This window comes from Apium graveolens, chromosome 3 (assembly GCF_009905375.1).
Source record: "Apium graveolens cultivar Ventura chromosome 3, ASM990537v1, whole genome shotgun sequence".
Classification (NCBI taxonomy): Eukaryota; Viridiplantae; Streptophyta; class Magnoliopsida; order Apiales; family Apiaceae; genus Apium; species Apium graveolens.
Window position 1 is genome coordinate 70,267,382 of NC_133649.1, and position 72,089 is coordinate 70,339,470.

The window sequence follows — 72,089 nt, forward strand, 5'->3', positions numbered from 1 at the left end:
AATTTCCTATTTAAATTTGAAGTTACTAAAAACTTGGAACTTTCTTATCTAGATCCTATATTTTAGAATATTAAATTAAAGTTCATGTAGAAGTAAAAATAAAATCCAAATTTATATAGAGTATAAAATTTTCTTATTTAGGTATCATATTTAGACCCTCGATGTACAAATCTTTAAAATTGTTTATCTTAACCCTCTTTTTTATTTAATTTTGCAGGACGTTGACACTTGAGAGTATATAAATATATCTAATACAATATTCTTTATTTGCAGAGGTTTGCATTTGTTTATTATTTTAATATTTATATATTTTTTGTTTAAATTATAATAATTTTTTATTAGTATTGTATTTGACGGGAGATTTGCATTTGTTTATTTTTTTAATATTTATATATTTTTTGTCTAAATTATAATAATTTTTTATTAGTATTGTATTTGACGGAAGAACGGCTCAAACTAAATTTTATCTAAATTATAATATTTTTATTAGTATTGTATTTTACGGGATGGCGGATCAAACTAAATCTTATCTAAATTTTAATAATTTTTTTATTAGAATTATGTTTGACCGGAAGGCGACAAACTAAATTTTATCTAAATTTTAATAATTTTTTCATTAGAATTGTGTTTGAATGTAGGGCGGCTCAAACTAATTTTTATCCAAATCATAATAAATTTTTAATAGTATTGTGTTTGACGGGAGAGCGACTCAAACTTTTTTTTAATCTAAATTACAATATTAGTTTATACTAGAATTTATCTAATTAATCTTTTTTTATTACAATAGGGTCAGCCTAACAAAACCTCATAATTAGTACGATCATTGATATAAACTGGTATCATGAAGAAAAATGTAGGCCCTTTTATTAGGTCATGTATATTATAACATCTTTGGTCTCCTCTCATAAATTAGGTAATGATTATGAATAATTATCAATTTTATTATAGTTCATATTTTTCTTAAATATTTAGAATTCAATCATATTTAGAATTTATTTAATTGAATTAATATTGAAAATAATAAATATTTAGAAGTCAACCCTATTTAGAATACATTTAATTTCTCGAATTTCTCTAGAATTTCTCGAATCATATTTTTTTCTAGAGCTCTTCTCCAATTTAAATAATATTACTCAAAACTTCCCTTTTAGATTTTATATTTTAGGTAGAATATAAGTAATTAGATATTAAAAAAGAATAGAAATTTAAAATTCGTAAAAAGAATATAATTATAAATCTAATCGGTTTCTATATTTGATAATTTTACTAGTTTTAAATAATCTTATATAAACCCATTATCACGGCTTCCCTCATTCAAGTTTTATATTTTCGTTTCTTAATCGTCCAAACTCTTGATTTTTTTATAGGTCCAGTTAGCCATATATGTAAGAGTAACTAATTTTTGTGTGTTTTCAATGCAGGCCGGATAACAAATCCGAATAGTAAGATGCATGTTGATCGGTTTTGCACAATAAAATTCGTCTAATACGCGGTTCTTGTTATATTCGACATGCAGCTAATATCTTATAAATTCTCAATTATTTTAAATTTATACTCCCTCCGTCACTAAAAACGTTTCATATTTATCTTGGACACATTTACCAATGCACACTTTTCATTGTTAATATCTTTAAATTCGTATTAGTATTAAATATAAAAATTTCACTGTATTTTAGATAAATACGAATCCAACGAGATCACTCATTACTATATTTGATATTATAGATTAGACGTAAATTAGTAGTCAATCGCTTACCGTAAACAGTACCGAAAGTCAAAAGAGAAAACGTTTAAGGGGACGGAGGGAGTACTATATATGTGCATGTGGTGTATCAGTGTTGTTCAATAAATTTTTTTAAAATTTATACTGTATGTGTGCATGTATTAGTGTTGTTCAATAAATTTGTATTGTAGAATTTACTTAATTATATTTATCTCTTTTTTTGAATTCCTCTAACTTAAATTTTATAAATTAATTTTTTCTCTTTATATTGGATTTAGAAATATGATAGGTGTTCGAATTTATAAAGAAAAAAAGTTCTAATTTATACGAATTTGAAGTATTATTGCAATTATATATACTATTTGTATTATAATTAAATTTATAATCAATTCTTTCAAAAGAAACATTTTCGTTGTAGAATTCTGTGCAATACAAAAATTTAGAGATTGGTTTAACTATATATTCAATTCAAAGTTTTATCTGCCATGCCCTCTCTATTTTTCACTATATATGAAATTTAGTTATAGATTAGTTTTGCTATCTTTGTATAATTGATGAATGATGATGATATTAATATTTAAAAAATCCTAATTCGATCTTCGTTGATTTTACAGGTTATTATTAAGCGGTTTAAAAAGCGGGTCATTAATCGGATTATAAATAAATAAATATATGTATATATATTAAAAATACTGAATATTTTTTTGAATAAAGAAATAACATCCACATATTATAATAAACCAATAAAATGATCATTCACAAAGTCATAATTAACTAAAAAAATACAAGTAATATTTAAAAATATCAAATTACACCTCTTTAAAAAATAATATTTTTCTTTTCGTAATTATTTTTTAATCCCCGTTTAATTTGGTCAAAAACCGCTTAAACGGTCAAAATCCGCTTAATTCCGCTTAAACCCGCTTAAACTTTACTAAACGCTTAACTACCCGATTTTACACTAATCCAGACGCTTTTACCTCCGATTCCGCTTAAGCCCCCGCTTAAGTATCCGCTTAATGCGATTTTCACAACATTGGTTAAAAGAGGCCGATATAGTCTCAATGTACAAATCTTTAAAATTATTTATCATAACTATCTTTTTTTTATTTAATTTTGCACGTTGGCTCTTGAGTGTATATAAAGATATCCAATACAATATTCATTATTCGTAGAGGTTTGCATCTGTTTATTTTTTCAATATTTAAATATTTTTTGTCTAAATTATATTTTTTATTAGTATAGTATTTGACGGGAGGACGGCTCAAACTAAATTTTATCTAAATTATTATATATTTTTTATTAGTAATGTATTTGACGGGAGGGCGGATTAAACTAAATTTTAATAATTTTTTCATTTGTATTGTGTTTAACAGGAAGGCGGCACAAACTAAATTTTATGTGAATTTTAATAATTTTTTCAATAGAATTGTTTTCGACGGGAGTGCGGCTCAAACTAATTTTTATCCAAATCAAAATAAATTTTTAATAGTATTTTGACGGAAGAGTGGATCAAACTAATTTTTATCTAAATTATAATATCAGTTTATATTAGAATTTATCTAATTAATCCTTTTTATGTTACAACAGATGTCGATCTAACAAAAACTCATAATTATTACGATTATTATCGACTTATTAAGACGTGATATAAACTAGCATGAAGAAAAATGTCCGCCATTTTGTTATTATGTATGTATAGTATAACATGTGTTGGCCTAACAAATCGTGACACAAAAAGGACGATAATTATGAATAATTATTTTTTATTATTATAGATCATGATTTTCTTAAATAATCTTTCTATTACATTTTTTAATAATTTTTTTAGGGTCGTTGCGCAGCGCGGCTTTGTCGACTAGTATAATAATATCTTAATATATATAAAAGAAAAACCCCCGGGAGCTCCAGAATCGTCTAAAAATTATTTATCTATTTTTCTAGAGCACCTTTATTATAAATATTAAAATAAAAATTTCCTTCTTTAACTCCTGTTTTTTAGAGAACAAAATCGAATTTCTTTTCAAATTGGATAATAGATTAATTTTTTTATTTACATTAATCTTAGGAACTATAAATTATAAACCTCATTGGTTTTGATCTTATATTTCTGTATATAAAGTCTTTATCATTGATGCATCTATATATTCATATTTCCATTCCTTAAATCTAACATAATCGCATGCATCAAGGATTTTCGTATAACATCACGGGTGTAAATTTTATAATTTTGTATTCTATCTTTGAATAATCCGTTATTTTTTTTATAATTTTGTATAGATCTTTCAACCATGCGTGATTACTGTTTTTATTAATTCTTTTGCTCTTGATGCAGGAAGCATTATCAGAACCAGATTGATGTATTTTAATGATTTGCACCCGTCAATCTCTCCCGCGGGTAATTTAACAATACTAAACCTAAAATAACTGTTACAATAATAATTACAGTAGTCAATTCAAGTTTTTTTTTACTGTTTGAAGAAGAGTTGTAGTGTTCATTAAAATTTTCGTTCTTTTCTTATGCTACCAGCTCACTATTTTACATCCATTTTTTTTAGCAAAACAGACATTAGATCAGCTTACAAATTATAAAGAATATATTGATATAGTATATTGATATAGTCCATTATAAAAACAGGAAACATACTTTTGATAAAATAAACAAAAAAATATGTTAAAAGGATGTTCTATGTGGGAAAAATGTAATTTTACGAGTTCTAACAAAGATGGTGGCTAGCGATGATGTCGATAAGGTATTTTGAATTTCGTATAATCAAAAAAATATAGTTCCAGCAAAGATTATCGCCGATAAATGGATTCAAAACAAGTAGTTGCAAAATTTACTTAAAAATTTTCTAAAAATATTTTTTGGGAGATCTAAAATCGCACGAATAGTACATATATATTTTTCTAGAGATACTCTATTTTAAATAGGAAAATCAGACCTTCCTTCTTTAGTTCCTTATTTTTAGGATTTAAAAAACGAATTCTTTTTTAAGTTAAATAAATATCTTTTTTCCTACAAAAATAATCTTCTCTTTAGTTTTATAAATATTGAATCATCGGTTTATCAATTTATATGTTTATCATTAAATTATACGTGGATATATATACACCGAAAAGATTACAGCAGTTATTTTGAGCAATTCTTTGTACTTTCAAATCTGCAAGTAAGTGCATATCTTTTTTTAAATTATAAATTCGTTGTTATGTTTTTTACTGAATCGCTACTGTATTTTTTTAAAAACGTATTAATAACCAATTATCTGAATTTTTCTTAGTTTAAAAATTTAATGTTGCAGGCTGTTTGATGCATACAAAGAAAAAAAAAGTTTGTACAACAAGGGTGTACAAAGAATAAAAGATTAAGTTTAAAGAGATTAACTATAATATTTTATTCCCATTCTCTTTTCCTTCTTTTGCTAAATTTTTAAGTCTCAATCTTTATATTGACGATAACATAGTTCAATATGTATAAGAATGATAGCATAGTTTGATAGTTGTTGCAATTTGTACTGCGCTCTAAAGTTTAAATCACTGAAATCTATACTATTACTACTAAATCAATATCCCTACATTAGCGAATTGACAAGTGTCATTTTATAAACTTTTTTCTTATATTATAATGAATGTCGGCAGATAAAAGTATTAGATAATATTAATTTATCTACGAGTATCGGTCCAAAAAGCGTGACACATATAATTATATAATTTATTTTATTATTTACATATATTCATTTTATATAAATTTATAGATATTATTTTAGAAACTTATTTTTATAGCAGCTGCAAAATATGGCTTAATTAACTATCTTTTAAATCATGTTTAACTTTTTTTCTAGAGCCCTTTTAATTTAAATATTTAAAATCAAATTTCCATTTCTCACATCTTAAAGAAATAATCGATCAAAAATTTTGAAAATTGAAAAAATATTCAAATTTAAAATAAAAAAATAAATTTTACAATGGGCGTCGCCCAAGAAAATATGATACAAATTCGCCGCCTCAAGACAATATGATACAAATCAGTATTAATATTCAAAACTTCGGATTTGTGAATTCCAATCGGATTGGAATTTACAATGAGTGTCGGCTCAAAAAAACGTGATACAAATTAGTATTAGCGAAAATTTAAATACATAATTTATCATCTATGTATATTTAATTTGTACGCTCATTGTGATCGTTAATTTATATAATGTTACATATACAATGTTGATTTATCAACGAGGGTCGGCCCTAGAAAGCGTGACACATATAAGTATTTAATTATTTTATTATTTACATATATTCGATTTAAATAATTTAGCTCATTCTGAAAAATCATTCTTTTTTAGCCGCCTATCAATTCTTTTCTTAAACAATCTATATTTTTGGATTTTTATTAATATTGTGTTTGACGGTAGAGCGGCTCAAACTAATTTTTATCTAAAATTATAATATTAGTTCATATTAGAATTTATCTAATTAGTCTTTTTTTATTATAACAGGTGTCGGGCTAATAAAGCATCATAATTGCTACAATTATTATCGACTTAAGAAACGTGATATAAACTGGTATCATGAAAAAATATGTACGCAATTTTTTTATTATGTATATTATAACGGGTGTCGGCCTAACAAAACATGATACAAAATAACTAATAATTATGAATAATTAATTTTTTATTTGATATAGTTCATATTTTTCTTAAATGAGCTTGATATGAAATTTTTTTAAAATATTTGTTTAGGGCCGCTGCGCAGCGCGGCTTTGTCGACTCGTACTTATATAAAGCAGAAGACGGCAGCGTTTAGGTGGCACGTCTCAAATCGTCTCATTCTATTTTTCTAATCTTATCAGTTTTTTGAGTTAATAAATATAAAAAACTACAATTATCATATATTTTTCTAAATATTTTATCAACATTCGTAATATTTTTCTAAAGTTTCTACAAATTTTTCGAATAAAAATTTTGAAATCAACTTAGCATCATAATATTCTCCTAAAACTTCCCCTTCTATTTAAAACAACTTACTGTCTTGATATTCTCCTAAATTTCTTTTTAAATATCATTTCTCCTCTTTTTCCTAAAATCAACTTAATATATTATAATTTCCTAAATTTTTTTTTTTAATTTTTTACTCTATTAAATAGTATAAGGACAAGTATCTATATATATATTTTTCAGTTTTTTAAAATTGTTATATCATCATATTATTATATACTTATGCAAATAAGAAGACAAGGACGGTGAGGACGATTTAAATTTTTTTTTAAATCGTTATAATATATATTATTATATAATATTGTTATATACTCTCCTATCGTTTCAATCTATTAATCTATTTGTGTAATTTTTTCAAAATTTTATATTATTAAAGAGAAAAAATATTACATCAATTAATGACTAATGCATAATATAATTTTATGATAATTTTTTTGAATAATGAGAGAGCACTTTATTGGAATAAAAATGATTAACGAGATAATTACTTTTTAAACTTCATAATTTTTAAATGATCAAGATCAGATAAAAAATACAAAAAGACGAAATATTATCTTAGAAGACCGTTTGCTGACGACTTAATAAACTAGTTCAAATCAAATTGAATGAATCGTAAGCACAAAAAGGTACAGCTAGAGCTGGTTACATATTTAGATTTTATAAAACCTTAAAAGTTATTTTTAAATTCGACTTAACGATCCAACCAACTCAAATCGCACTTTGGGCCTGGGGGCGCTACATTAGTCACAAATAAGTTGGCTCGTATTGGTACTTTCCTGACTATGGTCCATTAGAATACTCACTATTTGTCCATGAAATCTTTATAGAAAAACCAACATAAATAAAATACTAAAATGTAGATTTAGCAAGTCCAAAACTAAAATTAGAGTTCAGCCTCAACCAAACGCCCTCTTTAAGGAAAAGAAAATCCATGATAACCAGCACCTACAGAGTTTCTTCCTACATGCAATACCTGCAGACCAGCAAAGAGGTAATTATGTGATAGTTTATTACAACTTTCAGGACATGCAGGAGCAGCTTCGTAAGTAAAAGCCTAAGCCCTACTGCTTGGTGGTTTTCCCTCTGCACTTTGCTTGGCTTTCACTTGTTCATCAGACAACGGTAGGTAATAGATGCGAGGAGTTGCCTTGGTTTTCCTAAAGAGATCATCCAGAGTGACAATTGGTGGCTCAACTCTTTCGGGGATTGGGGGTGGTGGTGGAAGAGCTCGTTCCCTTGCTGCTGGAGGAGGATTGGATACTGGTGTAGGTGGTGGCGGAGGGAGAGAAACCGGAGCTTGAGGTGGCAAAGTTTGAGGCGCCAGTCTCTGCGCCTGTACACGAGGAGAGGGCTGCGACTGCATGGGAACAGGAACAGCTGGTTGGACAGTACCTGTATTAACAGGGGCAGCTGGAGGAGCCTCTATTCGCATTTGCACTTCCTCGGGTTCAACAAACTCAGCAACCAGAAGACGACCTCCATTTGCTGGCCATTGCAGATTGTATACAGCATTTCGTGTCTCTACAGCTTCCTCAACGGATGAATACTACATTTACAGAAAACCAATAAACCATTAGCCACCCTTTTTAACATAAAGAGTTATAGTTTCACACCTTACAAAAACATTTTCGCATGTAAAAGTATGTTTCACACCACAAAGTATCAGGTTAATTATGTAACAAGTTCTTTTGGTCGACTCTTTTCACATACATGAAAGGAATGGTAACAGGCAGAGAGACGAGAGGACTTACACTGACATAGCAGTGAGTTTTAATGTGATCCATCCAGAAGTTGATAACTTTGCCTGTTTTTCCAAGGAGTTCTTGCACAGCTTTCAAAGTAAAAGGACGCACAAATCGATCAATCCTAAGAGCACTTGTTGGAGGCTTTAAAGATGGTGGAACTGCAGAGAAGTTATAAGACACATATATTAAGCAATTTAGGATGAGAATATTTTGCATCATGGGTAACTTATTTGCATTAAACATCTAAAGATGAATTTAAGGTTTTAACACACACTTGTACAATTCAACTTAGGTATATTGTGTTAGTTCTGGTGCTTCCTGTGGTGACAAACTTCAGGTGCAGAAATCAGTCATATATAGTCAAGAAATATTTATTACTCACCAGTACGTTCTTTGGGTGTTTCAACACCGGACATTGAATCAGACTTGGAAAAATTACGTTTCGCATTTGACTGAAATGTACCCCTAGGTGTAATAGATGGTGATACATTGTCACTATTTGGCTCAAGAGCTTTAAGGCCTTCAGAGTTCCACCGGCGCTGTCTTTTTGTAGTATCGACGTTCCCAATTGTTTCTTGGTCTGCTTAAAATATTAATAGGAAAAAAGTTAGCAGTAAAAAACAAAATTTAAAAAATAACAAGTGAATATACATCTAACTGATCTAAGGTCTTACTAAATGCCATGGCCATATGTACTTTAAAAAAAATAATCATAATTAACAAATACAGAGTAACAGAGAAAATGATCTCGAATATATTAATTTAATAATTTATAGTAAAACCATCCAAACATATTTTGACAAAACACATCAACCAGAGAATAATTGATCTACTTTAGGCCCAGTAAAGGAAGCATCAAGTGGTAGCAAGCATCATCCATTTAGAAATTATAAGGCCTTGTCATGTCTATAAATTGTTCATATAAAATGTTTCATCCTTATTTTGTTCACTTACAAGTTAGCACAGCACTGAAATGTGGGTGATTTATTCATCAAGTTCCTTGTATTTTCCATAAGAAAAAAAAAGTATAGGAAAGGCCAAGTAATTCACACTAATAATATTTAAATCAAGAACAGTTTAGAGTAAAAGCAGATCAAAGATTAAATCCAGAGAAACATTACTCATTCAAAAATCTTACCATGAGGTTTTCGCTTCATGGAAGTAACAGCAGTAACATTTTTACTTTCAACTTTTCCATCAGAAATTGTATCAACCACCATCGCATCAACAGGTAAATCTTCTCTCACTACAGTCACCTCCATTTTCTCCCTCTTATCACCTGCTTCATCAGATGTCGATTTTGACTCTATCTGCTTACTCTCTAATGGATCCTCATCTATTGAATCATCACCAGAACTTCTGTCCAAGTTTAACTTTTCTGAGAACTCTACATCTCCACTATCATTGTTCTTGGCTATATCTGGATTGTCAGCAATATTTGCAGTCTCTTCAACTTTAACTTCATTTTCTTCTGGTTGTTTAACATCCATTTGTTGTAAATTGCCATCATCCAGGTCAACATTGCCCGATGATGGCTCTTCCCTATCATGCTTAACATCAAAGTCTAATTTGACATCATCAGCAATTATATTATCCTTAAATTCTATTTTTTCATTAATTTTAACATTATCAGTAGAAATAGATTCAGATGTTACTTTGCTGACCTCAAATACCTGGGATTCAGGAGCAAAGGAGTTGAGATTGACCTCATGTGGAGGATTTGAATCCTCGTTCTGCGGCTGGATGTTAAGATCCTCAATTTTCTCATTAACAGGGACATTATGAGTAGAATTAGAATCAGCTTTTACTTCGCTGACCTCAGATACCTGGGTTTCAAGATCAGATGAGTTGAATTTGGCCACCTCGTTTAGAGGGTTCAAGTTCTGGTTCTTTGGTTGGATATTTATATCCTCACATATGTTCTGAGCTCCATTGTTCAGCAACTCCTGCCCACTCGATTTTAGTTCAGCTACACCAACCACCGGACTGAATTCTGTGGTTACTTCCTGAACAGTTTCCACGGTGGTTACTTCCTGAACAGTTTCCACGGTGGTTACTTCCTGAACAGTTTCCACTGTGGTCACTTCATGGCTGCTTTTCACAGTATTTTCCTGGACATCCGACCCCACAGTAGTTTCAGCTTCCATGACAGGTTCCGATGCCTTCGTATCCCCTTCCACAACTTGTTCCTGAAAAATTGACCCCGCATTGACATCAACATTCAGATCAGTACTTTTGTCTTCACTCTTGCTGATAGTAACACTACTTTTTTCATCAAATCCTGGCATTCTTGCGGCATCTTGATACTGAACAACAGGTTCAGGTTGAGAAGCAAAATCTTCATCAGCACTTTTGTTGGTATTTCCAATTTCCTGTCGAAGTGATTCATCCAAACGCTTGATCAAATCATCCTTCAACCCCTTAATTGGCAATCTCCTCTTCTTGAGTTCATCTTTCAGCTCAGTGACTTTCCATTGATCAATTGGTTTATTGTACAGAACAGGATATGACGACATCTTAACTTCCAAAACTTCTACTTTCGCAGCCTGATCAAGTAATTTACAAAATACAATTAGCAACAAGAGAAAAATACCATATTTTAAAGATAAAATTCAAATAAGTCCAGTGAACCATCCGTATTTATCATTTCCAAAGGACGAGCGTAAAAAAATCAAAGAGATCAAACATTAGCGCATGTTAAAAACAAGTTTTGAACAAATTAGATCCACCTACATGATATCATCAGTGAAACCCTCAAACTCAACTTTGGCATGTACATCATATTTAATAGGAAAACAAGAAATCCAAATAAATTATAAAATTGAAATTTAACCTTTACGATAAAGCCAAATAACACTCACACTTTGTTTTAGGCGTACCATGGTAATACATTGCATCGACAACTAAAATATATAAATACATTTATATGGTTTCAAAAAAAGAAATACACGTATTATTTTCCCTTTGCTTACTCTAAAATACATAAGATAAGAACAAATTCATAATCAGCAGAAAATCATTAATTCGAAGCCTTCCGACACACTATAAGACAATTGTTCATAAAATCACAATACACAAAGTTCAAAAACTATCATCCAAAGGCAAGCCATTGCACGTAAATATCAGTTTAATAAAAACCTCTGTATACATCAAAACACACACACCACAATAAGATAGTCCCAAATAAGAAACATAGACTACCACTTCTTCTAATCCTTTGTCTTAATACCAATTCTTGTAATCCTTTTCTTACGCATAACCACAATAAATCAACTCACACGCCAAAATTTAAAATTCACGTGAATTCACAAATCAATCATCCAAATCAACACATACAAACATGTTGTGTATAATAAATTTACAAAAAATCAATAACAAATTGAAATTAAAGAGAAGATAGATACTCACAATTTAAGAAACAGCGAAAAGAGGCAGTGATGCTCGGAAGACCACGAATTGGAGAAACGAAAGCCTAATTGAAGGATACAGAAAGAAGAATAAGAGAAAACAAAAAACAAATCAGGGCAAAGGAATCAACACACCGGTATTAATCAACGAGATCGAACAAGATGGTAGCAAGGGCTCAATTCGCGGTTCCTGAAACACACAAAAATCAAATTTAATGAATACGGTTTCAATTGGAGACCCGAATGTTCCGATTCGGATCCAGTCTCGGAGCTTGACCGGACTTTTTTTCTAGGGTTTGCTCCGGCGCTGTTATTTGTGTGTGTGTTGTTTTTGTAACGATATGTGATATGAGTGTCGGGGGAGGGTGAGGGTTTGTGTTGTTTTGTTATCGTCCTTTTTTACTATTATACCCCCCTCCCTTGTTTTTTGGGATAAGCAATGGGGGTCGATGTGAATTATCTTACGATTTAACCCCCAAAGCGCATTATGTTTACGATAAGTGAAAAATAACAAAATCACGAAAAGTGAAAAATCACAATCTCTTTAAAAGTAATAGTAACAGTAGTCACCAGGGATGAGCAGAAAACCGCACAAATCGCAAAAAACGCCCGCACCGCATCAATCCGTACCGCAAAACGCGATTTTTAATTTTCGTGATGCGGTTGCGGTTTGAATTTTTAATAAACCGCACGGTGCGGTGCGGGTTGTGGTTTTAAATTTCTGAAATGCAGTTCAAACTGCACCGCACCGCAATATTTAATATATATATATATATATATATATATATATATATAATAGTTGTATTTCATGATTCCATTTATTAAGTTTGATTCCATTTAACATACTAGGAGTGTTTGCTTACTGATCATCTTGTTTCTACAAAATCAATTGTTGCAAGGTGATCATCCTATTTGTGTTTCTTAAAAAATAATGAGACACATGGTACAAAACCACTTATTTAATAGTGAACTCATTTAATTGTCGAGCCAAGCTTCTACGTTAAACTTTACGGTGTGGAATTTATAATTTGTATTATTGAAGAATATTGACGACTTTGTTAAATTATTCAGAAATTTAATTATTTAAGTTTTGTATTTATTTAAAAATTTTGAACTTGTAATGTACAAACCGCAGTGAACCGCACCACACCGCACTGCATTTTTGTGGTGTGGTTTATGCGGTTTTTGAGGGTACGCGGTGCGGTTGCGGTTTGGAAATTTGATCAAACCGCATGTGCAGTTTGGTTTGCGGTTTGAGGAAAAAACCGCACCGCCCGCACCGCGCTCACCCCTGGTAGTCACAGTACCCGCTTTTGTTTTAAGAAGAATCAAAGTAAATATTCCGCAAAAAAATTATTTTACCAGACCTTTTTACTTTTACAGTACTAAAATTGAAATTTTAATATTAATATTATTTTAAATAATTATTTTACTCATCCCAAAAAAAATAATATATTTATCCTGCTCTCTTTAGAGTAAATCCATGAGTATCGTAGTAAATGTCTCATAATTATAATAAAATATAGTGTCAACTTGATTTTAGAAATTATTGTTACATCAACTCGAGAAACATGTCTTATATTTGTGTTTTATTATTAAAATTATAATATATTTGAATTATAATTAGAGAAAATGAAATCCAAAAACATGTCTTATATTTATGTCTTATAAAAATAATAATATATTTTAATTATAATTAAAGATAAATGAAATGATAAAATAAGAGAATATTTTATCATTCATGATAAAATACATGCGATTCATGATGAATATTTTAGTGTATCCTAATATTTTAAGATACCACTAAAATTGCTCGAATTTGAACTTAGAACAACATATCAGGACACCATTGAACTTCTTTTTTTTTGAAAATAAGAAAGCTTCCATTAAAATAATAAATCATACAAGATAACATTCTGCACTTAAACAGGGGAAAGCTCCACTCCCTGATAAACACAATCAGCTATAAAATAAGATGCTCTTGCTATAGCATGAGCGACCCTATTTGAAGATCGTCTAACAAACAAGATAGAAACAAATTCTAGCTCTTTTACCAAAGTCCTACATTCCTCTATGATACCCCCAAAGTAAGACATCACGGGACAAGTGCTTCGAATTGACTGTACCACCGTAAGACTGTCAGATTCCACAACAACATCCCTCCGGCCCTTCCGTTTTATCCAACTCAACGCCTCACGAACACCCAAAGCCTCCGCCATGTGAACTGCTACCCTGCCTTCACGACAACAAGATATGGCCTCAATGACTGAACCTGCACTATCTCTAGCCACACATGCAAAGCTGTGATTCCCAGATTCCTCAAATAACGCTACATCCACATTGATCTTCAAACCATTCTCAGCAGGCCGTCTCCATTTATCACTACCATCCTCTTGACACGAAAATGCAATCAGAGGGCTATAAACTTTATCTTGTTTCTTCAGCCACTAATCAAGCGAATTATAAGTGTGAATAAGGATCCAAGAAATGAGAGTCCCTTTGTGTTAGTCCCTTAACAATATAGCAAGAATTACAGAAGGGGGGTTGAATGGAATTCTTGAACCTTTTTCTTGTAATAAAAATGTTCAACTCGATTATGGATATATTTGTTTTGATTAGCACAATGCGGAATGTAAACTTGAATGAATCAAAATATAAGTAATTAAAACAAGAGTCTTTAAAAATTTTCTGGTGGATTTAAACAATTCCACCAGAGATATATATAATATATCGAGAGGACTCTGTGTGCAGAAATGCTCACAGCTGCTTACAAAATAGAACTGCTGAGAATACAGGAAATGCTAAAGATTGTGCTTACAAAGATTTCTCTGTTTTTATGTTTCTCAGCTATCTCAGTTATTTTTCTATTTGCTACTCTCTTGGTTTATATATTACCAAGATTACAAAGTTAAAAGAACTGAACAAATATAAAATCTAACAGTCTTGATCTTTACTGCTTTTCGTCCTCTATTACCCAGTTAATGGGCTTCCACAGTGTGTTTGTATCCAACTCGACGGCAGTGTGTCAGCTTTCACTGTTCAACTGATGTTTGAATCTTGATATGATCATCCGTCGACTTTCAGATCATCCGTCGATGACTTAATTGATCATCGGTCGACTGCTATGTTAAACATCCGTTGATAGTCATTTGATCATCCGTCGAAGCTTTGTTAATCATCCGTCGGTAGCTATTTTGGCACTTGACTTCATTTCACTTATACAGAATTATAAGACATTGCTTATGTACAGTTAATCAACCTATTCTGCATATCTAGTTAAAGTCAGCATGACTTATATGCTACTACAGATTCTATACAAAGGTGCATACATCACTGTGCTACAAACTTATTATTACATAAGCTACTCACTTGATGGATAATAAGTTAATCATCCGTCGGGACTATAATGAGTTATCCGTCGGGACTAAAACTCTTATCCGTCGAGTGCTACATTATTTCACTAAGTAAAATCTACTTAGACATTTTGTTTAAGTGATCATCAAGTACACAACATATTCACAACATTTTATGGTTCCACACTAAATCATTGCGAGCTTTCCACAAAACCCAGCAAAGCATGACCAACAATCCCCGTTTGTTTTCTCCAAGACACTGAAGCATATTAGAGATCCACATGTAAAAATTATTGTTATCATCCTCCACAACTCCTATCCCTGTACGTTCCCAGCACATCCTAGCATACGAACATGACACCAGACAATGATAAATTGTTTCTTTTTCTGTCTGACAGAAAGGACAAAGATCATCAACATTCACATGCTTTGACCTTAGCTGAATTTTTGTAGGAAGGCATCCTGTAGCCGCTCTCCAAATCAGGTCTTTAACTTTTGGCGGAACTCGAAGCTTCCACATTTTACCCCAGAATGACGAATATTGAATCTGCTGAGTCTTCTCTTTTAATTCCTGTAGCTTTCTGTACGCACTCTTTACTGAATAATTGCCTTACTTCTCAAACTGCCAGAACCATAAGTCTTTTTGACGACTTGCACAGAGAGGAATGCTTAAAATAGCTTCAGCTTCCCATTCATTAAACAAATCACGCACCAAGTCAACATTCCGGGCCAGTATTTCAGTGTGCATCAGACTAGCCACTTTTCTATTCAGCAAACCAGGCTCCTCTGCTGACACATAAAGACTATTATCCACGGGTAACCAGGGATCACCCATAATACTAATATCCTTCCCATTGCCAACTCTACATCTAGAACCCATTCTCACCAACTCCTTCGCTTCAAAAATACTCTGTCATATAAAACTGGGACTGCTACCCAGTGTTGCTTCTGCAAAACTTTTATCCTAATAATATCTAGCTTTAAATACTCGAGCAGCTAACGTGTCAGGTTTACATTGCAGTCACCAACATTGTTTCCCAAGTAGAGCAATATTAAAATCCCTCAGGTTCCTAAACCCCATCTCACCCTTAGATTTATGCACTGTTAACCTGTTCCAACTCATCCAATTAATACCTTTACTATTTCTCGACGAAGATTTCCGCCAGTAGTTACACATCATCTGCTCTAAATCCTTACATACCTGCACAGGGAGCAAAAAAACATTCATAGCACAACTCGGCAAAGACTGAGCCACTATTCTAATTAAAATTTCTTTGTCCGCCTTCAAAATAAGCTGCCCTTCCAAGCTCTGAATCTTTTGTCTCATACGTTCTTTCAAAAAACCCAGCATAGCCGACTTATTTCTATTAATTATATTCGGCAAACCCAAATATAGACTACTCTCATCAGCCTCATCAACTCCTAAACATGAACAAACTCCTCTTCGAACTTAATCAGATGTATTTGGGCTGAAAAACACTGACGATTTAGATAAATTCACCTGCTGACCTGAGGCTTGTTGAAAGCATTGCAACAGGCATAATATATTTTGAGCTGCTTCCTTAGTAGCACGACAGTAGAGATAACTGTCATCAGCAAATAACATATGAGACACCACTGGAGATGTCCTAGCCACCTTACACCCTCTTATCTTCTTGTCTTGCTCATAACTCCCAATCAGAGATGAAAAACCTTCCATACACATAATAAACAGGTAAGGAGATAAATGATCTCCTTGACGTAACCCCCGTTGAGGAACAATTGGCCCTACCTCATGCCCACCATAAGCAATTTTATAAGAAACTGAACTAACATATTTCATGATCAATCTAATCCATTGATCACAAAAACCCATTTTTAACATCACCGCTTCTAGATAATTCCATTCAACCCGATCGTATGTCTTGCTCATATACAACTTAAGAGCCATATAACCATCTTTTCCTTTGTTCTTCCTTTTCAAATAGTGCAACACTTCAAAAGAAATCATTATGTTATCAGTGATAAGCCTACCCTGCAGAAATGCACTTTGACTATCAGAAATAATATTTGGTAGCACCCTTTTCAGTCTATTAGCAAGTACCTTAGAAATAATCTTGTAAGCAACATTGCGTAAAGTAATAGGTCGCATATCAATCATCGACTCAGGCTTGTTTTTCTTTGGAATAAGCACAATGTGAGTGTCATTTAACTCCCCCAGAAGCGTTCCATCACTGAAGAAATCCCTCACAAGCTTTACCACATCCTTGCTTACTATATTACAGAATTTCTGATAGAACCCCGGATTAAATCCATCCGGACCTGGTGATTTATCTGGGTCCATTTAAAACAATGCAGCTCTAACTTCACTCTCCTCCACAGTCGCTTGTAATGCCAGGTTTTGCTCATTTGATACACCTTCCTGAATGAATTTTGTCACAGCATCTGAATGCGTGTTTGAAGCCTTGAAAACATTATCAAAATAGTCCACCACTAACTTTGGAAGCCCAATATCCCAGCCAACCCACACTCCATCATTATTCTTAAGATTTGAGATTTGATTTCTCTTCCGTCGTTTACTAGCACATGCATGAAAATATTTCGTATTTTGGTCACCTGATCGCATCCATAGTTGTTTCGCCCGTTGTCTCCAAAATATTTCCTTCTGATTTAAAACTTCACACAGTTGCTCATGAGTATCCTTATACCTCTTAACAGACTCTACATCTCTTCTACTCTTAACCCTTCTCAGCACTTTATTTAACTTCGCAATCCTTTCTTTAAAATTTTCAGTGATCTCTTTACCCCACTTTGCCAGTGATGTACTACAACATTTAATCTTCTTCTGAAATGAATCTTCCGAGAACAACTCCCAGCTTGACTGCACTATCTGATGACACATTGGCTCCCTAAGCCAAGCATTTTCGAACCGAAAGTGCTTCACGGATTTTTGGAATTCTTGCAGAACTGGATCCAGCCACAAAGGACAATGATCAGAAGTAGAAATCTCCAAATTCACTAGTCTTGCTGTTGGAAATAAAAGGTTCCAGCTATGCGAAATAAGAGCCCTGTCAAGCCTTTCCTCCACCCACAAACTCGTACCCTTTCCTTTCTCCCAAGTAAACGGATAACCTACTAACTCCATATCTATCAAATTACACTCGTCTAAAACCTCTTGAAAGCCTCTTAATAACCAACTTGGATATTTATTACCCCCTTTTTTATCAGTAGGACTTAACATATTATTAAGGTCACCAATAATACACCACGGTAACTCAGATTCCCCAGCTAGTCTACGAATAAGATTCCAAGTGTTTCTCCTTAAAGAACGCTTTAGTTCTCCGTAAAAGCCCGTCACACGAAATTCCGGGAGACCATCCATGTTTACTACCAAATCAATATGATTATTACCGTAGTTTAAGAGCTTAGCCTCCCCCTCCTTCTTCCAAAGCATTGCCATGCCACCACTGTGAACCCGAGCTTCCACAACGAAAATACCCTCGTAGCCCAGCCTTTGTCTTACACAATCCACCTTAGATTTATTACTTAAAGTCTCACACAAAAATATAACTTTGGGCCTCTTTTGGAAAATAATTTCCTGAAGGAATTGGACAGCTCGTGGGTTCCCAAGCCCACGGAAATTCCAGCTTAACAGACTCATAATCCTTGACGGGCCCATGATTTGGAACCCGCCACATAATCGTTTTTTGGATCTGCTTCAATACTACCCTTAAGGCCCATCTCAGCTTCATTGTTTTGATTCCGGCCCAGCTCATCTTGTGTCCTACGCCTTTTAGGATCCATAAAAATCAGCTCCTCACTTTGAGGGATATTTTCCTTATTCTCTCCTTCAAAAAAGCCTGTCACGTTTCTGTTACAATTAATATTGCCCGACAATTTTGTTGTTATTGTACTTTTGACCCCTTCCACTCTGTCTCCAAAGATTTCTCCCTTATTCTCAGCAATTTCCATAACTGTATCCATATTTTTTGGATCTGATTGACTCGCCCCTGTCCTACCGTTTGCAGGAACTGTACCACCATAGCCATTGCTTGCACCAGCTTGTGTTAACCATCCTTCAACCATTTGGCACCTATCTGTTTAACAGGGCGACGATCAAGAGTTTTCATAAATAAACCATAAGATTTAGCTATTGTCTCCAACGGTTCATCAAATAATCGTTCACAATACTTCTCTGAATGTCCCAATATATCACAAATGAAGCAAAAAGTTGGTAGTCTCTCATAATTGAAGTTTGCCCAAAACCAATCTTCCTTACTACGACAAATCTTCATACGTATTTTCAAGGGCTTATCAATATTCAGAATAACTCAGACCCTTAAATAATCACGCCACGTTCCGGTATAGTTTGTTTGACAGGATGAAACATAGGTTCCAATGTATGAACCTATATCCCTGACAACCCTATCTGACATAAAGCCCGGTTTCAGATCATGAATCTGAACCCAAATCTCCATCTTATTCAACTATTTTGTTCATGAATTTTCACCTTCCTTCAACCTCTCGATTATTAGCGGGGTCTTATTGAACGTCCATGGGGATCCTTCTATCACCCGTTTAATATCTACTTCATGAAAAAATTGAAACAAATATAGGTTGACATCCAACTCCTTAACATACATACATTTCCCTGGTCTCCAGAGAGAAGCCATCACATTTTTCATAGCATCAAAATCTGCTGGCCTTTCTGTCAAAAGCTTTCCAACCAGACACCACCTAATATCAATCTCATCCAAATGCTCTTCATTCCTATCATAAATCAAACCACCATCCTCCTCATCCTCAATACGTAAATCTACATACCTTTCTTTCAACTCCTCCAATACAGGGCTTCCTGACGCCATAGAAGCTCCAAAAAAGAAACTATAATTTGAAGTATGGATTAACGAAACAAAAACAAGACGAGAACTAACTCAAACAAAACAGCCAGACCATGTCAATTGACAAGACAAACATACCATTGAACTTCTTAAATTAATACTTTGATGACCAAAAATAGAGAATAACATATCAGGACACCATACTTCTCTTAACCAAGTAAATTCATACTTTGATGACCAAAAATAGAGTAAAACGTTAATACGGGGAAAAAAACATTTGTACCCCCTCATATGAAGTATATAGGTCAAAAAAAGTGAAATATATAACTGCAATTCTATCTTATGCGGTTATGGACTTATGGGATAGCCCAGAAAATGAGGCTATTACCTGCAATTACTTAACATATAAATCACTACAGCAGTTGCATTGCCGGTCGCTTAATAAACAGAAAAATTAAAGTTGGAGAAATGAAGTAGCTGTGCTATATATATATCAGAACATATGTTAAGGCCAAAAAATAAGTAGATCCAAACAACTGTTACTCATTATTCTATCTTGCGATACAAGTGCATATATTGTTATTTGAACTTCTGAAGCAATACTACAGTAGCAGCTCATTTCTACTAGCTTTCTGTATCACTGTGCTCCAATGTCATATGATTCAGATTCATTTCGAGTGGGGGAAGTCCGCAGTCTGAATCACGAGATTCCTCATCTTCACTTTCGTCCAGGTTTACATGATTCATGTTCTTTTCGAGTGGCGGCAGTCCATTTTCTGAAGTGTCAGATTCCTCATCTTCACTTTCCTCCGAGTTTAAGTGATTTAAATTCTTCTCAAGTGGAGGAAGTCCATCTTCTGAGTCATAAGATCCATCTTCTTCACTGCGAGATACGTCAGCTCCTGTAGCTACAAAAAGTGAACATGCTTGTTTTTAATAACATACAGAATAATGATTCTATCAATGCAATAATTCTTAGAAAAAATATAAGAATACCTGTATGGTATTAAGATGAACAGTGAATTCAAAGCAATATATAACAAATATATAATCAAGTCATTTCTTTATATTCTATTTCCCATAAATAAATTTAAGAAGCCAAAGTCTGTGCGCGCACGCATAAGTATAAAAACAGTACTACATTACACATTTGGTAATCTTACATGTATTTTGGGTAGAACTTTGGAATACTTGAGGTACAAAAGTCGAGAGGGAAGAGAAGAACAATGTTTCTTTCTTCTCTCATATCCAATAACCAAATTAATATATATATATATATATCTCATATCCAATAACCAAAAAAAATAAAAATATATATATATATATAGAGAGAGAGAGAGCTAAGATTTTGCGACCATATACAGCAAAGCAGAACCAACAATGTTGTTTACATACCAACTTCTTGAAGACCTTCCGCTACACGCGGGTTTTGCTGGGAAAGCCAGGCATTTTGGACAATTATCATATCAGCACTGCTTTCACATTCAGAATACGACTTTAAAAGTGCTCTGCATTTAGAAGGGTACAACAAGATTATTACAGATATTATACCAATAGTAAATGCACATATAAAGAAGACATACCAAAAAAACTAATGCCGTATTTTTTATTTTTTAGTGATAACATGAATTATTCATTTACTCCCTCCGTCCTTTCCAATTGTTATCGGCTCGGGGGAGTGTCCGCCACGCATTTTAATATGAATAAAAAAGTATAGTTCTATAACTTTTTTTTAAAATTTTCTTTTTCTGAAAATAAAAAATTATAAAACTATAATTTACATTCATCTTAAAATGTGTGTTGGACACTCTCCCAAAAATGATAATAATTGGAAAGGACGGAGGGAGTATCTAATTTGGAATTGCTAAATAAAGAGGGCCAATGTCGAGGAGTAATTCATTACTTGTTGATCTCTTTTATATGTTATATCTTTGTTAAGATATAGCAAGTAGTTACAATAAGAAGAAAATGTCAGCTAAAAACATGCTCACACAGAAAAACAAACAAACATGGGACCTTTCTCATTAATTTAACAGTCGTTTCTTATACTTAATCCTTAAGAACAATCATAGCCTTTTAATCTATGCGAGGAAAACTTGTGACCTTCAACAGATTGAGAACATGAACAAAGTTATCAACTACTTATTCTACTGGTGGATGACTCATAAGAACAGTCACATGAATTCCGCACAAAAAAAATCCACATTTCTGTATCTGCAGAACCAGAATTTTAGTACATCCTAAATTAAGCCGTGAATCTACATGGATGGCTCCATACAACAGAAATCTTTGCCAAAAACATACCAATATTTGACTTGCTTTTAGGTACCAATAGCAACAAAACTGATTAGTTCTTCAATTAGATAAAAAAACAGTCCTGACAGTTTTTTCCATACAAGGTTTAATAAGGGCGCACCTGTTTAGCGACAAAAAAGCATGTCCCCACTTAAATTTGCTAAGCAACAACTCTGCAGTTTCCCTTTCACCACTGTCAAATAGAAAAGATTACCAACTAAATAGTTAACTATGCCCTGATCTAATAGAAACTTGTATATAAATTTCTAAAATATACATATGTGTGTGTGTGAACAAGGTTTTATTACAAAATATACAAACCTGAAAGATGCACAATATAAATGTAAATGATTCACTAAATATACAAATAACATTCATGACAAATTCGAACATAAAAAAATTTGGCTACATAAATTACAATTTGCTAAGAATACAAAATTCACTACAAATCCAATTAATTCAGTTTGTAGGCTAAATAAGTTGGTATCTGACCACACTCCTTTACATACAAAGTGAAGGCATAGCTCAAAAATATAATACAACAATACAGGTGTGTACATTACATATACTCATATCATGGTACAAAACTGAAAATATTACAAGGATTGTGAAGTGCCAGATGTTTGACAGCATCAAATTCATGTTATAAAGGTAATACAAAAGGTATAGCTAATATGGTTACAGTCACAGATTCTAAGCATCATATATCTCGTTTTTGTGTAACGTGCTAAAACAAAACTTAAATAATTTTATCAGGAGTATGTGAATGGCAAATATAGTGTGCTACTTGCTCAATCTGGAGGTGTAAAACTAGTCTTCCTTTGTCTTTCCTTTGGCACTAATTGCTGCTACATAGTCCAGATTGTATACCACCATATAATGTCTATTTGTAATTCATAGTTCTAATTTCTAAAAAATATCTACTTTTAAGCTACCTGTCGATTATCATTTCAATCTTAGCTTCAAAGTAAAATTTAGTAACGACTAACAAGTAAGGATAATCCTTCACTAGAATGAATCCTAGCCTGGGAGTACCTATCTAGTGAATTCATATTGCACTTTCTTGTCCAGAACATTGTTCAATTAGAAATATGAAATTTGCAAACTGTAGTACCATATAATTAAAGCTGCAGATAATGCCTCAACACACGATAGTTGACACGGCCGGCCATAATTTATTGGATTTGCTGCTACCAACCACGGCACTACAAGAGAACACAGCTCATTTAGCAAAAGTAGAAAAGAAACTGCATGAAACGACCAAAAATAGATAACCTGCACTGAAATACAAGTTGGAGCTGCTAATTATGCTGTTTAATTTGAATTTGTAATAGATTAATGCTAATGTATGATACTGCAATGTGCAAAAACACAAAAATAGGATGTACCTTGACTATATCGTCTATGTACCAGAAACAGGTGAACACAACTAATTTAAAATTCAAATATTGGTTCATTATATTTGAAATATTACTTTATAGTAGCACAAAATTATTTCCTAGGGAAAAGCATTGTTAGAGGTTTTAAATGTAATATATTAAGCTATAATAATCTTTCACCCGTTCACTTGTGCTAGAAATAGGCAACTTCCTATTATTTGTGTACAGACAGTAGGAGGATATCCTGCGATCTTGCCTATTATTATTCGTTACACATATATGTCCAACTCATACTAACTAGATAAGAGCATTCAGCATACATATCTAAAAATTACACAACTGACACGTGTATGAAGAATGCGAAATAAAAATTAACAGTGAACAAAATGTTTAGTTTTCGTACAGAGGCGAGGGGCAACGCATCGTAGCTTTGTAAATGGTACATCATCTAAACGAGCCCAAGAGCAATCTACAACAGCCAAACCTTTCCGATTCATCAAACTCTGATCTTCCTTTGAGACACATTGTGTCCCAGCAGGACTGGAAACATTAGAGGCGTCATTTCAAGAGAAAATGTAGATGACAAAAAAAGAATAACATATGGACATTTATGTATTAAATAATGTATATAATATATATACACACATATACACATGTAAATCTGATTCACTTCAGAACATATTACAAATGTTTAGAATTAACGTAATTAGAGTCAAGAAGCTTGTAAAAAAAATAGCAATAGACTGGTAGGGTTGAGTTCTGCTGACACCTAACACCATGAGTAGAATATATCATTCAAATACTGATCTTTCCACAATCAATAGCAAGATAATAGCATTTCACGATGCTTAAAAATTAACTTTATATGGAAGAAATATATTGATAAGTATTGAAAACTAAATGTGGGAACAGCTGCTCTATGGCTAAGACAAACTAGAACATGTTACACTTGTAAGAAACTTGAGTACAAATAGCATCCTAGAGAGTTGGGAAAAAAATGGGTACCTTAGTACAATGCCACCAAAACTGTTACCAACTCGCAACTCCTGCATGACATTGTTTAATCGTCATTAATGTGAAACCATGATATATGATAGGTATAATATGGCTAGCTAGAACTAAATGTAATTGTGATTGTGACTATCCTGGAACTTAAACGTCCGTTTTATCATTTATGAAGAATATTGTCTGTTAACAACAATACTCTATACATATACCGCAAACTGTGTACACAGAAATAGTAGACTATGATCAGAAGAAAATTGGTAAGTTACTTTCTTTCAGAAAATTGAATCTCGAAAGCTTGCGTCCGGTGCATTTTTTTGAATCGCACTGTCCAAAATCCTGAAACAGCAAAACATTTATTAGCTTAATTTTTATAATTAGCAAGGTTTTACTTAGCAAGGCAATCTCAGTAAAGCCGCACTTTCTAATGAACACAATGTTCATAACCTAAGCACTATACTATCCCCAATTTTTAAAGAATGTTTAAGCTGATATCTTAAATATGCTTCAAGGAGTAGAGTAAACATACTGAAGATATCTCGCTCGCAAGCAGGATCAACATAAAATATACGCAAAGCTTAACCCTAATCCAAACGACTAATAGTTAACTGTTTTGGATAAGCTTTTCTTAAGATGATCAAACGTGATTGTATAACCAATTAATCTTTAAACAACTATATACAACTGTACAAAACTAGTACATGAACAAAAACAAAGACATACCCCATCAGGCAAAGAAACCAACTTGTTCGCTAAAAGTTACACATTAAACCAAAGCTTATGAACATGTATATATTACAAAAAAGTCAGGGAAAATATACATACCCACATAGCAAGCTGAATTTTTGGAACAATGGGCTGCTCTTCAATTTCTGTTTAAACAAGTAACTTAAAAGTAAACTGAAAAAAATCTTGAACTACCACAAAGACATTTTATCAAACACCTTTAGTGCAAGTTATACAAATGTAAATATGTGAATAATTATGAACCTGGCTCAGCGGGGAAGGAGTCGGCATCTCCTGAAATTTTAAGTGACCGACTGGATTGGCCTGCTGCTCGATGGGAGTGATTGGTTTTGAATCTTCTGGGCTTGTTGTGACCCATATGCAGTGGCTACGATGATGATTATGATCAACAATTAAGCAAACAAGTGAAAAAATACTGTAAATGGAGACACGCCGCCCCAAGGCCTCTCCTTTAAAAGAGTGTTTGAATTTTAAAAGAAGAAAAAGTAATTTTAATTTTTTTTTTGACATAAACGTACTTGCTTCTCATTAAATGAAATCAATAATCATTACATCTGAAATAAAATTTCGAGCTATATTCATCCACTCCTGAATGTCTAACGTAGAATGAGTAGCCCGCTAATGTATGGGCAACTGCATTCGCAGACCTGTGAACAAACTCAACAAACACATTATCAAAGTACTTTAATAAATTAACACAATCTAAAACAATAGTATGAAAAAAAGTAATTTTAATTTAATTCAATGTAAGGAGCAAAGTAGGGAAATGTTATATACTTGTATATATTTTTCTCCTCGTTTACCCATATAATAGCCCAACATAATTGTAAAAACAGTGAGCTATTTTATTTTTAATAAATGATAAATTTATTTATATATTTACTATATTTTTTTTAAAAATGAAAATGATAAAATATTCATAAGAGATTTGTCCATGTATTTACTATATTCTTTTAAAAAAATTTGTTAATGGGATTCAACCTAAGTATAATCATTCATAAATAAATTTTTATATCAATGCACCAACTTATCACTTGTGTTTTGTATTATACTTATATATAATATTATCATAAAAACTATGCAATGCACGATACAGAATTTGTTTATCAAAAACATTTTTATGATGTGATTTGATAATAATTATACATATACACAAATATTTGTAAAAAGATCTAACTGTCCATATTAAATTTACAATACATGAATCATAATTATCAAAAATTTGTATAAAATTTTCGTTATACATTATTATGATAAGGATATAAATTAATTTTTTTATGTAAAGGTATTTAAATTTGAAAAAAAAATATTAAATTGAAATATGTAGTAATATTGTTATTTCTATGTGTGTTTACAAAATATATTATTATTATTTTATTTAAACGAAAATTTTTATCTCGATTTAATAGTATACAAATTATATTATAGTTTTATTTTAATTTTTTTTATTCCGAAACCCGTTATACTTATCAAATCTAACTAATTATAATTAATTTTTAATTTAATTTTATTTAAAGTCGGATACGTATATATATATAAATATTTTTGTTTAACTCAGATGAATAGTATATATATCATTAATTTTAGATAGTTAAATTTTATTTTGATTTTATTTATAGTTTTAATAAGATTTATAAATTTTTAGTTTTGATGAATAGTAAATATTATTTTATTTTAACCCAATGTTATTATTCTGATTGATAACTTACCAGTTCAATAATATAATTTTTTAAACCGAATCAATGGTAGTTATTATTTTATTTTAACCCGAAATCCATTACTCGCACTAAATTTAACTAATTATACTTAGTTTGCTAATAAATTAATTTTAATCTTGACCAATACTATAATTTCATTTTTGTCGAGATATATAGTGTGTATTATTTCATCTTATTTCAATGTTATTACATCAACAAACGAATTATCTCTATTTAAGTTTTTAAAAAAGTATCATGAATAACATAGATACAAAATCAATACCGTGTATTACATTAACGTAAGTCGTATATAAACCTAAATACAATTCCAACTAACCGACTACCAAATTTTTAATGTTTCTGTGCAATACACGAATGTTTTACTTTTTATTTAACAAATGAATTTTAATTTAAACTAGTTTAAAAAATCAAATTAAAGTACAACAAAAAAAACTCAATTTCGTTTGATTTTATTTTGGCTCTATCTCGAGTTCTATAAATCAGATTTTGACGATTTTACAGTCCACATGAAACTCACGAAATAATGTTTAATTCAGTGATGGTTTGAAAATTTTATACAAAAAATATTATCCATAATGTAAAGTCGAAAATAATAACAAATTTTGCATTATAATTCAATATAGGATACCTACTTTTTTTTGTTTAAATAATTGAAAGGGTAGGAAATTCTATTCAATTTAGAATCATGCTTATCGTTGATTATTGAATATTCCTTTATCAATTTATTTAAGATCTAACTGTTCTCATTAATTTGATCATACATGGATCATAACTACCAAAAAATTGGTCCTCATTAATTTGATAGTAGGACCATAACTACCAAAAAATTGGATAAAATTCCCTTTATGCATATTATATATTAAGGATATAATTAAGCCTAATAAACTAATCTTAATTATTTTAAAAATTCATCTTAAATTATAAAAATTAAAATGCATTGATTTAACAAATTCTTACAAACTATTTATTACGATAGGGCCTATTTTTTATAAACTATATTCTTTGACGCATTTAGGAATCATTTTTCTAAAAGATTATTATAATGATTCTAATAATCATGAACCTATTTTGACATGGCTAATTAAAAAAAATAAAATTTTCAACAAATTAAATTAAAAAAAAACTAAAATAATATATATTAACATAACAATTATTAAAAATAATCTTGTACTAAATTTAGTCCAGTAAGCATCTTCAATGTTGATAACAAAACTTGTTAGCTAAAAAATGATAAAATAAAAATTATGTAAATTTATAACTAAGGGGAAGTGTATCCACCTAAGAAAATCTCCAATGATACAAAATTTTTAGCTAAATTATATTAGCTAAATTATATATGTGGAGTTTAAGTGGCATCTGGGGGCAATATTTAGAATTTATGTAAAATTTGGAGCACTCCAACCATACTGGCAAAAAAAATACATAATTAAATTTTGTTGGCTAAATTTGTCGAACCACTAAATTTTTTAGATATAATTTTGATATCATATTTATACATAATTGTTTTTGGAGTCTTTACCCTTCTCTTAACTAAAATTTTACATAATTATAGATTTATAATGTTTTAGCTAACACTTTTACTAATTACCATTGGAGGGCTTTGATGGTTAAACAAATATAGCCAACTAAATATAATTATCTATATTAGCTTAAAACCGTGCGATGCACGGATTATTTTTTAATATTATATATTTTTTTGAATTTAATTTTAAGTGAAAATTTTAAGTTCTGAAATTAATATATTATAATTTTTTAATAATATGATTTAATAATAAATTTACATATATAAGTGTATAATTTAGTAATATTTTAATTTTTAAAAAAATAAGACTAATTGAAAGATATAGTTTTATTGATGTGGTTATAAAATATAATTATGTTTTAATTAAAAGGTAAATTTTAGCTCACATTAATAATATACGAATTATCTTATGTCGACCATATTCAACTAATTATATTAATTTGTTAAATTTTAGCGTTGAACAATACTATACATTATTTTATTTTACTCTCAGGCCCGTTATATCCACTAGCTAAATATATTTAATTTATTTTTATTATATTTTAGCTCTAGGCAGTGTTCTAAAAATTCCCGATTTTTAAAAAAATCCTCAATTAATCCCCGATTAATCCTTAAAAAATTTTCGGCCGATCTATTTTTTGAAATCTTATTAATATTTATAAATTATTTTTGAATTATATATTTCATTATAAATAAGGTAAATATATTAAATATTATTAAAATATTTAAATATATCCGATTTTTGTTCCGATTAATCCCTAATCGGTACCTAAACCGATTAGTACCAATTGCCGATTTTTATAACCATGCCTCTGGGTGAATATAATTTTGTTTTAAACCGAATATATAATATATTTTGTTTTGGAGGGATGACATTATATTGACCAACTTATTACATTTCAAAATTTATTTTTGTTTTATCCCGATTGAGTAAATATTTTTTAGTTTGATCGGTTATATTTATTATTTTATTTTTAGAATGAGGTAATAAATCTTGGTTTTAACCTCAAGCTGGTTATATCAACCAAATCTAACTAATTATATTTAGTTTTTTGTTTAATTTTATTTTAGTCTTGAGTAAGTAGGTAAATATATTTTTCTCATAAACCAAATGGATAATATATTTATTTTATTTTAGCCTGATTACATTAAATGAACTAAACGAATTTTCTTTCAAATAGTTTTTTTTTGTTTTAGCTCATTTATAATTATTTTTTTAGCCTGATGATGATATTATATCGATCAAATGAATTTTCCTTTCAAGTTTTTATTTGTCTTTATTATTATATTTTGTCCAGACTGTAAATCCAACTTACTCTATGTAGTCTATTTTTAATTTTTATTTCAGATTGCATCAATTGTATAATTTTGTCGGGTGAATATTATATATTATTTTGTTTAAACCAAGTTCATTACACATATTATAATTATATTTGTATTTATATATTTTTTATTGTAAATATAATCTATTCATGAGAGTGTTTTATTTTAAATATTCTTATAATTACGGTGACCAGACCGACTACCAACCAATTTTTTATTATTTCGTCTTTAATATAATATTATAGATGTGATTGTCGTTTAATACCGAGATATATTTTTTAAATTTTAAATATATTTATTAGATTATTTGTAAATTTAATATATATCATATTCATAACTTGATCGGTAGGACATTATTATTTAGGACTCGACCCAATTTTAAAAATATTCGGAATCTGACACTGACTTTGATAATATTTGTCAAAGCTACGACGTCATGCTAAATCGATTAAATTTTCATATTTCAATTTTAAAAAGAGAAATATAATTATAATATTGTTCAATGATGGTGAATTTGTATAAACTAGCGTAAAAACTCATGCGAGGCACGGGCCTGTATATATATCAAAATATTATCTCGAACGAACTTGCACCTATAAACAAATAATTTTTGAATACTATTTAAATATTTTAACTTTATTTTATATTCACATTTCAATTACTAAATAGCGAATAATATATTTTTATAAATTAAATTACATCTCGTAAATTTAAATAAATGAAAATATGATGACACAAAATTCATCACTAAATTGTCTTACTTCTTTTTCTTTTCATACATGTTGTTAAAGGGATATGTATCGGGTCACTTCAAGGTCGAGAAGTGTTATCACCGCCCCGAACCCTAAACGGGGATTATTTTCCTCTCCTCTGCTCCCCGCCCGAACGAAAATTCCCGCAGAATTCGGAAAACAATTAAATATTATAATTTTGTATTTTTAATAAGTTTTTATGATTAAAAACAATCTACTAATTCGTATTATATAAAAACAATAATAATATCTCTTTTTTAACATCAAATCATATTAAAATCGATTTATAATATGAAGAAATTAAAAATTAAAAATATATATAATGTTACATTGTAAAAAATTTGATCAAGAAAAGTATAGATTATTTTAAAAATATAATAAATTTTAAATCCTAAATATATATATACACACACAAACACACACATAGTCGGGGTCGGGATACACTAATCTTAAACTGCGCCCTCATTCCTTAATTTTTTTATAAAAGTTTCCTCGTTCTCCGCCCCCTAATAATTCCCTAAATCCTCGACTTGAACAGGGTGGGAATCGTATCGGGGTGGGCGAGATTAATGTCCATCCCTATTTATTTGGTTGAGACTAAAAAATGAAGAGTGCAAAAAAAAATGTCTCACTTGTCAATTGTTAACACTTAGGTTGATTAAGTGGATTTTATATATATAAGGTGAGTGAAATAAATTGGAAAAATATTGGGTAAATTAATAAGAGTGCAAAACATATTAAAACTAATGAAAAATGACATGCACTCTTAAAACATAATAACAAATTTAGTACATTGAGAAAAGTATCATGATGAAAACTAAATTGGCCTATACGAGGGTGTAAATTATTGTCTAATTTAATAAAAAAATTAGTACTAATTTGCTTATTTTAGAAATATACTTAATAACAAATAATGAAGTGTACTATATTTAATACATTATTTATATTAGATCAATTTTAATATTTTATTTTTCTAAGTTACTGTATGACTAATTCAAATCATTGTTCACAAACTCGACAGTTTTATCCAATATATTGATCGGGTACACATACTCGAATTTATTCACTAGATGATTTTTCATTAGTCGAATAAAACCCGCTTTTGAGTATAGCTCAAGTCAAACTCGATCCTATTCATATTAAAATTAAAAAGTCTACAAATAATTAAATGATAAAATAATATTGAACCAATATAATTATTTAATTAATTATGAGTATTAAAAAAATTACTCATTCACCTCACCATGTAATCTATATATGCCCGATTTCATAAAAATTAAAATTTATCACCTTCGTAATGTATTATAATTAATATTTCATTATCTCGGAGATGTATACAATAATGTTCAGAATAAGAGTAATATATATTATCTTGGTTGGTTTCATCTTTAAAGTAATATGTAATTTTTATATTATACATATATATACTAATAAATTAGTTTTAAAAGTTAATTTTTAATATATTTAAATTTTTATCTGAGTACTCATTCCATGTACTCCTGAACTGTATACTCTTGACTCGGTGAATTCACTAAGTCAAACTCAATTAAACTAAATTATGATTTTTAAAAAACAAATCCCAATGAAATATAAAGAAATATTTAATAATATAATAAATATAAATCATAACAATTAACAAAATAATATATATATATATGTGTGTGTGTTGCTTAAATAACAAGTGGTGGCATTTTAAAATTTTTATGGTAAAACTACAAAAACTAAACCTAAAAAACAGAGTCACATAAATAATATAAATCAACATTTTATTCACTCAAAAGTTAAAGTTATACAAAAAAAAATTAATAAACAAAGAGCGTGGCTTATCTAATAAGAATTTCAAGGTGAACTAAAAAAATTATGTAGCACATATGATAGTGACATGAAATTTGTAAGTAGGAGGCGTGTGACATCCCGAACTTGGGGTTAGAGTTCTGGAGCCACTAAATAAGATAAAGCACAAATATGAAATTGTACTAACAGTTATTACTAAGTTTATACAATAACCCCATCAACAGGATACTTATCAGGTTAAGTATGTCATACGTTTACAACTTAAAACAGAAACAAACCAATATATGGGACCATCTCTACATGAGATTACACCATATCCCTCAAAACCAACCTATAGATACATCTGGCTCAAGTCGGAAACCTAGTTTAGACCTGACTAAAACTGTCTGAAACTACCTGATAGCTACCAAGCCTGAACGGGGAACTAGAAGAACGTCCTGGACTACTCCTACGGCAAGGAGGGCGATTTCGATACATCTGAAAAGGGTTAATGATAAACAAAGCAAAAGGTGAGCTCAGGATTGTTCAGCAAGTGCTAAAATAATCAAATACATGGTAACATCAATGAAATGTACTATAAAATAGTTCAATATATAAAGCTTGTAATATATAATAGGTGATGTCAAAGATTACTGAAGCTGAAAATGTCATTAGTAATCAGTTAAACTTGGGGTCAACCCTAAGTAAGTTGTATTGTTATCTAAATTTGTATTATGTACTTGTAACACTTAAAGTTTGTAAAAATGCAAAGGAGCGGACTTGAGTCTTTTTCCTAAAATAGTATCAAGCCTAAGGATTCTATCTGGAAGAAGATCAAGAAGATCATGCCTCAGAAGAATTTTGAAGAAGCTTGGAGTTGAATAAATCTGTTTGGAGAAAAATGTTCTAAGTCAAGATCTCTACAAGTCACATATTTAATGTTATAGAGAAGTCATTCGAGAACTCCAGAATGACTTATCGAGAAGTCATTCAAACTCCAGAGAGTACCGACGGATAAGCAATATCTACTCGACGAATGAGCTATATATCCACTCGATGGATGAATAACATCTACTCGACGGATGAACAATATCTACTCGACGGATACATCTACTCGACGGATGAGCAATATCTACTCGACGGATAAGCTACACATCTACTCGACGGATGAACAATATCTACTCAACGGATAAGCAATATCCACCGGGAGTAGAGAAGTCAGGAAAGTTACTCGAGAACTCAAAAAGATATCATCAAGTCATTTCTTCACTAGAGAACTCAGAGTTATCGACAAGTCTATATCTATTCGAGAACTCAGAGAAATATATAAGTCAAGTGAAGTTATGAAGACTAGAGATCTCGATGAGCTGAAGACCTCTACAAGCCAAACTCATTATGGAGTACCAGAGATCTCGATAGGCCTTTATACTTATCGAGATATTAAGTGTTCAAATGAATCAAACTGGAGATCTTGAAGTACAGTCTCAAAGTATAGAATTGCAGATCAGTTTAATATCCAAGATAAACAATCAACAAACAATCCAACACCTGGATTGACAAGTCTACAAAAAACAGCTTGAAGAGTGTGCAAGATCAATGGCAAAGATTAACTAACAGAGGAAGATTAAAGTAAACACGGGATGCTAAAGATATGCTAAGCCAGAAATGGAAGATTTACTTTTCCATAAATAGAAATGACAAGTGACAGTTTAGAAAAGCTAATAGCATGTTTATTATCCACTGTGTAAACCAGCAGTTAACTGAGCTATAAAGTTAACATTGGCCCTCTAGTTAGAAGCAACAATTTAGATCAAAAATTCTTGTAACACTATCGAGAAAAACCTGAGCTTTTTAACCTAGTAGAGCTTAGAAATTTTGTAGCAAAGCATCTTAATTTTTAATACAAAAATTAAGTGAGTTTTGAAGATCTGTGTTTTTTATTTTATGCAAGTTTAATTTCTGCATGAACACTTTTCTTTACAAGATTTAATTTACTTTGTTCAACCATTATCTTTCAAGAAAAGCCTAAAATCAGAAAAACACATTCACCCCCCCCCCCTCTGTGTGTGATTCATTACCTAACAAAGCTATACAATAAAACATTAAAACTAGAACAAAAACAATCTAACAAAATCTTTATAGGTACATCAACTCGTAAATAATCTAGATTAACAGCTATCTGCTTCTTAAATCAAATTGAAGCATACGCTTCCTTTCAACCAAAAACCTCGAACCTGTTCACATATTGGATTTAGATAAGACACAATGGTCTGTGAAAGATGATCAGTCCTTCACATGCCCCAACAATACCTAAACATATTTGATAATGTTGAAAGATAATATCCATGGATTCACAGATATATAGCCAGATCTGTTAAAACTTGGGACTAGAGCCTCAACCACTTATTAACCGTACCAAATGCCTCACAAAGTTCGAGTATTTTACCAACTTTACATTTTTAAGAAAAGGTTTATTCCATCAAAACTATACTTATAACAAATAAGCTTTACAAACAGATGAGCTAAACCGAGTTATGAAAATCATTTATAAATCTTGAAATCATAAGTTCCAACTTGGCAAGTCAACTTTTCAAAATAAAATCATACTTTGGTCATGCATTTGCAATAATAATAGTTTAAATAAAAGTACACTTGCTTGCGCTGAGCAAAAGGCACAAGGTACGGAATACTACTGTTGTCGGGAACCCATAGAATTTAAAAGACTATAACTCAATCGAAAGTCTTATTTTCAATATCCTCAACTAATAGGCTGCCCTTCACAACATAATAGTTTTACATTAGCACGTAATACCAAATTTGATCACATAGCACATTGTACTATGTTAGGATTTTAATAAAATTTCGGCAGCATTTCTCTTATAACTAGGACTATCCCAAGAATAAATATTAACCAAATCCAATCCAATACAAGCATCCAATGCCAATCAAGAAGTACTAACTAGTTTACAAATGATCCGCAAAGTATCACTTCATAACCAACTAACTATTTCCAAGTTAACACCAAAATTTTATATCAATTCTTTTTAATATTTCCAAAAATTTGAGTGCTCCCCTAGAGAAATTAATCAAAATTTGAATTCAACAACACTTTAAAATCAATACACCTCCTTACGGCGCCATTTTAAAAACTTGAACCAACTCATCCTATATTTATAAAAATATTCGAGTATATTTTAAAAAGAATCAAATTTTCTTTTTTTTGAACCTTTACTTCCATTATTATAATCTAAAATTCCAAGATATCGCACATCATTCAAGCATCTAAACACTTAATACAAGTAATCATTATAACGAAAGTGAAATCTCATGTAAACAATTTATCTCATGCATGCATTACTTAATACTTACTAATCACATGTATACTAATCATAATTAAGCATACAATCACCAAATAAATAAAAGAAAATAAAATCCAAGGGTGCAAGGGGTACCCTAAATTCGAAAATAATGAGGAATTGGAGAGGAAGAGAGAGTGTTCCTAGAGCCTTGAATATTCTTAACCCAAAAGTTGGGATTTCCTTAACCACCTTGACTAACAAAATGAGTTTTGGTAATTAAATGGTGAAAATGTGATGAAGCAAAGGGGAAGAGAGATTCGGGAGTAGAGGGAACCGAGAGTGCAGAGGGAGAGAAATGGTGAGGTGGGTGAGTGTGGTGGAATAACTTTTGTGTATCTATCTTTTGTTTAAGTAGACACATGTCCACCATGCAAGATTGAAGGAAGTTATGCACATGCTAGATTTTTTCAGCTGGAGATAAGTGGCTATGCATGCAAATTTAACTGCCCAGGTGGTGCCAAGTGTCACCCTCTTACTTAATCAAATATTGTATGAACTTAATGATAAAATAAAACATGATACAATTTAATTCGAAAAATTCTCTAAAAAATATGCAAAATTTACCATAGCTAGGTAATATTATAAAAGCTTATAAATAAATTTTCAGAATTTTTAAATCATTATTGGATTTTTAACGAATTTTGAAAGTTTAATACAAAAATATTTCATGAAAATCCTATTTTTATTAAAACTAATATTTTATAATTTTTAAAAGTCCTAAAATTAATTATTATCACTGGAAAATCTTAAAAAGAATATTTTCTACTTGTTTATATTTTTCATAATTCATTTACTAAAATACCAATTTTCAAAAATTTATAAATAATTATTAAACAATTAAGCAAACTACTACTAACGCATCTATACACATAAACACATACGAGTAACATGTTAAGGTCATATAACATATAATTCTTACTCTTAACATATAATCTCATAATTATCATATATTATTTAATTATGTAAAACAAAATTACGGATCGTTATATCCTTCCCCCCTTAAAAAGATTCTGTCCTCGGAATCTGACCTAACCAAATAAATGAGGATATTTTTCCAGCATCTCACTCTCTAATTCCCAAGTAAACTATTCTACTCTTGGATTTCTCTACAATACCTTAACTATAGGCATCGACTTATTTCTAAGTACTCTCTCTTTTATTGTAGGATTCTGATTGGTTGCTCCGTATATGATAGATCAGGTTGAATCTCTAAAGGCTCATACTCTATCACTTGATTTGAATTCGACATATATCTCTTTAACATCGACAAATGAAACATATTGTGAATATGGCTCAGGCGAGGAGGAAACCCTATCTCATACGCAACACTTCCAACTTTTCTCAAAACTTCATATGGTCCAATATATCCGGGGATTAACTTTCCCTTTTGGCCAAAACTTACTAATCCTTTCCATGGTGATACTTTTAACAACATTAGATCTCCAACTTCAAACTCGACTTCCTTTCTATGTAGATCAACATACTTCTTTTGTCTATCTTGAGCTGTGATCAACCTTTTCTGAATAAGTTGAACTACTTCCCTGGTTTGCTATACTAACTCTGGTCCCACTATCTGTCGTTATCCAACTTCTTCTCAATAAACGGGGGATCTACACTTTCTTCCATATAAAGCTTCGTACGGTGGCATTCCAATGCTGGCATGGTAACTGTTGTTGTAAGAGAATTCAATCAACGGTAAATGCTCATCCCAATTTCCCTTAAAATCCAAAGCACACACTCTCAACATATCCTCTATTGTCTGAATTGTTTTCTCACTTTGTCCATCAGTCTGAGGATGATATGAGGTACTCATTTTCAATTCAGTCCCCAAGCTCTTCTGAAATTTACTCCAGAATCTCAAATTAAACCTTGGATTTCTATCAGACACAATCGATACCGGAACTCCGTGTCTAGATACGATCTCATCTAAATATAACTTAACAAGCTTATCCAAAGGGTATTTATCCCTAATTGGTAGGAAATGCGCTGACTTAGTCAATCTATCAATAATAATCCAAATAACATTGTGTCCCTTCTTGGTTCTTGGAAACCCTACTACAAAATCCATAATAATCTCTTCCAATTTCCAGTTGGGAATTTCTAAAGGTTGAGGTAATCCGCTGGGTCGTTGATGTTCAGCTTTAACTATTCGACAGGTATGGCACTTGCTAACCCAATTAGCTATCTTCTTCTTCATTCCTGGTCACTAAAAGTTCCTCTTCAAGTCTTGATACATCTTAGTACTTCCGGGGTATATAGGGAACCTTGAACTATGCGCTTCTCGTAATATTTCCATCTTCAATTTCGGTATGTCAGGAACCCATATTCGATTAGAGAATCTAAATATCCATTGCTTGTCCTTTTGTGCACAAAATTCTTCTCCCTTTAATACATCTGATTCCTGATTTCTTGCTTCCTCTCGGTATTTTTGAATCCTTTATATCAGTTCTAGCTGAAAGGTCATCTCATACAAGCTTGCTTGAGCCGAACCTGGATCGCATACCTTAATTTTGAACTTCTCCAAATCTTTGGCCACTTCTTCCGCCATCACCATCATATTTAATCTCTCCTTCCTACTTAATGCGTCTACTACCATATTGGCTTTACTGGGATGATAACTTATAGTACAATCATAGTTCTTGATTAACTCTAATCATCTTCTTTGCCTCATGTTTAACTCCTTATGGGTGAATATGTACTTTAAACTCTTATGATCCGTATATATATCACACTTTTCTTCATACAAGTAATGTCTCCAAAGTTTTAACGCAAACACAATCGCCGCCAATTCCAAATCATGCATTGGGTACTTTCGCTCATGTAGTTTTAACCGTCTAAACGCATATGTAATGACTTTGTCATGCTGCATCAACACACAACCCAATCTCTTTAAAGAAGCATCATTGTAGATCACAAAATTTCCTCTTTCATCGGGCAATGTTAATACTGGCGCGGTCACCAACCTTTATTTAATTCTTGGAAACTTTTCTCACACTTATCATCCAAACTAAATTTCTCATTTTTCCTTGTTAACTTAGTTAGGGGTGCTGAAATCTTTGTAAAATCCTTAACAAATTGCCGATAATAACCAGCCAATCCAAGAAAACTTCTTACTTCCGTCTGCGTCTTAGGTTGTTCCCATTTAGCTACAGCTTCAATCTTTGTCGGATCTACTTTTATACCATCTTTACTTACAATATGGCCCAATAACTGAACTTTCTCCAGTCAAAATTCACACTTTGAAAATTTGGCATAAAGCTGCTTCTCCTTTAGTCTTTATAATGCGATCCTCAAATGTTCCGCGTGCTCTTCTCTTGTCCTTGAATATATCAAAATATCATCAATAAAAATGATCACAAACTTATCCAGATACTCCTTAAACACCCTATTCATCAAATCCATGAATGCTGCCAGTGCATTAGTTAATCCAAATGACATTCCTAGAAACTCATAATGTCTATATCTAGTTCTGAAAGCTGTCTTCGATACATCTTCCTGCTTGATCTTCAACTGGTGATACACAAACCTTAAATCAATCTTTGCAAAACAAGTAGCTCCATTTAGTTGGTCAAATAAGTCATCAATCCTTGGTAATGGATACTTATTCTTAATGGTCAACTTATTCAATTCTCTATAATCAATACATAATCTCATGGTTCCATCTTTCTTCTTTACAAACAAAACTGGTGCTCCCTATGGTGATACACTTGGTCTGATCACGCCCTTATCCAGTAATTCATGCAACTGTTTAGTTAATTCCTTCATCTCTACGGGTGCCATGCGATACGGTGCCTTAGAAACTGGTTCTACTCCTGAAATTAACTCAATTGAGAACTTTATCTCTCGATCTGGGGGTAATCCAGGTAATTCCTCTGGGAAAACTTCAGAAAACTCATTTACTATTGGAACATCTTCTAAATTAGGTGTTTCTTTCTTAGTGTCTATTACTCGAGTCAGATATGCCTCACATCCTTGACTTAACAACTTCCCTGCCTCCATAACGGTTAAAAAAATTATTTTGCTTCTGACCTTTAAATTTTACCCTTTCCCCTTCCAACATGCTTAATGCCACCTCCCTATTTTTACAATCTATCTTAGCCTTATGCTGAGACAACCAATCCATTCCCAATATAACATCGAACTCTCCTAAATGAAATGGTATTAAATCTGCCCACAAATACTTCCCTGATATCTCTATTCTACATTTTGGACAAACTTTACTTACAGACACTCTATCACGATTTGCCACTTCTATAACCAAGTTTTCACTTAATACAACTGGCTCATAATGCAATTGACTAACAAATTTCTCAGATATAAAAGATTTTGAAGCTCCAAAATTGAACAACACCTTAGCATCTACAGAGTTGATAGAAAGCCTACCTGCTAGAACATCTGCTTCCTTGAATTCGCGGTCTTCTTCTTGGTCATCTTAAAAGTCCGAGCAGTGGCCCTTTTTGTCTCCGAAGTTCCTATCGTATATATTTTAGCATTCGCCATCCTTGGGGCCAAACAATCCTTTTTTATATGTCCCAACTTTCCACAATTGAAACACTTGACCTAATCTTTCTGAATTTTCTTGGTTGGACATGCATTCGCATAATGCCCTTTTTCACCACATCTGAAGCAAGTAACATTAGGCTTATTACAATTTACACACCCCTGAATGGTTCTTTCCACAACTCTCACACTTTGGAACTGGAGGTCTTGAGTTTCTTGGCTGATTCTGAGGTAAGGGCCTATTGAATGGTTGGTTTAGGTTTTGCCTTTGACTTCTAAATCCGAAATTCCTGTTTTGGGGAGTTTCCTTCCACTTCCGAGACCCCAGATTCTGACTTCCTTCTCCAACTTCTACCTTTCTCTACTTAGCTTCCTTTTCTTTTTTCACTCATCTTGTGTTCTCCTTCAATCACCATCGATGTCTATACAACTTCTGCATACGTCCGTAATCTCAATACGGAAACTCCGACTCAAATATCCGATCTCAATCTTTGCTGAAACCTCTTTGCCTTTTTCAGATATGTATCCACATACGAATCTACAAACCTTTCCATCTCCACGAACCTTGCCTCATACTCCGCCACACTCTTATCACCCTGCTTAAGCTCTAAGAAATCCAGCTCCATCTGATTTTGAACATGTTCCGAGAAATGCTTTTCTAGAAATAGTTCAACAAACCTATTCCAATATATCATTTCCTCTCCTTCCAAACCTTTTGTTAATTCCCACCAATAATTAGCATCGTTCTTCAGAAAATAACTCGCATAATCTGTCTTATCCTCTTCCTTTACTTTGTCCAATCTAAACGCTTTCTCTATTTCTTTCAGCTACACTCTGGCCCTGATAGAATCTGGAGAACCCTCTAACTCATGAGGTTTTGCTGACTGGAAGGATTTGAAAGTACCTACTAGCTCAACCCCTTGTGGTTGTTGCTGCCTCTCCTGTTGATTCTGGATATAATGTTGTTGCTGTTGTACCATATTAGCAGCCTGTTGTTACAATAATTGCATTATCTTATTCATAGTTAGGTTAACCGTCTCGTCCTGATTCTCAGGATCAGTACGAGTTGCCCTTTCTGGTGACTTTTTTTGCTAACATCACAAATAACATGTTGAGTAATTTGCTTTCTGATTTTTCTAAAATAATGGTATCTATGTACCTACAAACATATATATTTTTGGAAATAATAATCTACTACTACAGAGGTTATCTGTTAGTTCGCAAGTGGTATACAATATATCAACAATAAGACAATACAATATACCAGTTGTAAATGACCCAAATGAATACAAGATAAATAAATAACAAGCGTGCATCTAAATGGATCCATGATAAAGTGCAACAGTCTAACAGCTCGGGTACATACCAGAGTCAACACAATACAGAATACAGATAATGTCTAAATAAAAGATACAACAACAATAACATAAATGGGGATGCTACAGCATACTTTCATCTCTTTCACAGCCATAACCTCTAGCATAACTCTAGCCACTACCTCCAATCACTCCCAGCTCAAATACTAGCCAATCTACCAATCCACGGTACTAAACCGCCCTAGCCTCTGGACTAATATAGGGGCTAATTTCTCTAGCTCTCCCTATAATAGCCCGGGTCAGGGCCCTCACTCTAGTCTGAATATCAGGAGATGAAGCAGCCACCCCCTGGAAAGGTCCACTGGGCACACGGTCAAGATGGTCAGCTAGCTCTGGACTCTGCTCTCGAAGAAGAACTCGGTTAACTGCCGAGTGAACATGGCATGAAATAGGAGAAGAGGTACCTAGAGAAGGGGCAGGTGGTACAAGATGCCTCACAGAGGATGCCCGGGGTCCACAACCATGAGGGAAATCATGAACTGCAGACACAGACATCTGAACTCAACGGGGTCAGATACCCGGACTAGGAGGACGGGGAATATTAGGGTCAGGATGATAGGTGGAAGGATAGGGTTCTCCCCAACTACAGTCTCTACAGTCTGCTCCTCGGGATCAGAATCCTCCTCAAAATCTGACTCATAACCTGTAGTCGGAGACTCAGACACAAAGGCTGCCTCAGAGTCACTAGAAATCTCAATCGGACGCTGACATGACACACAACACAACAAAGTTAGGGTAATCTACTACTAGAATACCAATCAATGCCAGGGTCAGCACCACTAACCCTCAACTAAATCTCCCTGAACAGCCCCTATATATGAGTTGCTTGACTCTATACTTTTTAAACTATGTTAACCTAACCTATGACTATGACTTAAACATGTGGCTCTGATACCAACTTGTGGCATCCCGAACTTGGGGTTAGAGTTCTAGAGCCACTAAATAAGATAAACCACAAATCTGAAATTCTACTAACATTTATTATTAAGTTTATACAACAACCCCATCGACAAGATCCTTATCAGGTTAAGTATGTAACAGGTTTACAACTTAAAACAGAAACAAACCAAGATACATGGCCATTTCTACATGAGATTACACCATATCCCTCAAAACCAACCTATGGATACATCTGGCTCAAGCCAGAAACCTAGTTTATACCTGACTCAAACTGTCTGGAACTACCTGAGAGCTACCAAGCCTGAACGGGGAACTAGAGGACGTCTTAGACTACTCCTACGACAAGGAGGGAGATTTCGATACATCTAAACAAGGTTAATGATAAATAAATCAAGGGTGAGCTCATGAATGCTCAACAAGTGCTAAAATAATCAAATGCATGGTAATAGTAATGAAATGTACTATAAAACAATTCAATATATAAAGATGTATAATAAAATTAGAGTAAAAGCAGTATAGAAAAATCTTATAAGGTATATCAACTCGTAAATAATCTAGATTAACAGCTATCTGCTTCTTAAATCAAATTGAAGCCTACGCTTCCTTTCAACCAAAAACCTCGAACTTGTTCACATATTGGATTTAGATAAAACGCAATGGTCTGTGAAAGATGATCAATCCTTCACATGCTCCAACAATACCTAAACACATTAGATAATGTTGAAAGATAATATCCATGGATTCACACATATATAGCCAGATCTGTTAAAACTTGGGACTGGCGCCTCAGCCACTTATTAACCGTACCAAATGCCTCACAAAGTTTGAGTATTTTCCCAGATTTACATTTTTAAGAAAAGGTTTATTCCATCAAAAGTATACTTATAATAAATAAGCCTTACAAATAGAGGAGCTAAACCGAGTTATGAAAATCATTTATAAATCTTGAAATCATAAGTACCAACTTGGTAAGTCAACTTTTCAAAACAAAATCACCATTCAATCATGCATTTGCAATAAATAATAGTTTAAAGAAAAGTACACTTGCCTGAGCTGAGCAAAAGGCACAAGGTGCGGAATGCTACTGCTGTCGGGAACCTACAAAATTTAAAAGACTGTAACTCAATCAAAAGTCTTAATTTTAACATCCTCAACTAATAGGCTACCCTTTGCAACATAATAGTTTTACATTAGCACATAATACCAAATTTGATCACATGGCACATAGTTCTATGCTATGATTTTAATAAAATTTCGGAAATATTTCTCTTATAACTAGGACTATCCCAAGAATAAATACTAATCAAATCCAATCCAATACAAGCATCCAATGCCAATCAAGAAGTACTAACTAGTTTATAAAAGATTTGCAAAGTGTCACTTCATAACCAACTAACTAGTTCCAAGTTAACACCAAAATTTTAAAATCAATTCTTCTTAATATTTCCAAAAATTCGAGTGCTCCCCTAGAGAAATTAATCAAAATTTAAATTCAACAACACTTTAAAATCAATACACCTCCTTATGGCGCCATTTTAAAAACTTGAACCAACTCATCCTATATGTATAAAAATATTCGAGTATATTTTAAAAAGAATCAAATTTTCTTTTTTTTTTGAACCTTTACTTCCATTATTATAATCTAAAATTCCAAGATCTCACACATCATTCAAGCATCTAAACACTGAATACAAGTAATCATTATAATAGAAGTGAAATCTCAGGTAAACAATTTATCTCATGCGTGCATTACTTAATACTTACTAATCACATGTATAATAATCATAACTAAGCATACAATCACCAAATAAATAAAAGAAAACAAAATCCAAGGGTGCAAGAGGGTACCCTAAATTCAAAAATGATGAGAAAGAGAGAGTGTTACTAGAGTCTTGAATATTCTTAACCCAAAAGTTGCGATTTTCTTAACCACCTTGACTAACGAAATGATTTTGGTAATTAAATGGTGAAAATATGATGAAGAAAAGGGGAAGAGGGATTTGGGAGCAAAGGGAACTGTGAGTGTAGAGGGAGAGAAATGGCGTGGTGAGTGAGTGTGGTGGAATGACTTTTTTGTGTGTGTATATATATATATATATATATATATATATATATATATATAAAGTAGACACATGTCCACCATGCAAGATTGAAGGAAGTTAGTCATATGCTAGATTTTTCCAGCCGGAAACAACTGGCTATGCATGCAAATTTAATTGCCCAGGTGGTGCCAAGTATCACCCCTATTGCTTAATCAAATATTCTATCAACTTAATGCTAATATAAAACATGATACAATTTAATTCGAAAATGTTTTCTAAAAATTGTACAAAATTTACCATAGCTAGGTAATATTATAAAAATCTTATAAATAAATTTTCAGAATTTTTAAATCATAATTGGATTTTTAAAGAAATTTTAAATTTTAATACAAAAATATTTCACGAAAAATCCAATTTTTATTAAAACTAATATTTTATAATTTTTAAAAGTCCTGAAATTAATTATTATCACTTGGAAATCTTAAAACGAATATTTTATACTTGTTTTGTATTTTTCATAATTCATTTACTAAAATACCAATTTTCAAAAATTCATAAATAATTTCTAAACAATTAAGCAAAATACTACTAACGCATCTATACATATAAACACATATGAGTAACATGTTAAGGTCACATAACACATAATTATCACTCTTAACATATAATATCATAATTATCATAAATTATTTAATTATTTAATACAATATTACAGATCGTTGTAAGGTACAAGGTTCAATTCTTATTGAATACAATAATAGTACTTACTTTTAACAAAAATTGTGTAACAATGGTATTTTTATAATTTTTCCATATGAAAAGGCAAATCGGGATTTCACAGTAATTAAAATGGAACTTTTTACCCTTGTGTTTACATTTAATATATAGTAATAGATGTGAAACGAAAGTCTTATTTTGTTTCACCCTCTTAAGAAGAAAAATTATTTATAAAATTTTATTGAATTAAAAAATGTTTAATTTTTTAGGAAAATAATGATATCAAATTATTATAAAAAAAATATTAGAATCATAAACGAAAGAAACCTGAAAATGATTTGAATAAATTTTTATTCAGAAACTTAAAAAAAACTCGTGAATATCTGTGACGACTGAGAATTTTACGACGTAATTAAGTCAATAAAGTATGATTTATGTGAAGTGATTATAAAATATGTGATTAAGTAATGATTAATTTTCTTTATTGTATATTAGTATCTGGGAGCGTAGATAGACGCGTTCCGATTTAAAGAGTCAGCTTAAGGAGGTGAGCTGTGTTGTCAGGCCGTCAGGTAGGAACGGAACCCGTCCTAAAAAGGGATTAAAGTATTTAAAATATGAAATATGTGTTATTATGTGAAATGAATGTTTAAGTAAATTATTTCGTTATAGTGACGTGTCAGTCGGTAATGATATTGTGAAGCGTAATTGAAACGCTGAGCGTCAGGTCGTCAGGCAGAACGTGACCCGGTACGCGAAAAAAGGAATAATGATAAAAAGGGAAATTTTAATGATCAGACATAATTTGTGATGTGTGAGTATACGTGCTTGCTTGTCTGTATGCGTGATTACGTGATATGTTGATATTTTTAAGGGAATTTTTTGATTTAAATAAGGTTTATTTAACCTTTGCACATTTTTATAAAATTATCTGAGTAAGGTGAAGGCATGAGATTTATTTTGTTATCTCCGAAATAGTCCTAGAGACTTTCTAAAAATGATAGATGGATTTATTTCATGATCGTTACTTTTTAAAATGATTTTTATGTGTTAAAATGCTATTTTTAGCGCGAGCTTGTAAAAAATCATATAAAATCAACCGTACACTCAAAAGTTTATTATGAGTAATGGTTGGAAAGCTAATTTCGAGATCTGCGTTTTAAAATTATTATTCATTTCATTCTCATATTTTCAGAGAGAGCTATCTTGTGTTAAATGCAATATTTGATAAAAAAATGAGAAAGGAGAAAAGGAAATTAAAAAGTTTGGCACGTGACCATTTTACCCCTGCCAAACTCTTATAAAAAACCACCTCCCCAACCCTTTTCTTTATTTTCACCCGGCCACTCCCTCATTTCTTACATTCTCTCATTCCTCTCTCTCTTTTTCTCTCTCACTCTCGAAGTCTCTCTCTCTCTTTTTCCTCTCGGCACATCTCTCTTCTTCACTTGGGTTTTATGGATTCTTTCATAAAACTTCATCCTTGTTCCATATATAAGCTTTGATTCACTTGCATGTGTGGTTTGGTACTTGCATGCGAGTGTGTGTGTGTGTATGTTTAGGTTCGGTTTTTGCCGAGTTCTTTTTTATAGAACCAAGATGATGTGATTTGTGATGATTATGCCTTGCATGTGTTTGTTGCTGTGATTTTTAGAAGAAATCGGGGGTTTTATGGTTGGACAATCTCGAATGAGGGCACCACCGTGAAGCGACCGCCACCGGTGATGAACTCCGGTAAATCGGTGGTGAGTTATGATGTGTAAACTGAACTCTATACTATATAAACTCGAATTTTAGTGTTTGCATATGGTGTTTTCTATAATGCCGAATGGGTTTTTAATTTTAAAAGAAATTAAGTTGATTTTTTATAGTGAAATTGATGGTGGATAGTTGTTTATAGAAAGTATAAAATAATTAAAATTGATTAGTGATTTATTAACTTAAATTGATGCATGCACGTTGTGATTTAGGTGAAATTCGATTCTTGGATTTGTGTTAAGAAATTTAGTTGGTTTAATTGATAAAATGACTTGTGAACGATGTGTTATAAAGATTGTTAGATGATTTTGGGATAGAATAAAGTGTAAAGTTGATTCGAATTATGCATGTTGATCTATATGGTTAGGGCCGAATGATTGCTTTGTGTCAAGAAAGAAATTAATCAAATAAACTTGTATGATTTGAAATTGGTGTTGATTGGTCAATAATTGTTGAAATTAAGACTATAGTTAAGCCTATATGTGGATTTAGAGTCATGCATGCAGAGATAAGTGAATGCATGTACGGTTAATTGGAAAATTCAACTAAGGTTTTATGTTACTAAGTGATGGTTTGATGTAAATGAGTGTTTGATATAATAAAGAGATGAATTTGAATTGCATGTGAGCATGTATGTATGTTTTAGTTTGAATTATTGTTGATAAAGGAAATATGTTAGTTTAAATGTTGGATTATTCGAATTTTGATGTTAAAAGAGAGGAAAATGATTATTTTTAAAGATTTTTGATTGTGTTACATGTTTATGTGAGCTAAGGTGGAAATTGATTGATTTTGTGGTTTGTATTTGAAAGAAGGCCGAATAGGCCATATGAACTTAGAATTAAAACTTGATTTGTGGTAATCAAAGAATGATTAGGTGTGTATATGTGAATATCTATGAATTTGGTTGTTTGATTGTGGTATATGATTCGAATTAAGGAATAAAAGAGAAAGGAACTAAGTTTATTGATTTTAAAAGCTATAAGTGATAGTTATGGTCGTAAAGATTTAGTGGTGAATGAATCGTGTACTCGCATGAGTTATAATCGTTTGATTTGAAAAATAGTCAAGGTTAAGCGAGTATAAGTTATTATTGAGTATATAAAGGTATAAATATTATGAGAAAGGAATGTGTTATGTGCTATGTGAATGTGTGTATAAGCTATACTTGTATAATTCAAATCGAGCTATCGTATTGAGTGAACATTCCGGGAATGAGAGTTGAGAATCTAATTAATGTTTTGGTTTTGATTGTAGTTCAACCTTCAGGAAAGCGAATTCAGGCAAGTAACTCTAATTACTTGTGTAAATGGTTATAGAGAGGATATTGTTCATGCCATGTAGAGTATTGAACTGTTAAAGTAATGAACCCCTATTATTGATTGAGATACCCTGCCTTTGATCTTGTGAAATTGTTATTAATAAGCTTATTGATCCAACCACTTTGGTAACTCTTTTTCCTATTCTAATTATTTGTTATACCATGAACTGTTATAAACCCTATAAGTACCTTTATGAACCTCTTGTAATGATGCTTCATTCCTTGTTTACCTTATCTTCTATTGTTCCTTGAAGCAGTTTTGATTCCATAACTTGAGTACCATGTTATCATTGATCAAGATCCCTAGAATTGAACTTTGCTTATCCCTGATTCATTCCCTTAACTTTGAAATTCTTGAAATTGAACTTAAGAATGAGTTTCGACTTGAAAAATTCCGAATGATTTCATATTCTTGGTAAATGTAAAATGAATTTAGTAAACCTACATTTTTCCAACTCAAGGTTTTCCAAATGAATTCCTAATGGATTGGATTGGGACGTAAGAGGCTAGTGGGACTAGTCCAGTCATAGTAAGAGGCTAGCGGGGCTAGTCCAGTTTAAGGCTGAAATTATGCCAATGGTACCTTAAAAACCGGATGGAGGTCGGTATGGGCTGATCACCCGTATTATTATGAAATGAAAGATAAAGTGGTCCAATCAAGGGTTCCATAATGATTTCAAAAATGAATTGAAATTTCCTATTCAGTAATTGATTCTTTGAAAATGAAAAAGATTTATATTGCTTTGAAAAGAGTTGATTATGATATTGTGGAGCTTAAAGCTTGTGAACCCTGATTTTTTTTATACTGTTGATCATATAATTGATTCCTTATACTGAAAAGATTTGTCGCTTTCAATTTGAAAGATCTGTTTTGATCCTTTAATGATTTGTGATGAATGTCGGCTTTCACCCTACTTTGAGCCTTGATCCTTGAAAGCCCAAAATTTTCTTCATAACCCCTTTTATAACCTGAAAGATAGAAATCTACCACCTAGAACTGATAAAGTAGAATGCCCTGAGATCAGTAAAGTATATTATGGATTTTATATCGTAGAACTACTTTATAGTTACTTACTGAGTTTTATACTCATATGTTTTGTTTTATTCTAACCATGGCATTTAAGCAAGAAGATGGCCAGGTTTAGGCGCATTGCTCGTAAGAGCGTACCTGGTGGTCACTATCGTGTTGAGGGCTTCCGGTTGCCAGAGCAGGTAGTAAAGTTTTTGACTGAGCAAGCGCTTAGCCAGAGAGTTATAAAGATACAATGGGCTATCTGTCGGTTCCAAGTCGGGATCGACTATGTATATTTGATTTTATTTTGGGGTTGTAAGTTATATTTTATGGTTGGTAGTTGTAATCTTGTCTCATACTTTATCCTGTTTGATCCTGTTAGTACCTAATCGGGGTTTATGCTTATTTAATTAGTAGATTAAAGGTGTGTGGGTCCCCATTTTCTAGCCCCGAGATTGAGGGCGTCACAAGTTGGTATCAGAGCTACGGGATCTAGTCCCTGAGACAAGTTAGGATTAAAAAGGGTATTTTGGGTATATATTTATATCGCGAGAGAGTTCACTCATGTAGAGTTGAGTTAGACTATTAGGTATAGTCTAAGGAAAAGTGTGTATTAGCTAAAGTGGAAACTAGAGTTAGGGTGTGAGTTAGCAAGAAGCTTTATTTAACCCTAACATTGTTTCTTGGTTGTTGTATTGTGTTTTCTCTCAGGATCCCAGTAGTGGTAGTAATTCAGATTCAGATATTAGTTTGACCGGTACCCCAGTGGACCCCATTCCACCCTCTCCAGAGGAGCCTGTGTATGTTAGTTCAGATCCAGGGGAGGATCCTTCTGAGAGTAGTGAGATCCCTATGCAGATTTCACCCTTGAGGGCAGATTTAGAGACCCCTGCCTCTTAGCCAGAGTCTGAGATGCCTAAGATTGTGCCTATCAGTGTTGGTGGCAAGTTAGCCCAGGACCGAGACTTTGTTTACTCCCGTATTCCTGAGTTGGGAGCTTTGGTAGATAGGCTAGCTCGAGAGACTAGGCAGAGCACTTCAGTTATGGATGATGAGTGGTGAGTCTGGATTAAGATGGTGGAGCAGGTTGCCCGGAGGAGATTAGATGAGGGACCATCCACTAGTGATGCTGATGCTGAGGCCCGGAGGCTGCATAAAATCATTCGCTGGATGTTGGTTGTGTTGAGAGAGATTCTGATGATTAGGTTTTAGGCGGGACTGTTGATTGAGCCCGTAGTTGTTGTTTTTCAGCGCCGGTAGGCTTTGGGATAATTGGTCAGATGCCGGGATCCCTTTTTCATTTGTTGCATTATATTTTAGAACCTTGTAGTAGTAGTTGTTAGAAGTTAGGGGTAGATAAAGGATATTTTCCAGTTTTTCCTCTGTTTAACCTTGTTATATTATTGTACCTTATTCCTGAACTTGTGATAACCAGATCTTTACTTATGTACCCTTGGTTTGATGAATCCATTATATATCTTGTTTTCTATTGTGCACCCTAAAGATCTGCATAAACTGTTATGAATACCATGTTTTCATACAACCGTGTTTAAAATTTTGTAATATCCTATCCTGTGCCATGAGAAAACAACACTGATATGAGAATTACGTAGTAATAGGATTGCATGTGCAAAATTGGGTAAAGCTTAAAACCCGCGAGAGAGATTTCACAATAAAATGCTGTTATATATGCCATGCTATCGTATTGCTAAATAATTGCTCAATCAGGTTTGTAAGAAATGGCCAACTCACCAGATCACCAAGAAGAAGAAATTCCAACCCAAGACCCAGAAGTAAATCCAGAAACCACCATGATGAGCAGACTTGCTCAGCTTTTGCAACAACCCGTGCCCCCTAAAGTTGGAAACTTCAAACACTTTCAATCTGTTCATCCCCCAGAATTCTTAGGATTGTCAGATCTGATAAAAGCACAGTCGTGGTTAAGAGAAATGGAAACAACATTTGAATTAGCAGAAGTTAAAGATGACAAGAAAGACCAGTATGCGAGTTATTACCTTAAAGATGAAGCGAGCTTCTGGTGGGAATCTTCGAAGGCGTTGCTGGAAAGAAAGGACTTAACATGGGAGAAGTTTACCGAAATATTTCTGGAGAAATATTTGCCAAGTTATATGCAAGATCAGTTGGAGATGAAATTTCTGGACCTTAGACAAGAAGATATGTCGGTAGCGGAGTATGAAGTGAAATTTTCGGAGCTATCTAGATTCGTACCTGAATATGTAAATACGGAGGCAAAGAAGGCTAAGAGGTTCCAACAGGGACTTAAGCCATGGATTAGAAGTCAAGTGGCATTGTTGGAGATCAAGAATTATGCAACTTTGTACAGAAGGCAATGATAGTAGAAGGAGAGCGTGAAGCTGCGAAGAGAGAAAATGAAGGAAGAAAAAGGAAGTTTGAAAGCTCGGAGCAAGAGCAAGGAAGTTCAAAGTTTAGAGGAAAGTTTGGCAAGAATGATGGAGGTCGGAACCAAAAGTTTTAGAAGTTTAAACCCGGTAACGGAGCCCAGAAGAACCATTTCCAGAAAGCTGGACAACCGAGAAAGGATAACAGACCTCAGATTCAAGAATGCAAGGTTTGTGGGAAGAGACACCCGGGGAGATATAATAAGTTGGGCGTGGCCTGTTTCAAGTGTAACCAAAAAGGGCATTACTCATCGGAATGTCCAAATGGAGCAAAGAAGCCTGACTTGGCTTGTTTTAAATGTGGAAAGGTGGGCCATATGGCCAGAAACTGCAAGGAGCCTGTTCAGAAGGCCAATGTTCTTAGGATTGTTGGACCGCCATCTCTCCCAGCACCGCCAGCTCAACCCAGAGGTAAGACCTTTAATATGATAATGAAAGATGCGGTGCAAGATGTGGATGTGGTAGCAGGTATGCTTGTTATTAACTCAGTAGAAGTAAAAGTATTGATGGATTCTGGAGCAACTAGATCTTTTATTTCTGAAAGTATTCTTGATAAGCTAAATTGTGTTGCGTACCCTCTGGAACCTAATTTTATAATAGAGGTAGCAAATCAAGAGAAAGTTATTGTTAATAAGGTTTGTCCCGATTGTGATGTGGTTATAGAAGGTCGGCACTTTTCTGCTGACTTAATTCCTTTTAAGTTAGGAGAATTTGAGGTTATACTAGGAATGGATTGGTTGTCAAACCATGAGGCGCATATAGAGTGTAAAAGTAAGAAGGTGAAGTTAAGAACCAAGGATGGTGAGGAAGTGATATTCAAAGGGAAAAGGCAAGAGAAGAAATTTATAACGGCTATCGAGACGAGAAGATTATTACGTCAAGGATGTGAAGTTTATTTGGCTCATGTTAAAGACATGGAAAAAGAATCCGTAAGAATTGAAGATATTCCAATAGTAAGAGATTTTCCTGATGTGTTTCCTGATGAATTGCCTGGACTACCTCCGGATAGAGAGATCGAGTTTACGATTGATTTGGCTCCTAGAACGGAACCAGTATCGAAAGCTCCCTAGCGTATGGCGCCAGTCGAGATGAAGGAATTGGCAGCACAGTTGCAAGAATTGTTGGATAAAGGAGTAATTCGGCCGTGTATCCCCGTGGGGTGCACCGGTATTATTGGTTAAGAAAAAGGATGTAAGTATGAGGTTGTGCATTGATTATCGCGAATTGAATAAGTTGACGATTAAGAATAAGTACCCTCTACCGCGAATCGATGACTTATTTGATCAGTTAAAAGGAGCTTCGTGTTTCTCCAAGATTGATTTAAGATCTGGGTATCATCAATTAAAGATTAAAGTAGAAGATATACCCAAGACAGCATTTCGAACAAGATATGGAGACTACGAGTTTCTGGTAATGGCGTTTGGTTTGACGAACGCGCCAGCCGCATTTATGGATCTTATGAACAGAGTGTTTAAACAATATTTGGATAAGTTCGTCATAGTGTTTATCGATGATATACTGATTTATTCCAAGACGGAAGAAGATCATAAGGAGCATTTAAGGATTTCCTTGGAAATTCTGAGAAAAGAAAGGCTGTACGCTAAGTTTTCGAAGTGTGAATTTTGGCTAAAGGAAGTACAATTTCTTGGTCATGTAGTTAATAAAGAGGGAATCAAAGTAGACCCAGCCAAGATAGAAGCTGCAATGAATTGGGAAAGACCAAAGACTTCTATGGAAGTCAGAAGTTTTCTGGGATTAGCCGGATACTATAGAAGGTTTGTGCAAGATTTCTCTAAGATTGTTGTTCCATTAACGAAGTTGACAAGGAAGAACGAGAAGTTTGTATGGACGGAAAAATGCGAAGAAAGCTTTCAAGAGTTAAAGAAGAGGTTAGTAACCGCCCCAATGTTGGTGTTACCTGATGAAAAAGGAGAATTTGTAATATTTAGTGATGCTTCGTATAAAGGACTTGGATGTGTGTTAACGGGAAGGTGATAGCATATGCGTCAAGGCAACTCAAGCCGCACGAGCAAAAGTATGCCACGCATGATTTGGAATTGGCAGCAATTGTGTTTGCCCTTAAGAGTTGGAGACATTATTTATACGGGGAAAAATGCGAGATTTTTACAGATCATAAGAGTTTAAAGTATATTTTCACTCAAAAGGAGTTGAATATGAGAAAAAGAAGATGGTTAGGGTTGATCAAAGATTATGATTGTGCGATAAACTATCATCTTGGAAAGGCAAATGTGGTAGCAGATGCTCTAAGTCGCAAAGAAAGATTGAATATGTTAACGTCGTCGGAGGAATTGATCAAGGATTTTAAAAAGATGGAAATAGAAGTGCAGACTCCAGAATTTGGAGGTGAAGCAATATATACGATGTCATTTCAACCCGAAATTTTTTCAAAAGATTCGATGTTGTCTAGAGCAAGTGATGAATCACGAAAATGATAAGTTATCAGGAGAAGAAATTAAAGCTCAAAAGGATGAGAAAGGGATATATCGTGTTAACTCACGTATTTGGATACCTAATGTTGTGGAGTTAAAGCACGAGATTTTGCAAGAAGCGCATAACTCGAGATTTTCAATTCACCCTGGAAGTACGAAAATGTACCAGGATTTAAAAGATAGTTATTGGTGGCCAAACATGAAAAAGGAAATTGCGGAATGGATAAGTAAGTGTTATACATGTCAAAGAGTAAAAGCGGAACATCAGAGGCCAAGTGGATTACTTCAACCACTAGATATACCAGAATGGAAATGGGAGCATATCGTGATGGATTTCGTGGTAGGATTACCTAAAACCAAGTCTAATCATGATGCGATTTGGATAGTAATCGATCGATTGACGAAGTCAGCACATTTCTTGCCGATAAATAAAAGGTTTTCGTTGGAAAAGTTGGTCAAATTATATTTGGATGAGATTGTGATGCGTCACGGAGTTCCTGTATCTATCGTGTCTGATAGAGATCCAAGGTTTAACTCGAGATTTTGGAGACAATTTCATGATCATTTGGGAACTAAACTGAAAATGAGTACGGCATATCATCCGCAGACTGACGGACAAAGTGAAAGGACAATTCAGACAATTGAGGATATGTTGCGAACTTGTGCAATATATTTCAAAGGAAATTGGGACGATCACTACAACAACAGTTATCACGCGAGTATTGGCATGCCGCCTTATGAAGCGTTGTATGGAAGAAAATGTAGATACCCTACGTATTGGGACGAAGTTGTTAAGCGCAAATTAATTGGCCCAGAGCTAGTTCAACAAACGAAAGAAAAGGTAGAAATGATTCGGAAAAGATTAGTTGCTGCTCAAGATCGACAAACGAAGTATGCAAATCGAGAACGAAAAGATGTGCAATTTGAACCTGGAGACAAAGTCTTGTTAGAGATATCCCCTTGGAAAGGTTTAACCAGATTCAGAAAGAAAGAAAAGTTGAGTCCTAGGTATATTGGACCATTTGAAGTACTGCGACGAGTTGGAAATGTGGCATATGAATTGGTGCTACCTCCGCAAATGCAACATCTACACAATGTATTTCACGTGTCTCTTCTAAAGAAGTATAATGCTGATGCGAGCCATGTGATCGAATTGGAACTAGTGGAAATTCAACCAGACTTTGTCTTATGTGGAACAACCAGTTTGAATCTTAGACCGAAAAGAGAGGACACTTAGAATTAAAGTGGTACCTCTAGTCAGAGTGTTGTGGAGAAATCCAATAATGGAAGAATCAACTTGGGAAAGTGAAATAAAAGAAAAGTATCCCCATCTATTTATTTAGACTAGATTCTGGGGACAGAATCCTTTTAAGGAGGGTAGATTGTGACGACTGAGAATTTTGCGACGTAATTAAGCCAATAAAGTATGATTTATGTGAAGTGATTATAGAATATGTGATTAAGTGATGATTAATTGTCTTTATCATATATTAGTATCTGGGAGCGTAGATAAACGCGTTCCAATTTAAAGAGTCGGCTTAAGGAGGTAAGCTGTGTTGTCGGGCCGTCAGCTAGGAACGGAACCCGTCCTAAAAAGGGATTAAAATATTTAAAATATGAAATATGTGTTATTATGTGATATGAATTTTTAAGTAAAGTATTGTGTTCTAGTGACGTGTCGGTCGGTAATGATATTGTAAAGCGTAATTGAGACGCTGAGCGTCGGGCCGTCAGGCAAAACGTGACCCGGTACGCGAAAAAAGGAATAATGATAAAAAGGGAAATTTTTATGATCAGACATAAGTTGTGATGTGTGAGTATACGTGCTTGCTTGTTTGTATGCGTGATTACGTGATCTGTTGATATTTTTAAGGGAATTATTTGATTTAAATAAGGTTTATTTAACCTTTGCACATTTTTATAAAATTATCTGAGTAAGGTGAAGACATGAGATTTGTTTTGTTATCTCCGAAATAGTCCTAGAGACTTTCTAAAAATGATAGACGGGTTTATTTCATGATCGTTGCTTTTTAAAATGATTTTTATGTGTTAAAATGCTATTTTTAGTGTGAGCTTGTAAAAAATCGTATAAAATCAACCGTACGCTCAAAAGTTTATTATGAGTAATGGTTGGAAAGCTAATTTTGACATCTACGTTTTAAAATTATTATTCATTTCATTCTCATATTTTCAGAGAGAGCTATCTTGTGTTAAATGCAATCTTTGATAAAAAAAAGAGAAAGGAGAAAAGGAAATTAAAAAGTTTGGCACATGACCATTTTACCCCTACCAAACTCTTATAAAAACCACCTCCCTACCCCTTTTCTTTCTTTTCACCCGGCCACTCCCTCATTTCTCACATTCTCTCATTCTTCTCTCTCACTCTCGAAGTCTCTCTCTCTCTTTTTCCTCTCGGTACATCTCTCTTCTTCACTTGGTTTTTATGGATTCTTCCATAAAACTTCATCCTTATTCAATATATAAGCTTTGATTCACTTGCATGTGTGGTTTGGTACTTGCATGCGATTGTGTGTGTGTGTTTAGGTTCGGGTTTTGCCGAGTTCTTGTTTTATAGAACCAAGATGATGTGATTTTGTGATGATTATGTCTTGTATGTGTTTGTTGCTGTGATTTTTAGAAGAAATCGGGGGTTTTATGGTTGGACACCCTCTAATGAGGGCACCACCGTGAAGCCGCCACCACCGGTGATGAACTCCGGTGAACCGGTGGTGAGTTATGATGTGTAAACTGAACTCTAGACTATATAAACTCGAATTTTAGTGTTTGCATGTGGTGTTTTCTATAATGCCGAATGGGTTTTTGAATTTAAAAGAAATTAAGTTGATTTTCGATAGTGAAATTGATGGTGGATAGTTGTTTATAGAAAGTATAGAATAATTAAAATAGATTAGTGATTTATAAACTTAAATTGATGCATGCATGTTGTGATTTAGGTGAAATTCGAATTCTTTGATTTGTGTTAAGAAATTTAGTTGGTTTAATTGATAAAATGACTTGTGAACGATGTGTTATAAATATTGTTAGATGATTTTGGGATAGAATGAAGTGTAAAGTTGATTCGAATTATGCATGTTGATCTATATGGTTAGGGCCAAATGATTGCTTTGTGTCAAGAAATAAATTAATCAAATAAACTTGTGTGATTTGAAATTGGTGTTGATTGGTCAATAATTGTTGAAATTAAGATTACAGTTAAGCTTGTATGTGGATTTAGAGTCATTCATGTAGAGATAAGTGAATGCATGTACGGTTAATTGGAAAATTCGACTAAGGTTTTATGTTGCTAAGTGATGATTTGATGTAAATGAATGTTTGATATAATGAAGAGATGAATTTGAATTGCATGTGAGCATGTATGTATGTTTTGGTTTGAATTATTGTTGATAAAGGAAATGTGTTAGTTTAAATGTTGGATTATGCTAAGATTAAAGTTGCATGGTGTAATTTTTTAGAAATTTGATTGTGTATATATGGTTATGGTTCAAATTTTGATGTTAAAAGAGAGAATAATGATTATTTTTAAAGGTTTTGATTGTGTTATATGTTTATGTGAGCTAAGGTGGAAATTGATTGATTTTGTGGTTGGTATTTGCAAGAAGGCCGAATAGGCCATATGAACTTAGAATTAAAACTTGATTTGTGGTAATCAAAGAATGATTGGGTGTGTATAAGTGAATATCTATGGATTTGGTTTTTTGATTGTGGTATGTGATTCGAATTAAGGAATAAAAGAAAAAAGGAACTAAGTTGATTGATTTTAAAAGCTATAAGTGATAGTTATGGTCGTAAAGATTTAGTGGTGAATGAATCGTGTACTCGTATGAGTTATAATCATTTGATTTGAAGAATAGTCAAGGTTAAGCGAGTATAAGTGATTATTGAGTATATAAAGGTATAAAGGTTATGAGAAAGGAATGTGTTATGTGCTATGTGCATGTGTGTATAAGCTATACTTGTATAGTTCGAATCGAGAGTATAATCGAGCTATCGTATTGAGTGAACGTTCTGGGAACGAGAGTTTAGAATCTAATTAAGGTTTTGGTTTTGATTGTAGATTCGGAGTGTGAGGGCATTCAGGCTAGGAAAGGGAAATGTATATTAGGTGGTAGTAGTTCAACCTTCAGGAAAGCGAATTCAGGCAAGTAACTCTAATTACTTGTGTAAATGGTTATAGATAGGATATTGTTCATGCCATGTAGAGTATTGAACTCTTAAAGTAATGAACCCATGTTATTGATTGAGATACCCTGCCTTTGATCTTGTGAAATTGTTATTGATAAGCTTATTGATCCAACCCCTTTGGTAACTCTTTTTCCTGTTCTAATTATTGGTTATACCATGAACTGTTATAAACCCTATAAGTACCTTTATGAACCCCTTGTAATGATGCTTCGTTCCTTGTTTACCTTATCCTCTATTGATCCTTGAAACGGTTTTGATTCCCTAACTTGAGTACCATGTTATCATTGATCAAGATCCCTAGAATTGAACTTTGCTTATCCCTGATTCATTCCCTTAACTTTGAAATTCTTGAAATTGAACTTAAGAATGAGTTTCGACTTGAAAAAGTCCGAATGATATCATATTCTTGGTAAATGTAAAATGAATTTAGTAAACCTACCTTTTTCCAACTCAAGGTTTTCCAAATAGATTCTTGATGGATTGGATTGGGACGTAAGAGGCTAGTGGGACTAGTCCAGTCATAGTAAGAGGCTAGCAGGGCTAGTCCAGTTTAAGGATGAAATTATGCCAATGTACCTTAAAGACCAGATGGAGGTCGGTACGGACTGATCACCCGTATTATTATGAAATAAAAGATAAAGTGGTCCAATCAAGGGTTCCATAATGATTTCAAAAAGGAATTGAAATTTCCTATTCAGTAATTGATTATTTGAAAATGAAAAAGATTTATATTGCTTTGAAAAGAGTTGATTATGATATTGTGGAGCTTAAAGCTTGTGAACCCTGATTTTTTTTTATTCTGTTGATCATATAATTGATTCCTTATAATGAAAAGATTTGTCGCTTTCCATTTGAAAATTTTGTTTTGATCCTTTAATGATTTGTTATGAATGTCGGCTTTCACCCTGCTTTGAGCCTTGATCCTTGAAAGCCCAAAATTTTCTTCATAACCCCTTTTATAACCTGAAAGATAGAAATCTGCCACCTAGAACTGATAAAGTAGAATTCCCTGAGATCAGTAAAGTATATTGTGGATTTTATATTATAGAACTGCTTTATAGTTACTTACTGAGTTTTATACTCATATGTTTTATTTTAATCTAACCATGGCAGTTAAGCAAGAAGATGGCCAGGCTTAGGTGTACTGCTCGTAAGAGCGTACCTGGTGGTCCCTATCGTGTTGAGGGCTTCCGGTTGCCAGAGCAGGTAGTAAAGTTTTTGAGTGAGCAAACGCTTAGCCAGAGAGTTATAAAGATATAATGGGTTATCTGTCGGTTCCAAGCCGGGATCGACTATGTATATTTGATTTTATTTTGGGGTTGTAAGTTATATTTTATGGTTGGTAGTTGTAATCTTGTCTTATACTTTATCCTGTTTGATCCTGTTAGCAGCTAATCAGGGTTTATGCTTATTTAATTAGTAGATTAAAGGTGTGTGGGTCCTCATTTCCTAACCCCGAGATTGAGGGCGTCACAATATCAGTAATTAGTCTTCGCGGTATAAAAATTATGTTTATGTCGTAACCATGATTGATGCTCAGTTGAGTAAAAATTAGATATAGATTGTTTGTTAGTGTTACTGCGACTATATATAAATAATTTTAATTTATTTATTAGATAATTATAATTTCCGAATAATCATAAATGCATGTTATTTGAGTAATCAATTTACTCGCTAGATGTTAATAAAAATTAAAATATACCTAAATTTTAAGATATTTAGCTCATAAATAAACGAGACTCACATAATTTACTGAAAAATATAACTAATAATAATCTACATGCATACACACAAGCACATGACTTTATCTTTATTAATTGTAAAAACTCAATATTAATGTTGTACTCAGATTCATCTTTATTTATTAAAATGGCTTATAACCTTACAATTTAGTATATGTTTAAAGATATTCTCGCGGCGAGTTAGAGTCGAACCCAGAATCTGGAACGATAGAGAATAAACACTTAATCAATTGAGTTATCCAATCGCGCTCATATTCTGATTCATTGATACACTAGAAAAGAACAACAACAGTGTTTTATGTTGTGAAAGTGAGAATGATCAATTTTTTCATTGTGTTAAAAAATTAGGTGGATTAGGCTAATTTAAATCGATTATGACATTAACAATGTTATAGCATCAACATAGATAATGAATATAAAAAATAAAATCCTTTAAAATAAACGTACTTAACGATTGTGTAAATTTTACTTTATTCAATCTTACGATTGCAAGTGTTTACGACTTTAGTTACGCATTTTAAATCTTTTCAAATGGAGCAATGTAGTTGTAAGTTAGTGGTGACTTTAGTATTAAAATGGCTTAATACTCGTAGTTTATTCTACCAAAACTCAAAAATTTTGCTGAGCTCTATATTCAACATATGTGTTAGTTTTTTATTTTACTCTTTGTGAACTTATAGACGACATTTTTATGGATTGAGTTTTAATCTTTTGGTTTTAAAATGACTATCTCATTGTATTCATATATTAAATATAAATTACATGACGCAAACAATAATATATGTAATTTGCTTAATGAGCTATATTAGAAATTTTGTGTACGTTGGTGAGGTCTTACATAAAATCATACACATTAGCAAAAAAAATAACTTTTATTTGATATAATGTGACGTTGCACAATATTTTACTAATAAAATAATAATAATAAACATTATAATTACGTGGTGAAAAAAAATATAATAAAAATTACTTTGTGTATTATACATATGTGAGTGTCATTTAATTCTGTAACATTTTTTTAACTTTAAATATAATTATTGAATTATTTGTGGAGTTAATTTAAATAAACTGAATTTAAATATAAGTTTAAACATAATGCGTTAAAAAATCACTACCTTATTTATTAATCATTTTTAATATAAAAATATATTTTAAACCTTTTTTAATAAATTCTACAAATATCTATATTTTTTAAAATTTACTAAAAATAGAATCATATATAGGCTAGTGTGTGCGCGCACGCGTGTGTGTGTGTATATATATATATATCACCCATTTTTTTTTATAAAATACTTCAGCTTAATTTGAATTTGAAATTTGTCCTTTTTTTAAAAAAAATCATTATTTGGCTACGTGAACTGATTCATTGAGTAGGTTTAATCAATTTAAATTACGAGTGCGACGAAAATATATGATCAATAAGATAAAATGCTTGTAATGTCTTATATTAATAAAATATATTTGATTTTTTATAAGATCAATTCAATAACTAATACGTATCAAATTTACTAACTTAACCAAACACGGGTTATTATTTTTTGGACTTGACATACATGGAGTTGACATGAATTGACACAAAATATGTTGATCACCTAGACTTCCAAGATGTGTGTTTGTCGGTAGAAGTTATTGACTCGATTGATTGTGATGTGGTTTCTAACTTATGAGATAAGATTAAAAACTTAGGGTTTAAAATAAATAGATATTATTATTGAATTGGTATATAAAAAAAGTTTTTATCATTCACGAATAAAAGTCGGTAAAATTTAAAATTACGCTATATTAATCCATATACTAGAAAACAATCTATGTCTGACATATATAAACACTGACAACACTATAACTTAAAGTACATATATTTCATTTGACATACCTAGATTGTCAACTACACATCGATGCCATGAATATAACAAACTTGTACCGACGCTTTATTATGAGATCACTATATTTGGACGGAGACATTGTTGATTCCAAATACAACAACTTTCAATTAACTTACACTCATAAATATCGGACTTACATAACTTACAATTAGTATCGACATGTTTTTAACTCAAAGATCACATATATCCAAAATATATATCATAACAAGAATAATCAAAGCCTAAAAAGAAAAAAATTGTAAACTCTGCATAATATTTCATTACTCAAAGGTCTAAACAACTATTGAGTATGAAAATGGTTTATGGCTGAAGATGAAGACTGTCCAAGTCAAGATGACAGGGATGAAGTTGATGAGCATCTAACATTTCTGTCTAGAAGATTTGCAAAGCTTAAATTCAAGAAAAATTCTGGAGCTGTGAAGCCTAACAGAAACATGGTTGACAAAACCAAATTTAAATGTTTCAAGTGTAGGATAAGTGGTCGTTTTGCAAATAAGTGCAGAAAGCTAAATTCTGAAAAGAAAAGGTTTGAGCCTATAGACTACAAAAATAAATATTTTGAGTTGTTCAAACAGAAATTTAAGGCATTCATAACTCAATAAAATGACTAGGCAACTGATGGAGATGATGCAGATGAAGACATGAACTATGCCAACCTTGCTCTCATGGCCAAGTCAGATGAAACAGAGGTTAGCTCATCTAGCAATCAGGTAATCACTACTGATCTTTCATATCTTTCTAAAGATGAATGCAATAATGCTATTAATCAAATATCAACTGAATTGTATCATTTGCGTGTCACACTTAAATCACTCACAAAAGAGAACAATGGAATTAAATAGAATAATCCGTTTTTGAGTGATAAAAATGTTGTGTTTTTTAAACTCAATTTATTATGTTTGAAAATTTGAAAATTCAGTGTAAAATTTCTAGAGAAAAGTGAACAGAATCTTTGATGAAATAAGAAGTTTTGAGAAAGCAACTTGAACAAGAATAAGAAGTCATTAAGACCTGGAAACCTCTAGGGATATTAGTGCACAAATTTCTAAAGTTCAAGGGATTGAATCATTTTGTGAAGAAGCCTTGAAGAAAGACATAAAAAAACTGAACCTAGATTTAGTTGACGGTCTATCAACGAATGTTGAATCAACGGATGATGAAGCTCACCCGTTGAAGGAGAAAAAGGTCATCATCCAGGGAAAGCTAGCAAAGCTAAATGAAAAATATGGTCCATTAACAAAGAATTTTATCTCAAAAGAGTCAAGCAAAACCAAAAATGCTAGTAAAGTGAATGTAGGGTATCTGTCAGTTAAGCAATTGAATGACAGATTAGAAAAGATTGAGGTTAAAACAGAATAAAAAAATGGGAAAGTAGGGATTAACAAACACAACAACTACACTCCTGATAAGTATGCACCTAGAAAAATATGTGTGAAGTGTGGTAGTATTAATCATCTGTCTACTAATTGCAAGTCTGTTAAAAATGCACCCATGTTTGCACCTCCTACTTTGTCTAACATGTCTATGTCACATATGCATGCCATGCCTGTTATGCCTCCACATAATTCACATGCACATTTTGCTAATCTGTCATTTGCACATAATCCTTACTATGTTGGTTTAATATGCCACAAATTCCATTAAGTTTGCATGATGAATAACGTAGAAATTTCAGTACAAAACAATTTTTTTATATTTAAGATATGACATTCAAAATGATAGTCGACAGGTAGTTTGATGAGTAATAGAGAATGGCATGTGCCTCGCACGGGCTCTTATGCTAGTATGATACTGAAAGGTGAGTTGCACTGGTAAGGTGAGTTGCACTGGTAAGGTGAGTTGCACTGGTAAGGTGAGTTGCACTAGTAGCTGTTTTTGGTAAAAAAAATGAAAATATATCTTGAGTTTTACTTATTCAACTTTTTTGCATGCATATTTTAAGTTATTATTGTGTAAACTGCTATACAAATAAGTATCTTAAATATAAAAATTTTAAATTACAAAATTTTAATTTTTTTGTGTATTAATTTATTTATAATTGTAAGCGTTGTCATAATTTCTCGTTTATAACATAATTTCTCAAATTCTCATGTCGTCTTAAGTCATAAATGACTAAATTTTTTAGATAGTTTTGTTTTTAATTTCTTTATAATGAAGTTTTAGTTTCGAAAAATGAGCATGATTGTGTGAACATGTATTTGCTAATGAATAAATAGCAAGTTTGCTTTTGTTTTTATATTTTTGTCCTCGGAAATCTCCTTCTATATATTAAATGGCAACCAAGGGCATATTGAGCTATTTTATTGCCTGTGAAGTTACGAGTTCACTCTTTAATTTTAAAAATTACACAAACGCCACCCTTATATAATTTACTCTAAAAACAAGAAGAACTTGTGTACATACCAAAAATCGAACCTTTACCCTTACCACCATTATGCTACATAGATCAATGAGTTCACTTTTAAATTATCATTAAATAAGCTATATTATCTATTTGTATCATATTTTTTATTATTTTAACTTTTGAGTAAGTAAAATGTTACTTTATATTATTTATGTAACTCCCATTTTTCAGTTTCCTTAGTTTTACTTATAATTATATACTACTCATCTTGCTAATTTTTATTGCACTTGACTTTTTATGATTAAATATATATTAATTTTATTATATTTTTATTTTTTGTATAATAATTTTTTTCTTTTTATACTTTTGAATTAGTCAAATTTTGATAGGGGTAGAATGAGGCAAAATCGAACATTATCTACTCAAGTTTGTCATCAAAATATTTTTCATATCGACCTTGGGTTTAACTCTGTTTTATTCGGATATATGTCAATCTCATTATTACAATTAAGGTTTAAACTGAATATGAGTCAATATCTTATTATTTTTGTCTAACTTGATAGTTTGTGATCCATTTAACCTGAGTCGAGTATGATCAACTAATATATCGTATCATCTTTAGTTAGACTACATAGATAAACATTAATCTGAAATTTTGAATTTTCTACTAGCAATCAATTTTATAAAAATATTACACCAACTTGTATCATATTTTTTTATAATTTTTACTTTTGAGTAAGTAAAATGTTACTTTATATCATTTATGTAACTCCCATTTTTCAATTTCCTTAATTTTACTTATAATTATATATCAATCATCTTGATAATTTTTATTGCATTTCACTTTTTATGATTACATAGATATTAATTATATTATATTTTTATTTTTTGTATAATAACTTTTTTATACTTTTGAATTAATCAAATTTTGATAGGGATGTAGAATATGGTAAAATCGAACATTCTTCTACCCAAGTTTGTCATCAAAATATTTTTTCATATCCACCCTAGGGTTATCTCTGTTTTATTCGGATATAAGTCAATCTCATGCATTACACAATTATGGTTTAAACTGAATATGAGTCAATATCTTATTATTTTTCTCTAACTTGATAGTTTGTGATCCATCTAACCTGAGTCGAGTATGATTAACTAATATATAATATCATCTTTAGTTAGACTACATAGATAAACATTAATCTGAAATTTTGAATTTTCTACTAGCAATCAATTTTATAAAAATATTACACCAACTTGTATCATATTTTTTTTATTATTTTTACTTTTGAGTAAGTAAAATGTTACTTTATATCATTTATGTAACTCCCATTTTTCAATTTCCTTAATTTTACTTATAATTATATATCAATCATCTTGATAATTTTTATTGCATTTGACTTTTTATGATTACATATATATTAATTATATTATATTTTTATTTTTTGTATAATAACTTTTTTATACTTTTGAATTAATCAAATTTTGATAGGGATGTAGAATAAGGTAAAATCGAACATTCTTCTACCCAAGTTTGTCATCAAAATATTTTTTCATATCCACCCTAGGGTTATCTCTGTTTTATTTGGATATAAGTCATTCTCATGCATTACACAATTAAGGTTTAAACTGAATATGAGTCAATATCTTATTATTTTTGTCTAACTTGATAGTTTGTGATCCATCTAACTTGGATCGAGTATGATCAACTAATATATAGTACCATCTTTAGTCGGACTACATAGAGGAACATTAATCTGAAATGTTTGAATTTCCCACGAGCTATCAATTCTACAAAAAAGTTACACCAATGTTTAACAAAAAATATAAAATAATATATGCAAACTACTTATGAATAAATATGGTAAGTTAAATGATAACATTCTATAATCTAATACTAATTAAAATTTAATTTAAAACTAATATTTCATGATCGACATGATAAACATATGTCAAGTTCTTGTTCCTTATATGAAAAGTTATGTAATACTTATATCAGATAACTCGCTAGAGGATTAGTCATGCAATCCATCTTTGATCATATGTCTGGTCAACAAGTTATTTAGAATTAAATGTAAAAATTTGTTAGGTAATGAATACAACACAGAGGGGGGTGGATGTGTTTTAGACAATTTTAGTGACTTTTTATTTTTCTTAAGCTTGGTGAACAAAGCAGATAAGAGATATAACTTTTAAAGATACTATGGTTTGAATGAAATAATAAAACATGCACAGGAACCCACTATCTTTCAAAATTTTACTTAATTTTATATTAAAATCAAGTATGTGTTTTGATACAAATTTCTGAGTTCTTGTTATGTTAAGAACTCAGCTTCTCTCTTGAGAGTTACAAGAAATTTCGGATCTATTTGTTACAACTAAAACAAAGCAACCGGTGTTTACTTTATAGAATAATAAACACTGGATATTACACAACATGCAATATCATGTACTAAACCCTATTTTTGGATATTCAAATCTTTCTATTTATGGCTTAGTGTATCTTTGCTAATCTTGCACACCTGTGACTTTACTTTGCCAGTTATTCTTGGCCTTTGATCTTGTACTCTTCAAGCTGCTTTTTGTAGACTTATCAATTCAACTGATTGGATTGTTTGTTGATTGATAATCTTGGATATTGAACTAGTCTGCACTTTGTACTTTGAGTTTTACCTCGAGATCTCCAGTTTGATATATAGAGAACTTGACATCTCGATACGTATAATGACTTATCGAGATCTCTCTTTACTCTAAAGTTGTTTTGACTTGTAGAGGTCTCTGAGTTCTCTATAAGAGAATTTAACTTGTCGAGATCTCTCATCTTCATGTCTTCACGTTGGCTTATCGATATCTATGAGTTCTCTAGTGGCAAATAGACTTATCGATATCTCAGAGATCTCTGGTGATATTTTGACTTGTCGATATCTCATAGATCTCTAGTGATATTTTGACTTGTCGATATCTCAGAGATCTCTAGTGATATTTTGACTTGTCGATATCTCACAGATCTCTAGTGATATTTTGACTTGTAGATATCTCAGAGATCTCTAGTGATATTTTGACTTATCGATATCTCTAGAGTTCTCTAGTGAAGAAATGACTTATCGATATCTCCAATCTTCATGTCTTCAATTTGGCTTGTCGATATCTCTGAGTTCTCTAGTAGCTTTCCTGACTTCTCTATAAGTCATTCTGGAGTTCTCGAATGACTTCTCTATAACACTAAATCTGTGACTTGTTGAGATCTTGACTTAGAACATTTTTCTCAAAACAGATTTATTCAACTCCAAGCTTCTTCATAATTCTTCTGAGGCATGATCTTCTTGATCTTCTTCCAGATGGAATTCTTAGGCTTGATACTGTTTACATAAAATTCTCAAGTCTGTCCTTGAACATTTTTACAGAATTTAAATGTTACAATACAAAATACAAACTAAGATTACAATACAACTTACTTAGGGTTGTCAATTTGACTTAGTCTTGTTATAGTGCAGGCATGTCTTGCACAACAATATCCCCCAATTTGTGAGAAGATTTCTTATCACAAATTCATGCCTGTTAACAAGACTAACCCCAAGCTACAATGAAAAATTAGAATAAAACATAAACATTGACACAATTGCAACATTTATACATTAGGTGATTTACAGAGTTTAAATAGTTACATGCATCAGACAAAGACTGTTTTTGCTTCTATTTCTTCTCTAATGAGGCCCTTTAAATAAACAAGAATTTTAAGTTCGTCTATGAATGATGTCCCTGTTAGAGTTTCCACAAGTTTGAGTCTGTCTAGCTTTGGATAACCATTTAGCAAATTAATCCTAAATCTTGTGAATTTGCCAGCTCTGATATTTAGAAATTTTCCATTCTTAGAAATTCTGCTCATTCATTTGGCCTTGAGTTCTTCTGATCTTTTAATGTACATTTCAATTTCCTCATTATACTTCATTATCTTCTCCTCATATTCAACTTCATTCCTTGCTCTTCTTTCCTCCCTTACAGTCAACCATTCATCCAAAACAGATCTCCATGCTCTTGTAGCAGTATCCTTATCCTTTAGTAAACTTATCACTCTCTTGATTTTTGTAGGAGAGAAGGAGTCCATTAAGCTGCAACCAAGAAATGTGAAAGACCCATCCTTATAGTAGATTCTTATTTCCCTTACTGTTACAACCCAAACTCTGACTATTTACTCAGCTAATTGTTGAAAATAGTCTTCATCTGAGCTGCACCAGTTTAGAGGTAGAAAATCACTTTGCCTGAAACAATTCCAGATGGCTCTCTCAGTAACTTTTACTTTTTCAGTATGCTTGGCTTTCTTAGGTTTCCTCCCAACAGACTTGTAGTTAACTTTGAGTGATGGCTTTACAGAGGGTAGGTTTGTGATTTTCTTGAGAGATGTTTGGCTTAAGGTGATTGGTATTTTTAGAAAGGTGTTAGCAGTTTGTTTGTATAGGAATTTAGGCTTAGAGGTAGGAGGTGGTTCAGTATATAAGTTTATTGGCTTTGAAGGTTGAGCTTGATTTATTTAGATTTTTAGGATTTGTTGGTGTGGTCCTGAGCCATCTTCCTTTTTCTTCCTTCTATTCTCATCCCCTTTCTTCTTCTCATCATCCTTCTTCTTTTCATCCTTATTTCCAGCTGCCTTAGAGGGTTGACTTGGATTTGATCTAGAAGGTTTTTGATCATCTTTCTTCTGCTCATCATCATCCAAGTTATCCTTATTGATTTAAGTTTTAGGCAAGTTGGCTTCAGAGTTCCTCAGATATCTCCCCAACAGCTTAATCATTTCTTCATCTTCAACAGTCTTGTTTTGCTTGACTTTCAAATCAGACTCCAGAATCATGATAAGCTTTTTGTTGGCCATGACACATTGTTTAGGAATCTGGAAGTGTTTGAAGTGTTTGATGGTTGGACATATGGATGCCACTCCCTTGCTTGGCTGTAAATATGCTTCTGAAAAAGCAGCCACTTGAGCATTCTTCAATTCATTTAGCAAGAGAGTGTCTTCATGAATCACTCTTTGAACTTTGCTTATCAAAATTTCCAATTCAGATGCCCTTCTAGAGATAAGAAAGTAAAGGGACACCTACATGCACCTGTCTACCCCTGAGTCATTTATATTGAATACAATCCTTCTCTCCTGAAAGTTATCCTTTGTCACCAAGATCACCCTTATAGAATTTATTGTCATGTCCAAGGCCTTCTTGTAAGTGAAGAAATTGTTATTTAGAGAAGCCCGGAGAGCCTTGGGCAATTCATCAAATTCCCTGCTCAGACTAGTGTTAAGTGGTATTTATGTCCACTTAGAATGCTCTATAAAGGCTTGAATTGGTGTTTTGTACTCAAGTTATTTGTGTTTTTGATGTGTTTTGTAGTGTTTTTGCATTTCAGGCTTATATCAGGAACTCGGGTGAATTGGCATTGATTTGATGCTAATTTGGTGTTAGGTTGGTGTCAAGAAGATTGCTCGTGAAAAGACCAACTCAAACCAGCAAGAAAAGCAGAAGTTAGGATTTTCTCCAGAGAGTCAGCACGCCCGCGCTGTAGTAGCGCGCGGCCGCGCCAGGATTACAGAAGTACAGCGCGCCCGCGCTGGTGAAGCGCGCGCCCGCGCTGGTGAAGCGCGCGCCCGCGCCGTGTCGAATTCCAGGAATCCTGTCTCTACTCTGATTTTGATCCCAAGGACTTCTAATCTGCATGGGCTGCTATATAAACATAACTTATGATCATTTTTTATAACAAGACGTACCAGAGCTTAATGAGAAGGCATAAGAAGACCGTATAGCACAATTCAACCAAGGCGAAGAGGATCTAGTTTATTCTTGTGATTCTTTATTTTAAGTTGTAACTTTGGATGCTAGTTTTCTTATTTATTAAACCTATACTCTTGTGTAACGTACTTGGTTTGTTATTTATCCAGTATAAAGACTACGTTTATTATACCATGCTTTCATTGGAACCCACGTTGATGATGAGTCCAATTATGGGCTAATCGTTATCGTGGGGTTCTAGCGGAATTACTTATGGATTTCTTTAGTTAAATTGTTTTGATACCTTAATGTGTGGTGATTGTTTAATATCCTAGTATTGATTGTGCTTATTCGTCTTATAAGCGCCGCGAACTTATAAGATAGCGTGTTAATCTCTATTGAAGCGAAAGTGAATATAGGGGTTTAAAACTTGCCATGCTAGCATAGGTTCGTGTATTTGATATGCATGATTCGTAGGTAATTTTAACCACCTTACTTGCCCTATGTAATTATGATAGATAACTTGTGCATTAAACCGTTATGTTGTCAAATTCTATAGACATGTAGGGTCTCAATATAATTGGTGTCTATTCAGCTTCTATCTCTTTTGTGGAAGTCTGGTAGTATGGTATTCATACAATGAAAGTTGGCATTTATCAGTTTCGTGTTATCTATTAGTGTCATCACCATTGCATGCTAAGGTTAAGAATGAAAAGGCTATTGAATGAAGTATTTAATGAATTTAGAATCCCATGTTTGTGTCATATAGTATTCAACTCTCTTTATTCTCTTAGTTAATGTTCTTTAGTATAATCTCTTAGTTAATCGTAGTTAAAACAACCTCAATTTGTTATTCGTCTTAGCATTGGATAATAACCATACCATTGTTGCATAAGTACATTGATTAAAATTAACTTAAACCAGTCCATATAGGAATGAACTAGAATTTATTATATATTACTTACGATCAAGTATACTTGCATGAATATTAGCGCGTGTTCTAGCTCTAACAACTAGGTCTCTCAGCTGCTCTGATAAGCCTCTCCATTCCAATATCAACTTCTTGAGATTTGCTCTTGTCAGCAGCTTGGACAGTTGGAGTAGATGATCTTAGCCTAGCCTCTATCTCCCCCTTAGTCTTGTTGGTAGGCATGATAAGAGGAGTAGGAATTTCAGGCCTCACAGCTTCAGGAAGTGCTGACAATGGTATATTGAGTTTACCTATGATGGCTCTCAAAGCAACATAATTTTGCATTTATAAATGCTTGTGGGAGTCCACCAATGCTTGAATATCAGCCTGTTGACTCTTCACCAGTGTATTGAGAGCATGCACTTGAGTTGCGAGCTGGTCATTTAAAGACTACAAGGTTGATACTTGTTGTTGAAGTGATTGGATTTGAAGATTTGTAGATGTAGAGGCAGGTGGATGAGAGCTTGTAGATGTTGAGGAGCAAAAATTACTTCCATAGCCTGTTTGATACCATCCATAAGCAATGCAGAATGCTCATATCTGGTCTGGTGAAGCTAGTCCAGTTTGATCTTTGTGTCATTTGAACTGGTGATTTGTTGTTAGACTACTTCATGAAGAGCAATGAAGGATTGTCTCAGATTCTTGACATCTTTTTCCACAGAAGTCAGATCAAGCCTTGCCATTTGATTAACAAAATGTTTAAATTTGGAGGTGATCTTGACTTGAGATGGTATGATCTCATCCATTTTCTCCTTCACCAGCTTCCTTATCTTTTCTTCATGACCAGTCATC

At 32.4% G+C, this 72,089-nt stretch overlaps 3 protein-coding genes across 6 annotated transcripts; all 3 read right to left on the reverse strand.

Annotated features, from left to right (window-relative positions):
* Positions 1 to 7,549: 7,549 nt before the first annotated feature.
* LOC141712398 (uncharacterized) lies at positions 7,550 to 12,243 on the reverse strand. 4 transcript variants are annotated; one of them, XM_074515325.1, is made up of 6 exons: positions 11,865 to 12,243; positions 10,130 to 11,002; positions 9,595 to 10,006; positions 8,839 to 9,039; positions 8,463 to 8,614; positions 7,550 to 8,257 (listed from the first exon to the last, which is right to left on the reverse strand). In XM_074515325.1, exons 2-6 carry the CDS (start codon positions 10,970 to 10,972, stop codon positions 7,766 to 7,768), a joined length of 2,100 nt encoding a protein of 699 aa, XP_074371426.1. In that variant the 5' UTR covers positions 10,973 to 11,002; positions 11,865 to 12,243; the 3' UTR covers positions 7,550 to 7,765. The 4 variants fall into 4 exon arrangements, with proteins under 4 accessions (XP_074371426.1, XP_074371425.1, XP_074371423.1 ...); XM_074515324.1 differs by having other exon boundaries at positions 10,121 to 11,002; XM_074515322.1 differs by having other exon boundaries at positions 9,595 to 11,002.
* A 5,296-nt stretch (positions 12,244 to 17,539) lies between these two features.
* LOC141714312 (uncharacterized) lies at positions 17,540 to 18,856 on the reverse strand. Its single transcript, XM_074517837.1, has one exon. The coding sequence runs from the start codon at positions 18,854 to 18,856 to the stop codon at positions 17,540 to 17,542; it is 1,317 nt and encodes a 438-aa protein (XP_074373938.1).
* Positions 18,857 to 20,400: 1,544 nt separating this feature from the next.
* On the reverse strand, positions 20,401 to 25,967 carry LOC141712400 (uncharacterized). Its single transcript, XM_074515326.1, has 9 exons — positions 25,706 to 25,967; positions 25,541 to 25,587; positions 24,987 to 25,054; positions 24,716 to 24,754; positions 24,114 to 24,250; positions 23,446 to 23,536; positions 22,453 to 22,524; positions 21,432 to 21,544; positions 20,401 to 20,944 (listed from the first exon to the last, which is right to left on the reverse strand). Exons 1-9 carry the CDS (start codon positions 25,818 to 25,820, stop codon positions 20,661 to 20,663), a joined length of 966 nt encoding a protein of 321 aa, XP_074371427.1. The 5' UTR covers positions 25,821 to 25,967; the 3' UTR covers positions 20,401 to 20,660.
* Positions 25,968 to 72,089: the final 46,122 nt, after the last annotated feature.

Bases quoted from the DNA above. Each gene is read 5' to 3' on its own strand.
- LOC141712398 (XM_074515322.1), bottom strand. From the start codon at position 10,972: ATGTCGTCATATCCTGTTCTGTACAATAAACCAATTGATCAATGGAAA. The intron at 9,040-9,594 runs GTAAGATTTTTG...TAATATTTTAAG, and splicing joins CATGAAGCGAAAACCTCATG to CAGACCAAGAAACAATTGGG. The intron at 8,615-8,838 runs GTGAGTAATAAA...ACTTCTCTGCAG, and splicing joins AACACCCAAAGAACGTACTG to TTCCACCATCTTTAAAGCCT.
- LOC141712400 (XM_074515326.1), bottom strand. From the start codon at position 25,820: ATGGGTCACAACAAGCCCAGAAGATTCAAAACCAATCACTCCCATCGA. The intron at 25,588-25,705 runs GTTCATAATTAT...TTGTTTAAACAG, and splicing joins CTCCTTCCCCGCTGAGCCAG to AAATTGAAGAGCAGCCCATT. The intron at 22,525-23,445 runs GTACTACAGTTT...TCTATTTGACAG, and splicing joins TCTGCAGCTTTAATTATATG to TGGTGAAAGGGAAACTGCAG.
- LOC141714312 (XM_074517837.1), bottom strand. From the start codon at position 18,856: ATGAGTCTGTTAAGCTGGAATTTCCGTGGGCTTGGGAACCCACGAGCT.